Source organism: Meriones unguiculatus, chromosome 15, assembly GCF_030254825.1.
Source record: "Meriones unguiculatus strain TT.TT164.6M chromosome 15, Bangor_MerUng_6.1, whole genome shotgun sequence".
Classification (NCBI taxonomy): Eukaryota; Metazoa; Chordata; class Mammalia; order Rodentia; family Muridae; genus Meriones; species Meriones unguiculatus.
In genome coordinates this window covers 25,973,696-26,045,784 of record NC_083362.1, presented here as the reverse complement: position 1 = coordinate 26,045,784, position 72,089 = coordinate 25,973,696, and the positions used below count along the sequence as shown (strand labels likewise).

At 37.2% G+C, this 72,089-nt stretch overlaps 1 protein-coding gene across 2 annotated transcripts; it reads left to right on the top strand.

Moving 5' to 3' along the window:
- Window positions 1–34,162: 34,162 nt before the first annotated feature.
- On the top strand, window positions 34,163–66,887 carry Fam174a (family with sequence similarity 174 member A). 2 transcript variants are annotated; one of them, XM_021627783.2, is made up of 3 exons: window positions 34,170–34,806; window positions 57,340–57,474; window positions 65,547–66,887. In XM_021627783.2, exons 1-3 carry the CDS (start codon window positions 34,373–34,375, stop codon window positions 65,548–65,550), a joined length of 573 nt encoding a protein of 190 aa, XP_021483458.1. In that variant the 5' UTR covers window positions 34,170–34,372; the 3' UTR covers window positions 65,551–66,887. The 2 variants fall into 2 exon arrangements, with proteins under 2 accessions (XP_021483459.1, XP_021483458.1); XM_021627784.2 differs by lacking the exon at window positions 65,547–66,887 and having other exon boundaries at window positions 34,163–34,806; window positions 57,340–57,478.
- The last annotated feature ends 5,202 nt before the right edge of the window (window positions 66,888–72,089 follow it).

The window sequence follows — 72,089 nt, the reverse complement described above, 5'->3', positions numbered from 1 at the left end:
GAACCTGGGTCCCCGGCTCTGGCTCCGGGCTGGCTCCTGGGGTGCCCGTGGAACCCGCCCGAGTCTTTTCCAGGGGATGTCTGGGTGACCTAAGGCCGGTCCCAATCGTTTCCTGTACCCTGGGGTTATCTCTCGACTGAAAATTCCAGTCTCTGATAGTGTGGTGCCCAAGGTTCAGTCTGGGACCGTGACCAGAGACACTGGCTTGTGGCTCTGGGCTGGGGCTGGGGCTGGTGGCCGGCAGCCAAGCGTCTGGCGGAACCGGGATCTCTTCCGCGGTTTAGCCGGGTGAGTTAAAAGCTGATTGAATCCCCCACCGTGAGGTATCCTCTCACCTGGGAAACACAATGACTGTGTTTTATGGCCGAGAGTTCTGATTGCTGTTCACTGTGCTGATCCTGCTGTGCTGCTGCTCAGAATGAGAGTCCTCCCGGCGCCGCCATCTTGCCCCTCCCCCTATTTTATTTTTTTATAGAATAGTTTTATTTTGTTGTTTTTGCTTTGCTTTTTTTTTTTTTTTTTTTTGCCAATCCCCAAAGTGGCAAGTGGCATGTACACTTTAAAAACAAACAAACAAACAAACGCAAAAAAAAAAAAAGAAAAGAAAAAAAGGCCCTGGATTTTACTTACTGAAAGTAGTTTGTTAAAACACACTTCATCATTACATTGCAATTTCTGAGCTACCAAGTGATTCTATTTTCTCCTGCATATTATTGTACATCAGGAGTAGAATCATACAGCTTCTGCCAAGAGAAAATATTTGTGTTCTTAGTTTCTGTAATGCTTGACATTGTAACAGACCAGTTGACTGATTTACACACTACTGCTTGACTGATTGTCTGATGGACTAGAGATCCAGAAAGGGTCAAAGTCACCATTCTTTGAGGGTTCCTCGGGGAAATTTCTGATGTCAAACATAATTGACAAATCTGATATCTTCAGCAAATGTTTCCAACATACACAGAGACAAATTTCTAAATGTTACATTCTCTTTTAATCTTTATAAATCATGTGACAAATTTTTGTTTTATATACAATATCATTTTAAAACCAGAATTTCTTATTCCTATCTAAGAATTACATTATGTAATAAGCAACTAAGTATGAAAATGGCAGTTATATCATATTTAATACTATCTGACTCATAAAAATAATATAATATTTATGTTTCAATGTTCATACATGATCCAATGCAAAACATTTCAGGCAAAACATCATCTTTCTTTTCTTGAAACACTAACAATTCATTATGATTTGCTCTGCTATTATTGTTGGGGAAATATCTGAAGTATTAATGACAAATTTTGACAAATTAATATAATCTTTTTGAGAATAGAAATACATTTCATTTGCCCTCAACTTCTCTTGGTTTTCCATTTCTTACATCTTTTATTTCAGTAAAATATCACTGAAACAAGTCTATAAATTATTACAAAAGACAAAATTAGTTTTAGAAAAGACAGAAATGATGAAGGATCGTTGTATATAACAAAATGTTCTCCTATATTAATGTTGTTAGTAATATAATCCAAACCTTCTAATATGAGTGTGTAGTATATTACAATTTGATTACATTTTGACTTGTATTTGACGAATTATGTCTGGCAAGTTTCTATTTCAAGTAAAAATAACTTATGTATTCTTTTCTTTCTTAATTTCCCACTAAATTTCCAAATACTTCAGAACATGTGACAGAGTGAGACAATATGAATATACAAAAACACTTAAAAACAATTTACCTATTATTTTTTTATTTACATTGTTTTTTTTTGTTTGTTTGCTTTTTGTTTTATTTTATTTTTTTTTTTAAGCTGTAAGACTTACAATCAGATATACAGCCAATACTGGAGTGTGCAAGATTCTGCTCTATTGTGATATAAGGGGATTCTGGTAGTACCAAAATTATAATTTGATGAAAATACAGTGATTGTGAAAAGCCTCATTGCAGTCAGCTATATATCTGTTTCATTCTCAACTGACTGTTTTATTAGAATTAGCTTTAACCATTCTCCTGTAGAGGAAGAATGGGAATCAGATTGCTACTGTATGCATTGAAGTACTCTTCTAAGCCAGTCAGAAAGTAAATTGGCCTTGAATGTATGTAAAGTGAGGTAGGGCATCTTCACTGCCCTTCCCATCCTCCAATTCTACTTCCTCAGTCTTTTCCCCAGCTTTTAGCCTGCTGTATCCTCTCCTCCTTCTCTACCCCCATTCCTGGGGGTTTACAACCTTCTCAACCTTTTGTCCCAGTCACCAACACCTGAGCTGCTCTTTCCCTATAAACCAACTGACAACAATTGGGAATCAGATAGGTGATCTTCACCTTTCTGGTCTCCAGTTCTAATTTCCCAGACTAATGCCGCACCCAGTAACAAACCCACCTTCAGGACCTTGTCTCCCCTATCTGCCTCTATCCCCTGGGAACTCCACAGCGCCTCATGAGAGACTCTCCCTCCTGCAGACTCTTTCACTCCATATCTTAATTTATTTATAGTTTTCTAGATGCCTGTATTCTGACAAGAGAGAAGGAATGTGGAAGGGGGTGAGTGGAAAGGATCTAGGAGGAGTTTGAGGAGAAGAAAGCATGATCAGAATAGACTAATGAAAAAAATCTATTTTCAATAAAAATAAATACACAAAGCAAATATGTGTAAAGCATAATAGGATAAAACAGATTATCTAAATAACTATGAATGGTAGCAGTTAGGTGATCCAATGAGGAGTTCAGTGGACACGATGCTTGTATAGATGACTTAAAAATGACTTTATTCTGGAGGAGCAAGGATAAAAACAGCCATCTTCAATTTAATAAAGAAGAATAACTTTTAGGATTAGTTGCTACTGACCCGGATTCTAAATGAGGGCTAGATCTACTTCCTGTCCTGATGTTTACCCTTTTCGGAAAATGATTGTGTTCTGGGGTTGCCCAAAGAAAGGGCTTTGCTGTGAGTGCAGATGCAGTCCAACTGCAGATGAAGATTACAGAAGGTTTTTCTTTTGCACATTTGAGAAGTCTTTAATATCTGTCAAGAGTTGAAGAGACCACAGGTTTAAGCTGATAAAACTCTATTACTTAGGAACATCGGGTTAATCATTAACTTTGACAGCATTTAGGTCGACAGCGAAGAAAGCTAGCTTTAGGTTTCAGAAGAACGCGGATACAGGTTTTTAAGTGTCCCCATGTGCTGGACATTTTCTCTGTAATCTACATTCAGCTTTGACTGCTGACTACTGCCTACGTGGCCCTTTGAATTTGAGGCCCAGCTCAAATTCCTTCGATTTCTGTAATTTTGCGAGGTTAAAATCTATGAGAAATTCTTATTCTCAAGGAAAATCCCGACAGGGAAATTGTTAATACAGAGACATCAGCAAATGAATTGAAGGTTTTAGAGCCCAAACATTCTCAAAACTCGAACCATTCTTTCACCTACTTTTGAGTCTGGTCCATGCTGTGATGCTTCCTTCCTCTCTTAGTTTGGACACTGTGCAAACTCTCATTGATTTCCTCTGAAATCAGAATCCATCTCTTGGATTCTTGTGATTCTCATTCTTCACTCCCTCCACACCTTACTTTGAAGTGCCTCTACTCTTGCTTGATGACTCCACGGAGAATTATTCTCGGTCCCTGGTCTCACCCCTTTAACAAACGTGTTGTCAATTTGTTCTCGGTGTACAAACAGTGAGATCTTCAAAGTGTAGTATTTACTGCAGACTCGTACAGATGTCACGGTGGGTATTTTCTTCTGCCTTGTACAGTCATGGCAGAAGCTGAGTCCTTGCACTAAATTACTCTTTATGTAAAATGTAGCTGTGTCTATCGGCTCTCTGCCTGGAGCAAGAAGATCACAATTTCATTTTCTTTCCATAAACTTGCTATGCGACACACTGAGCACTCCATTCTTCTTCTGTAATAAATGGATCTGAATCACAGGACCCCTTGGGGTAGCTTTTCTTCTTTCCTCCAGTGGCATCCATTATTTCCTGAGGTGTTTACTCAGTGTTCATCATACGTTCCCTTTTAGCAGAACTAAGCCTACGCTGGGGTTGAAATGAAATAGTTTGAGAAGACTCTCAAATCCTTAGCAGACAGGCGACCCAAAAAGAAGTAAGTAGCTTTTGATGAAGTTAAAAAGCATACAATATGCTTATTCATTTATGTTTTCTAAATTTGAACTGCTGGAGATGGGCATAATGAGAACAATTAATTCCTATTCCTTAATTTCAGCAAATTATTGCTTAGAAGTAATAAGACGACAATGACAGACTACCCTTCCCTGTTACACACAACCTATCTGTGCAACCTTAAGGGGAATAAATTAGAAACAAACTGTAGCTATTGAGGAAAATAATTTACTTAAATAGTTTTAATTAATGTTTGGTTAATAGTAGATATAATGCCCATGAAAACAGAGAGCCATTGCCGTGCATGAAAGTCAATCATGAGATTTGTATGTTAATTTCAAATAGTTCAGTTCTCTGTGACTCACTCTTAAGAAATGAATTTAGAGAGCAATTTGGTAACAGTTTCCAGGTCCTGGTTCCATCCACTGAAAAAACAATTAATAAAAACAGACTTTTAATTTATATGCACCAGTGAATTCCTTTTGCTTTTAAACTACTTTTAATTAGGTTTCAGTCCATTTTATTGACAAGTACAGACACATGTTGCCCACGAGTGTGGGCAAGGACGGGAGAGACTGTGCCCAATTGCCAAGGTATACCATAGTATTTGACATAGTACATATCTCTGGCTTTTAAATAGCTTCTTTTTTTCTCTTTGGTTTTATTTATTACTTATGATTGTTTGGCAGTTTACAATATGTATGCATATGAATTTTGTTCATTTTCAATCCCAACTCTCTCTCCTGTCTATCCTTTTCCTGCTGAAACCCTTGACTCTCATTTTCGCCCATTCTTCTCCTGTGTTACTCACCTAGTTTAGATTTCTTTCTCAAGAGGGAGGGGAATTTTATTTACTTCAGCAAAAGCAATTTATGAATGGCCACATCACTGAAGAAAACCATTAACTGCAGATAGTCCTCAGGGAGTGCTGGGTCTGCATTGCTACCTTCCCTGATCATAATGAAAAATGAACTCATCTTGTGTGACATTGTGTAAATAATAATCACAGTGACAGTAAGTTTGAGTGCAATGGCTATATTATATTAAGAGGACAGCTCTATGCTTCTTTTCCTGTGACTCTTACATTCTTTTTGTTCCACTACTATGATGTTTGGTTACTCTCCTATTTAAAAGAGAGAACTTAATCACAACTTACGTTTAGCACTTTGGTCAATTATAAGTGTTTGTATTAACCACCTCTTTCTACAGGGACAAAAGCTCCTCTGGTGATGTTAATCTCCGTGGGAGGGGTTGGTTTTCCTATCTCAACTTGCAGCCTAGAATTAGAGCAAAAGTAAAGACATTCTTTCAACCTCAAAATCTAAAAAGCTTCTTAACATGATCCTATTTTCTGAATTTTATACACTTACTTAATAACAGTATTCCTAAATTTGAGAATCATGACTTTTACGATGTGATGGTGATAAGATGAGAGATTTGAATTATATTGGCAATACCCAGTGTACCAAACAACATGGTTTAGAATTCAATTGATGCATGCTATATTTCTAAATGAATGGGATCAATGAGTGATCTCTCCGACTTTGAGTCTGACTTTAAAAGAAAGTTGAAATTCACAATTTATCTTCTGTCAACAAAATAATTTCTATAAATAACATTCTTTATATCATGGGTTACATTTATCATATTATTTTTTACTTGGATATATTTTTTTAATTTTTTATTAATTACACTTTATTCACTTTGTATCCCTCCTGTAACTACTTCCCTCCTCCCTTCCCAATCCCTCCCTAAATCCCCCTTCTCCATGTATGCCCCTCCACAAGTCCACTGATAGGGGAGGTCTTCTTTTCCTTCCTTCTGATAATAGTCTATTAGGTTTCATCAGGAGTGGATGCATTGTCTTCTGCTGTGGCCTGGTAAGGCTGCTTCCCCCTCAGGGGGAGGTGATCAAAGAGCAGGACAATCACTTCATGTCAGAGAGAGTCCCTGTTGCCATTACTATGGAACCCACTTGGGTGCTGAATTGCCATGGGCTACATCTGTGCACGGGTTCTAGGTTATCTCTATGAATGGTCCTTGGTTGGAATATCAGTCTCAGAAAAGACCCCTGTGCCTGTATATTTTGGTTCTGTTGCTCTCCTTGTGGAGCTCCTGTCCTCTCCAGCTCTTATTATCTCCCTCTTTTTTCATAAGAATCCCTGCATGCTGCCCAAAGTTTGGCTATAAGTCTCAGCATTTGCCTTGGTACTCTGCAGGGTAGAGCCATTCAGAGGCCCTCTGTGGCAGGCTCCTGTCTTGTTCCCTGTTTTCTCCCTCCTCCAGTATCCATCCTCCTTGCCTTTCTGAATGAGGATTGAGCATCTTAGCCAGAGTCCTCCTTCTGATTTAGTTTCCTTAGGTTTGCAGATTTTAGTGTCTTTAACCTATATTACATGACTAACATGCACATATGAGTGAGTATATACTCTGTGTGTATTTCTGCTTCTGGGATACCTCAACAGAATGATCTTTTCCATTTTCCACCATTTACCTGAAAATTTCATGATTTCCTTGTTTTTTATTGCTGAGTAATATTCCATTGTGTAGATGTACCACAATTTCTGTATCCATTCCTCAACTGAGGGGCATTTGAGCTGTTTCCAGCTTCTGGATATTACAAATAAAGCTGCTATAAACATGGTTGAGCAAATGTCCTTACTGTGTACTTGAGACTATTTTGGGTATATGCCTAAGAGTGATATAGCTGGATCTTGAGGAAGAGCTATTCCTAATTGTCTGAGAAAGTGCCAGATTGATTTCCAAAGTGGTTGTACAAGTTTACATGACCACCAGCAGTGGAGGAGGGTTCCCCTTTCTCCCCATCCCCTAAAACATGTGTTGTCACTTGAGTGATTCATCTTAGCCATTCTGATGTAAGGTGTAATTTCAGAGTCATTTTGATTTGCATTTCCCTGATGACTAAGGACATTGAACATTTCTTTAAGTGTTTCTCTCCATTCAATATTCTTCTTTTGAGAATTCTCTGTTTAGCACTGTAGCCCACATTTTAATTGGATTACTTGATTTATTGCTTTTCAACTTCTTGAATTCTTTATATACACTGGATATTAGCCCTCTGTCAGATATAGGGTTGGTGAAGATCCTCTCCCAATTTGTAGGCAGTTGTTTTTTGTTTTATTTTGACAACAGTGTCCTTTGCTTTACAGAAGCTTTTCAGATTCATGAGGTCCTATTTATTGATTGTTGCTCTTAGAATCTGTGCTGTTGGTGTTCTGTTCAGGAAGTTGTCTCCTGTGCCAATGAGTTCTAGGGTTTTCCCAACTTTTTCTTCTAACTGATTTATTGTGTCTGGTTTGATGTTGAGGTCTTTGATCCATTTGGACTTTAGTTTTGTGCAGGGCGATAAGGATGGTTCTATTTGCATTTTTTCTAGGTGTAGACATCCAGTTAGACCATTATGGTTTGTTGAAGATGCTATTTTTTTCCATTGTATGGTTTTGCATCAAAGATCAGGTATCCATACGTGTATGGGTTAATTTCAGGGTTTTCTATTTGATTCCATCGATCCACCAGTCAGTCTGTTTCTATGCCAGTACCATGAAATTTTTTAGTATTGTTGCTCTATAATACAGCTTGAGATCAGGGATGGAGATACCTCTAGAAGATTTTTTACTGTACAAGACTGTTTTGGCAATTCTGGGCTTCTTGTTATTCCATATGAAGTTGAGAATTTTTTTTCAAGGTCTGTGAATAATTGTGTTGGTATTTTGATGGGAATTGCATTGAATCTGTAGATTGCTTTTGGTAAGATGGCCACTTTTACTATGTTAATCCTGCCAAGCCATGAACATGGGAGATCTTTCCATCTTCTGATATCTTCTTCTAATTCTTTCTTCAGAGACTTAATTTTTTTTTTTACAAGTCTTTGATTTGCTTGGTTAGGGTCAACCCAAGGTACTTTATGTCCTTTGTGGCTATTATGAAAAGGGTTGTTTCCCTAATTTCTTTCTCGGCCCTTTTGTTTTTTGTATACAGGAGGGCTACTGATTTTTTTGAGTTAATTTTGTATCGAACCATTTTGCTGATGGTGCTTATCAGCTGTCACAGCTCTCTGCTACAATTTTTGGGGTCACTCAGGTATACTATCTTATCATCTGCAAATAGTGATACTTTGACTTCTTTCTCTCTATTTTGTATCCCCTTGATCTACTTTAATTATCTCATTGTTCTACCTAGGACTTCAAGAACTAGGTAGAAAAGGTATGGAGAGAGTGAATGGTCAGCATTGCCTTGTCACTGATTTCAGTGGGATTACTTTAAGTTTCTCTCCGTTCAGTTTGATGTTGGCTATAGGCTTGCTGTATATAGCCTTTACTATGTTTAGATTTGTGCCTTGTATCCCTGATCTCTCCAATACTTTAAACATGAATGGATGTTGGATTTTGTCAAATGCATTTTTCAGCATCTAGGGAGATTATCATGTGTTTTTTTTTTTCTTTCAGTTTGTTAATATGGTGGATCACATTGATGGATTTCCGTATATTGAACCACCCCTGCATACCTGGGATAAAGCCTACTTGGTCGTATTGGATGATATCTTTGATGTGTTCTTGGATTCAGTTTGCAAGTATTTTGTTGAACATTTTTGCATCGATGTTCATAAGGTAGATTGGCCTGAAAATCTCTTCCTTTGTTGGATGTTTGTGAAGTTTAGGTACCGAGGTAACTGTGGCTTCATAAAATGGGTTTGGCAGTGTTCCTTCTGTTTCTATTTTGCGGAATATTTTTAAGAGTATTGATGTTAGCTCTTCTTTGATGGTCTGGTAGAATTCTGCACTGAAACCATCTGGCCCTGGGCTTTTATTGGATGGAAGACTTATAATGACCACTTTTATTTCCTTAGGGGATATAGGAATATTTAATTCATTTATCTGGTCTTGATTTAGCTTGGTAAGTGGAATCAATCAAGAAAATTGTCCATTTCTTTTAGATTTTCAATTTTTGTCCCCATTTTCATTTCTGATTTTGTTGATTTGGATAGTGTTACTTTGCCTTTTAGTTAGTTTGGCTTAGGGTTTGTCTATCTTGTTGATTTTCTCAAAGATCCCGCTCTTGGTTTCATTGATTCTTTGAATTGTTTTATTTTCTTCTAATTGATTGATTTCAGCCCTGAGTTTGATTATTTCCAGCTATCTACTCCTTTTTGGTGTGTCTGCTTCTTCTTTTTCCTAGAGCTTTTAGGTGAGCCATTAGGTTGCTGGCATGAGATGTTTCGAATTTCTTCTTGAAGGCACTTAGTGTTATGAACTTTCCTCTTAGCACTGCTTTCATTGTGTCCCACAAGTTTGGGTATGTAGTGTCTTCATTTCATTGAATTCTAGGAAGACTCTAATTTCTTTCTTTATTTCTTCCCTGACCCAGTTGTCATTGAGTAGCAAGTTGTTCAGTTTCTATATGTGTGTAGGCTTTTTGTTATTTCTGTTGTCATTGAGATTCAGCTTTAGTCCATGGTGGTCAGATAAGATACATGGGATTATTTCAATCTTCTTGTATCTGTTGAGACTTGTTTTGTGATCAACTATATGGTTTATTTTGGAGAAGGTTCCATGAGGTGCTGAGAAGAGTTAAACTCTTTTGTGTTTGGGTGAAAGGTTTTACAGAGGTCTGTTAGGTCCATTTGATTCATGTCCTCTTTTAGAGTCATTGTTTCTTTGATTAATTTCTGGTTTGTTGACCTGTCCTTTCTTGAAAGAGGGGTGTGGAAGTCTCCCACTATTAATGTGTGGGGAATCTATGTGTGGTTTCAATTTTATTAATGTTTCTTTTACAAATGTGGGTGCTCTTGTATTTGGGGCATAGATGTTCAGAATTGTGGTGTCTTCTTGGTGGAGTTTTTTTTTTTTGATGAGTATGAAATGACCTTCCCATCTCTTTTGATTAGTTTTGGTTGAACATCTATTTTATTAGCTATTAGAATAGATACTCCTGCTTGCTTCTTGGGTCCATTTGCTTGGAAAACTGTCTTCCAGCCCTTCCCTCTCAGGTAATGTCTATCTTCGTGACTTAGGTATGTTTCTTGTATGCAAAATATTGTTGAGTCTTGTTTATGTATCCATTCTGTTGGTCTCTGTCTTTTTATTGGATAGTTGAGTCCATTGATATTAGGGGAGATTAATGACCAGTTGCTGTTAGATGCTTTGATTTTGCTGTTGGCTATGGTAGTGTGTACTTGACTACTTTTTGTTTTGCTGTAGTGCGGTTATTTGTTTCCTATGTTTTCCTGAATATAGTTAGTTTTTCTGGATTCTATTTTTCCTTCTAGTATCTTCTGTAATGATAGATTTGTGGGTAGGTATTGTTTAAATTTTTTTTTTCATTGACTAGCTTGTTTTCTCTGTCTATGATGACTGAGAGTTGTGCTGGATGTATTAGCCTGGGGTGACATCTTTGTTCTCTTAGGGTCTGCATGATATCTGTCTAGACCCTTCTTGCTTTCATAGTCTCTGTTGAGAAATCAGGTGTGATTATGATGGTTTTGCTTTTATATGTTACATGGGCTTTTTCCCTTGCAGCTTTTAGTAATTTTTTCTTTGTTCTGTATGCTAACTGTTTTGATTATTTTGTTGGGGGAGGGTTTTCTTTTCTGGTCTAATTTATTAGGTGTTCTGTAGGCCTCTTGTATTCTTATTGGCCTCTCCTTTAAATTGGGGAATTTTTCTTTTATGATTTTGTTGAAGATATTTTCTGGGCCTTAGAGGAGGGAATCTTCTTTTTCCTCTATTCCTATTATTCTTAGGTTTTGTCTTTTCATATTGTCTTGGATTTCTTGGATGGTCTGTGTCAGGAATTTTTTTGATTTAACATTTTCTTTGACGGATACACCAATTTCTTCCATTGTATCTTGTACACCTGAGATTCTTTCTTCCATCTCTTGTAGTCTGTTGGTTATGCCCACTTCTGTAGCTCCTGTTTTCTCCCCTAAATTCTTCTTCTCCATGATTTTTTCCATTTGTGTTTTATTTAATTTTTCTCATTCTATCTTCAGATTTTGAGTTCTTTTGTTGATTTTCTTTACCTATCTGATTGTATTTTCCTGTTTTTCTTCATGGATGGCTGTTATCTGTTTGTCTTTATCTTCCTGTAGTTCTTTATGAATGGCCATAATCTGTTTGTCTTTTACTTCTTCCATTTCTTTATGGATAGCCATAATCTGTTCATCTTCCTCTAATTCTTTACATATTTTATTTGTTTCCTCTATTATCCTCTTCATCAGCATAAATATAAGGTCATCTTCTTGAATATCAATTATGCTGGGGTGACCAGGGTTGCTAGTCCCTGGATGACAGGGTTCTGGAGATGCCATATTGCTCTGTCTTTTGTTGGTTGAGGTTTTACACTGACCTTTACCCATTAAGCTAATTTGTGTTTTGACTGTTAGTTTCTGGTGCTTCCTGGAATCCTGGGGTAGGGTGAATCCCATTGGCAGGAAGATGATTTTTCCTGAAGGAGGCCTCCTCAGCTTTTTAGGTATGGTCTCTAAATGGCCAGTGTTTCTCAGGAATTTCCACTGCTCTCCTCAGGCATAGAGACCTGAATGGTGGCTGTCCTCTTTGTCATTCAGATGGGCTCTCCTCATACTTGGAGAAGTCCTGGAGACAGCTGCCCTGCTGCTGGGGTTCTCATTCTGAATTTAGTTAGCTGCTGCTGTTGTTACAGTTTTCCAGGCACAGCCCTCTTGAAGAACCTGCTGATTCCCTAGATGTGGGGTTTCTCCCAACAGGAAAACTCAGTTTCTGGTGCCCTGGGGCCCACAGTTCTGACTGGGAAGGTGAGTTGAGCACACAGCAAGTCTCATATGCTTAAAGAACAATGTGTCATCTTCTTTAACTTTCATTCAAACGTGTAACAACTAATTTTTTTAGCAGTTTACTTGTGGCAGTTTGCCTTTTTAGCTTTAAAAAAACAACTCCAAGTATTTTTTCATTTTGTTTACTAAAATTTTTCATGTGAATATCATTTCTTGACTATATTCTAACTGATGATCAGACTCAGTAGATTTGACATCCTCATCATTCTACCTCCTATCTCACAAATGCTGGTATTACAGGTATGTTTAGTGACTTATTATATGTATGTATAGAGCTAACCATATACTTTCATTAATGGTTGCTGGGATAATGGATTATCTTACATTGAATTAAAAATAGCACATACATGTGCTTGCCAAGCATTTTCTTGATTATTTTTAGTTTGCATCACTTTACATGAACTCACTGACTTGTGCTAATTTTTGTTCATTTATAAAGTGTACTAAAACCATGGCTTTGTGTCCTGCCACTGAACTGTATCCCCAGACCTAATTAATGGCTTTACTAAACCGTGTTGGAGACTTTGTAACAAGAAAGGCTATTTATTGAAGAACATACAGGTTTTGAGATGAAATCAGTACGTTTAATCTGTTAACACAACAATAAGTACGGGCCATATTCTGGATATCTTACCTATTCAACCATCTTTTCTAATGGCCACATTCTGGATGTCTTGCCTATTCAAACCTGCTTTCCTAGTGCTTCTGTGTTGCCCTTTTTTGGTTGAAGGACAGTAGAGCAAATTAAATTCACCAAGGCTTCTGCTTCTCAGTTACTGAGCAACCAGCAGTTATTGATATTTTTCTTACGGAGCTTAAAATACATTGCAACGGTGCCTTAGCTGATAAGCTATATTTACATTTGAATGTTATCCAGTATATTCATGTTGCCAAAAAAACGAACTCAAAACCCAGGGTATTCAGCTGAGTGCACTGAAAACCACACACCTCATTTATAACATAATACTTTACAGTATAATACACCGTGAATTGGAGTTGTTGGAAGCTATAATAGCAGGTTGAGTTCTCCCTAAAAATATCCCTGAGAGTCAAGATGATGAATGAGAATAATCCATTAAAGGGTTTGTACATAGGCATTACAAAACTCTTGGCACTGTTTGAAGCATTTTATGAACATTTACTCATAATTCCCACACTGAGTACATTCATTATCTTTAATTCATTTACGTAGGCAACTGCCAGAACCAGGATAACTTTAAGAAATGAAAATACTTTGTTATAGGATATAAGCCTATATACAGTCCCAGGATTAGTATCTAAGTAAAACATTCAAAACATTATAAAGTAATTCACCTAAAGTAAGTCACTTAACTTCTAAATGTTGAAACGAACACATTTTCTTTTATATAACTTTGACACAAAGCATTATAGGTACTAAAAAGGTACATTTTTCATATATATATATGTATATGGAATAGAATATTTTCTTCATTTTTTCAAATAGTTTATCATTAGCATCTAAAACACACAACTGAATTTACTAGGTTGATTTTATTTCCTGTAGCATTATACAACTTTCTTATTTCTTCCACACTTTTGATGATATCTTTAGTTGTCTGTGCAAAAGAGCAGATCATCTTCAGCAGAGATGACTGGAACAAAAATATTTCTCTTTTTTCCTCTCTCTTTGTGGTCTTACTAAGTTATCCATGCCATTAATACACAGGATAGAAATGAGTAGACTGGATAATATAGTACTGTCCTAGGTCTTGAGAGGACAAGCATCCAACCTTATAGCCACAAGTACACTTGTATCATTGCAATAAATGGTTTGTATTATACTGAGGTACATTCCTTTAATGACTAATTTGTTTCTAATCACTGACAAAATACCTTATGAACACACTGGGGATGATCAGTTTTTTATTCTTTTAATGTTCATTAATAGTTCATTAATAGTACATTTATTGATCTGTGTATGTTGAATCATCTTAATCAGTGATTAGCTGAAAGTCTTTGACATCTATTTATAATATTTCATAGATGAAAATTATTCATGGTAGCACCTATGTAAATAACATATATTACTTATGTATTTCTATAGGATAATTACTGAAAATCTTAATGAAATACCACTGCAGGTCAAGAATTCAGAAATATCTGACTGAAAATGTTTTTGACTTTTGTTTTCCTGAAGAAGTTACATCAAGGCTAATGCACTTTTGACTCATAATGAAGAAACTTTCTCCACGTTCACTTATGTGGTCACTGGTAAGTATTTCAAATTCTTGACCTTCATAAGATTCGTAGGACTTTGTCTAAATAAAGTAGGCCAACAAGTTTAAACATTGAACTCTTGTGAGCTATTTGTATCCTGGACTCAGAACTGATATGTCTTCTACTATGTTTGAGTGAAACAGAACCCCTACCATGACTTATATTAAAGACTATGGGGCATCAGAGCTCATCATTCTCTAAGATGGTCTAATGTTAATATTGGCATTTGGGTAGAAAAGAAAGAGGAAAAGACACTAATTTATTGTCATTCTCCCAAGTCTCCATCTTTAGAGAAGATGACCTTCTGACGTTTATTGCCTTTCTATGGTATATGTAGTAATAGGTATGTCTCTAATATTTAACATTCATGAGAGCACAAGGTAATAGTACTTTTAGAATCAGGAGTATGCTCTAAATTCCAGGATTACCTTGTTGTTGTTGTTTTTTTTCCATACATTTTCTCCATTTAACACAAAGGTTTTTATAAAATAAATCTATTCTTAATCAGAAGCAAATATTTTTTTTCTTAAGTTTGTAGACCGTTTTTAACTAACTACTTTTTAAGCTGGTAATAGATTTGTCTCTCATACAATACATCCCAAACACTGTTTGTCCTCCCTCCAATCCTCCCAGCTCCCAGCCACTTTCCCTCTCCCCCAGATTCACTCTAACCTATTTCTCTTTAGACTGGATCAGGCCTCTTAAAGAAAATAAGAGAACATGACAAAACAAGATACAATAAAGCAAGGCAAATCCTTCCTGTCAAGGCTGGACAAGATACCATTCTTAATGAAAAAAGGTTCACAGAGGTTAAGTGCTCAGTCTCCATATATGAGGTGTCAGAGCCTCCTGTATTGCCAAAAGTTAAAATTATCTTCCTAGGAAACATGTAATGTTCCAGCTCCTCCTGTTTGCTGTGAGGCAGAATATTCAGTTTGTCTCAAGGCTGATCTCCATTCTAGTACATACAAGCTATTGCTTATGCAATCTGAATTAAAGTAATTCGATTGAATATGTTCTCTGGAATTTGTGTGCTCTGAATTGAAGATCTGATTACTATACAGGAAGAGTTTGCAAAGTGTAGGTCTGGCTCTAAATTTGTATCTTTCCACAGGAACAATAAAATGTGAAGTACGTTTTCCAATGTATTCTCATACAATGAATTTATACATTTTGGAATAGGCTTATAATCATAAGAATTAGTGAAAGTGAGGTATGCTTGTGTGCTTGTCTTAATGAAGCAGGTGTAGTTCAAGCATCAGACATTCTCTTAATTCACGTTAAAAGATAGGTTACTTTTCCCCTTATTGATTTTTCTCTGCTCATTACAGACTACTTTATCTTCCTCTGATTTGTTTCTTTTACTGACTTGGCATTTCCTGTAGGTGGGTCATTTGTTACTAATGGCAATTGCTGGCTATTGACCAAATATGACAGTGATACTGAATTGAAACTTTTATATTGTTATACTTCACTACTGGTAAGTACAATTTTATGTACTCTAAATTAGCTCTAACTATGACATTTAAAAATGCAGCAACAGCAAAGACAAATGCACAATAAAAGTCACAACAATGAAACCACAGGTTCAGTGTCTCCTGACATCACAGTGTAAGATACTTTTGCTTATCTAGAAGTAAATGAGGCAGAGCATTTTGCAGACTTTCCTGTTCTTAATATATTTCTATTTTTCATTGTGAAAGACTCCCATGAGCCTATCTAGACGGGGAGACCCCGCTTCCCATAGGCTCATGGGAGTCTTTCATTTGGAGGTCCCACTGAGATCTGAGACCCCCGCCCAGGGACCACCGACCCAGCATCGGGAGGTAAGACCTGCCGGCTTTTTGTTCTGTGAGTCTTGTGTATCGTTGTGTTAAACGGTCTGTCTTTGTGTGAGTTCGTTTCCAGGGGGTTCGAGTCCCCCTGTGGTCTGGACTTGGCCAGGTCATCTGTATCAGACGGAAACTAGAAGGAGCCGACGGGCTCGTACTTCTTTTCCGTGCCTCCTGGGAGACGTCTCAGGAGTGCCTGGTAGGGGAATCATTTGCTTCCCCATCTGAAAGGTAACCCTTCTTGGGTTCCCTCCTGTTTGGAAACACGAGCCACGAGCCGAGTGGGACTCTTTGGGGCGACGCCCCTGAGAGAAGGCTACATGCTTCATCTGGGAGACGGAGGAACCGGACCTCCGACACGGTCTCCATCTGAATGTTTGTGTTCGCTTTGGCGCCGATCTCATACCGCGCGGTTTGTGTTGTCTTCTGTCTGCCTGATTTTTGTCATAAGTGTAGTGAGTGTTGTTTGTCTGTCTACCTTTTGTTTTCTGTTCTGAAAGGCCTCACGAAATTTGTTTAAAATGTGTGCCTATGCGCCTTATTAGATCCATAAGCGCATATTGTATAGGCTGCCACGTGGTCTAAAGTGTCTCAGTGTCTCGCCGCCATCTTGACTTCACCATGTGATTTTATAATGTAACCGCCATCTTGGTATGGGTAAAAAAAAAAAAAGAAAAACCTTGGTCAAATCTCATTTCCTTCTAGGTTAAAAGGATAGCTTATTTTAAATTGGTATTGGTTTTAAAAATTAAATTGCTTGCACTGGTAAATTCTGGTTTTAAAATCTGGTTTTAATTTTAAAGATTATGGTTATGCCTTGTGACTTCTACAAAAGGGGTACTTTGTTTTAATATTGCAAAAACGGGTTTTAAAAAAATTGTTTAAAGTTTATCAGACATTTGAGTATGACTATGACTGAGAAAATTGCAGTTTTTGAAATGTATCTTATGGAGAGCTGTTTGTTTGATAAGCTGCTTTGTTTATAAAAAAACATGTTTACACCCTCTTCTTTATCTTGAGACAAAGAAAAGGGGAAGTTTCACCAAGTTCCTTAAAGCTTGTTCTAAGTTCCTTAGAGTTTGGTTGTTACCTTTATGTTATCAGATGCAGGAAAGTTATTTTAAAAAAAAAATTTGGCAGTTTCAGAACTCCTCTTTATAGTAATGTAACTTGCTTTTGCTTTGCCTATAAAAAGCAAATCGTATGTAGACTCTGGGCTTCAGGATCATGTCAGAATGGAAAGGATTTTAGTGAGAGTTTTTATGTTGTCTAAAAAGCAAGAAAGAGAGCAAAAAAGTAAGCATGTCTGGTTAAGCCAGAAAAGAAAAGCTAGAAATCTGAATGTATATAGCATGTTGCAGAAGGTTAGTGGATGTGTTATAAAAAGCCAGAGAGTTAATATGATTTAAAGAAAAACTGTATTTTAAAATGTTATACTTCATTTAAAAGGCTGGTGATTCCTCATTACAAAATGTTTTTTATGCTCTTTTAAGAAAAAATTCTAGCTGATAGGTTTGGTATGGCTAAAATAATTACAGTTTAAAATTGTTCTGTTATGCAGTTGGTTCTAAAGCTTGTTCGATTACTGGGAACTTTTGGTTGTGGGGGATTATGGAAGCTCCGAAGTGTTTGCTGTATCATCAGCACCTAATGGCCATGTTTGGTATTGTCAGTCACAGCCTGTGCTAATGCTAGCACATGGCCAGCCGCCATGATGGTTCAGCAATGGAGAACTCGTAAAGCTGTAGTTTGGCTGCCATATTTGTTTAAGACTTCCAGCTGAGTTCAGTTACACGTGGCCAGCCGCCATGATGGTTCAGCAATAGAGAGCGCGTGAAGCTGTAGTTTAGCTGCCATGTTTGTTTAAGGATTCCAGCTCAGTTCGGTTACACGTGGCCAGCCGCCATGCTGGTCCGGAGATATGTTTAGTCATTAGTGCTAAATGCAAAGCTTTTTAATGTTCAATTTTAATGCAAGTGGTAGGAGCAGCAAGATTAGCTAGCCTCTCTATAAACTGTATCCGATTAAAAGGTTTGCTTTGATTTTAGTTCAGAAAGAACAGATTTAGTTATGCTAAATACTGCAGTTGAGCTTTACCTAGTCTCTTATCTATTTGTCTTAAAATATATACTTCTAGGACATGCATCTCGAAAATATGCTAGAATCAGAGATCATAGCATTCTGTTTTATAGGACACAGTTTAGAGCAGATGATAAAAACAGAGTAACTCGGATATGCTGGCCCTCAAGCTTGTCAGAAATCTGAATTAGGCATTTTAACATGTGTAAGCTTATTGTGACAGGAAGTCCCGCAATCCTGGCAGTAGGTCCCCCAAGGTCTCCGAGAAGATTTGGGCACAACAACAGATGAATGCTACTCTGGATTGTGGTATGCTAACCACTGGGCCGTACTGCCTCAACTGGCCCACTGCTAAGGTCCAGCCAAAACTGGACACCTGGAGTCAATGTTTCACATTGCTAAGGGCGAGGTGAGGCCATTCTCTCGTTTCTTTCTCCACAGAAACAGTCTCTCATCTTATGTGCCTGGCAGAACTGCGTCTGTTCAGGATGCTGAAACACAGGAGCCAGGGACACTGCCTAGGTAATGGGCTAACTAGTCATCCCTGTCATTTTGATTGGCACATGGATTGGTATTTATTTAGCTTATAATTTATCCTTCTCAGGTCTCTGAACACCTTGACGGCTATGCTAAGCTTACGGTAGCTTTGCAGCTAGAGAAAAGACAATTAGATCGACTGTTAGCTCATTGATCAGCTCATTAGCTAGAACCACAGAGTACTAGATACCTTAGTTAGAAAAAAAGACAGGTTTGCCTTGCTCACAGGACTCATGTCTTAAGATAAATAAGTGGAGCTTATATAGGGTCTGAGAATATAGGAGTTTAGGTTGTAAAAATCTAGAGTGTTATTATTTAGTTTAAAAAAATGTTTCAGGGTTGATAAATACAAAAGATTGGGGAGTCTAAGTAGTTTTTTTAGGTATATAATTATAAATTATAAAGAGATAAAAATATTTTAAAGCAGATTAAAAATGGGAAATATTTTAAATTTCTCCCCCCTTTGCTACTGTTGTACTTATGTTATAAAATTTTAAAAGTTCAGAGTGTTGACATTGATCAATAGAGTTCTGATAAGTTGATGGAGCAATAACTGCTTATTATTCAGTCACCAGGTTAAGATTTTAATTTCCTTTGTTGGCTTCTGAAGATAGACTAAAGGTGCTTCTCGTTATTTTAAAAACATCTGTTTAATGTGTGTATCTGACCCAAAAGTCATAGCTTTTAGTATGGTATTCTTAATATCTGCCATTTCTGGGGTAGATTTTGACACAGAAATATCCTAAACCTATTCCTTCTAGTTGCTTTGTTAAGGAAAGTCCAAGCATCCAGGGTTTAGCACTAAAAGCCAGTAATGTATTTCTGCCTAACTTTCCAGTGTAAACATAAAAGTAAAAGTGAAAACTAAAAGTATATGCTGAGTGTATAAAAATGGCCAAGCTTCATTCGTGACTAATTACAAACAGCTATGCCCACAGAAGAAAAAAAAATGTTACTGTGGACACACTTAGGTTGTGTATAAAGGTTATAAAACAAACAGCTAACTGATACTCATTCAGTGGGATGCAGTTTTACCTGTTCCTCTCAAAATGTTTGATTTGCTGATATGTTACTTTTCTGAGTATTTAAAATTATGTATATTTCCTTTTGTGTACTAAAATTTCATATGAGTTTCAGGGATGTGACCTCGATCTGGCATAGCTCAAAAGGATCGCAGATGAGATTTTCCCTGATCTTTCCCATTTAATAGAGAAATTTTAACTCCTGTCTCCAGTCTGAATTTGTCCCAGCATATCTTCACCTGTTTAACTCTGTCCGGGATCAGCTGTGGACTACAAGCTGAGATCTGGACTTCCTGGAAACTGACAAGATTGCTCCCTGCCTCTTCGGGTGGATCAACGAACCAGATGCTTGGGACTTCCCCATTGCCCAGCCTTTGACTGGCATTTCAGCCTTCCTAGCCCCTGATGCCTACGGTCCAACGGTCAGCTCGAAGAAGCTCCAGAAGACGGATCTACGCCCAAATCCCCCCTAGCAGGCTGAAATGCTAAGTCAAAAGGGGCTCCCTGGCATTAGCTATTGTCTTGGACATCTGCTTAGCTGAAATGGACACTAATATTGCAGCAACTGGGCTAAAAGCCTAGAGAAATCCTGTAATAGTTCAACTTGGCTTACTACCCCTATATCCACCCTGAAGGAACCCCAGATCCCATTATAAAAAATAAATCTATAAGATACAAGGGGTCATATCTGGAAGACCCAAGATTGGGTCTTCAAATGATCATAGGAAAGGGGGAAATGGAAGACCAAAAGATAAGCAGCGATTGTTAACACTATGTAGAGTAGGCGCGGTATAGCAAGAGCTACCTTGCTGCATTCTTTCCCGCCTTCCTGGTTCCGGGTGGGTACGTGACTCAGCTCACAATCTGCCTTCCCGCCTTCCCTGTTCTGGGTACGTGACTTAACTACGGCTTTGTTCAAACCACCCAATCAGACCCCTGTAATTATGCTTCTCGCTTCTGTAACCGCGCCTCCTGCTCCCGAGCCCTATAAAAACCCGTCACCCCGAGGCGCGCAAGTCCTCCGATAGGCTTGGTCGCCCCGGGTACCCGTGTATCAAAATAAACCTCTTGCGGCTTGCATCCGAAGGCTGGTCTCGCTGTTCCTTGGGAACCGGGGTCTCCCCGTCTAGATAGGCTCATGGGAGTCTTTCAATTGGAATTATTACTCCACTTGGTATGAAATAGAATTAATCATTTATAAACTACTAACTAACAAAAATATTTATTTTGTTTATTGTTTCATTTTGATTTGAGAAAACTTTACTTTTTTGTTTGACACATCCAACTTTCACAATGGCAGTAGTTGCTACTTAGTAATGTTTTCAATCACAGGGAGCAAAGAATAAAAGAACAAACACCAATAGATTCAGTGGAGCATTATATTTGCTATTTTTTAAAATTTGTTTATTTCATAACAAAAAGAAAGACAAACTATAGATTCCCCATATGCCTCTGCCTGCACATTCCTCCCACTAGAGAACCACATTTGTTTTAGTCAATGAATCCATACTGACACACTTGCTATCAAAGTCCTGAAGTTGACATTTAGATTCACTCTTAACATGTTATAGTCTGTGGGTTTGGAAAATACTAATTATTGGTTTCTATCAACATAGTGTAATAGACGATGTTTTCACTGCTCTAAACTTCCTCTACATTGTGCATATATTACCGTTATTCTTTCTTTTTTTTCTATTTTTATTTTTAATCACTTTTTACGTTTTTATTTTTTTATATAATTACATCATTTCCTCTCCCCTTTCCTCATTCACAATCTTCCCATATAATTCTCATTGCTTTCTTTCAAATCCATGGGCTCTTTGTTCATTAATTGTATATAGGTATATACAATTAATATATACATACATATATATATATATATACCTAAGTATATAAGTACTACCTGTTCATTCTCTTAATGTTTCAATGTTACTTGTATTTGTTTTTGAGACTGAACTAATGATGTTTTTTTATGTGTAAATTGAATGGAGTCAACCAAACAAGGTGCATACCCATATTATCTTTTAATTATATCTTTTATTCTTGAGATTTTATATATGTGTTTGTGTGTGTATGCATAGAGATATATGTATTAAACAACATGTTAATGAAAAAAAAGTGGCCTTCCTCATTTCTATCTGCTAGAAACCACTGATATTTTGATTGCCCCTTACTTTTGTCTGTTCAGCAGTGTCAAACAGTGGGAAAAACAAAGTATGCAACATTACAGACTAGTTTTGTGCATTTTGTAAGATTAAGGTAAGTTTCCTTCTTGTTTTCTCATGGCATGATAGTCCATTTCTATTCTTTTCTATTGCAGTGAGATTCATTTATTTTCCATTGGATTCTATTGGAATCTATGTCATTGTGCAGATGTGCCTCTTGCCTAAAAAGCATCTTGATTGCTTCCAAATTTTTCAACTATTAAATAAATCTACCATGAACATCCTTGTGTAAATTGCTACATAAACATATGTTTTCTACATCTCTGAGTAAATACCAAGGAATATACTGATGGATCAAATTATGAGGCTTTGTTTAGTGTTCTAAGAGTACATGAATAAAATCTTCCCAAGTACTTTCATGGTTTTGCAGACATTTGGCATGATCACAAATCTAGATTCTGGTCATTCTAGAGGTCCATAGTTAATGCCTCCTGACTATCCAGTAAGTCTGCTATTCACTCAATTGCATTTCTTCCTCTACCATCTCATTGAAACTTCGAGCAAATGTAATCTGGATTATTAAATTGTCTCTATTTTTCATTTACCATCATTTTCTTGTAATATTTATCATTATTTACATTCTTTTGGTTTTGAATTAACACTTTCATATGTTTATTTGTCCTCAAACAAGTATCTTTATTTTGTTTTCTTTCTACAGTCTCTTGTTATTGCTTCCTTACTTTTCTTCTGTGCCGGAACCAGCCAGCAGAGGCGAACGGTTCTTGAGTCGGGAGTGAGGATTAAAATTAATAAAATAAACACACAGCACCCAAGAAACTTTTTAAAGGTCCAGACTCAACAGCCACAGCAAAAGGCAGGCTGCTACAGTAAGCAGCGGGAGCAGCAAGTCTCAAGTCTCTGTCTCCTCCTCTGACTCCAGCCCTCTGACCTCTTTATTTGTGAGGAGTTTTTTTAGCCAGTAAAACATCTCAGAACAATGGGTTAATTCCCACAAGGAGCCTGAGGAAGAGGTGTGATCCCACCTGCTGTCACAAACAAAAGGAGATGGACTTGCAAGTTCTTCTCTGCCATTAGTAAAGCCCTGCTAAAAGCCATCTCTCCGCTGAGATTTAAATATCAAAGCAGGTCGCTGGAGTCAGGGCTCCCAACAGGTCCCCCTTCTTCATAATTTTTTTTTAAATTGGCCATAACTTAAGAGTTATGGAGCAGAAGATTGTTCCTGTCTTGGATTGTTTCTCTCAAAAGGTATATTTTTTATTTATGTCCCAATTTTTGGGTCAATATTTGTACATGAATTTTCATATACCCCAGAGAAAACTTACCCATCTCTGACTACCAACCTCTGCTAGGGTGGACACTGTGGTATGTGTCTTGTACAGATCAGCTCAGCTTTGACACAACAAAAGGCCTTCAGGCAGATTTTAGTTGTCACTGATAGGAGCAGGTCTCCTATCACAAGCCAAGTCCAAAGTAACACTCCAAAAGTGACTAGCAGGTGACTCCCTGTGTAAATTACCAAGTCTGAGAAACATTTAGAGGAACCATAGTAAAAGGCTGTCGAGCAAACAGAACCATTTGAAAGCTTAACATCTCCAAACAGCAAAACAAAAGAATAGGCAGTTACAGGGCCTCCCAAGAGTTCCGGAAGCAAGTCTGTTTTGCTTTGCTGAAAACCAGAGCCAGATTAAAGTTTCACAGTGAGTTCTCTTTTGATTTTGTTGAGGTTTGTCCTTATTAACAAAACAGTCAAGTCCAGTTTATTAAATAAGAGGTTTCTATGCATGACGTCTTCTCCTAGGAACAGAAGGAAGCAAGAGCGGGGTCAGGAGCTCAGGTCTACTGCTGCTTTAGTTCTCAGTCAGGGCAGTTTCTGCAGCGGGAACATTTTTCTTCTGGGGAACAGCTTCTGCAAACTGCACCAGCCTCTCTGGGATCCATCTGGCTCCTTCTGCGTCCTGTGGAAAAACACAAACATGCCCTCTTCCCCATATTAATACGGGGTTGGGGCCCTGCCATATTCCAGTAATTGGATCTTTTTATTTTACTTGGGCAAAATTATCTTTGGTATTAGGATGCCACAATCGATTAGCCACAGAACGGCTTTGTATATCCACATTCAAAAAAATTTAAAGTAAAAAGAGCATGATTAATATTTGGGGATATGACTCTCCCCTTTTTTATTTTTTGCAATAGGTTATTAAGAGATCCATGGGCTCGTTCCATAATTTTTTGGCTTTGGGGATTACATGGAATGCCCGTTTTATGACTTATATTAATGGAAGGTATACCAATTGCAGCAAAACACTTTAAGCAATGACTTATAACATGTTTGGTAGCTTCTCCTCTTAAGGGAGTTGCCATGATAAATCCTGAAAAAGTGTCAATTGTTACATGAACATATTTTAGTTTCCCAAATTTTGGGACATGAGTTACGTCCATTTGCCACAAATGATTGGGAGTCAAGCCTCTAGGACTGACACCATAATGAGGTACATTAAAATGTTTACGGCAAGAAGAACATGATCTTCCAATTTGTTTAGCGGCCTTTTGGTAATATTAAATTGTTTTTTTAAGCTCTTGCTATTTTGACGATGTAATGCATGAGAATTTTGAGCCAATTTTTGTTGAGTTAATCCAACCAAACATGTGGTTAGATCTGATAAATCATTTCCTAAATTTAAAGGTCCAGGAAGCCCTGAATGAGCTCTGATATGCCCTATATAACAAGGCTGCACATGGCTCCAAATACTTTGTTGAATCTCTCTAAATAGATCTTGTATTTGTTTATTAGCTGTATTTCAGTGGACATGATTCCAGCAGAGCCTGGGTGAAAGGCACTGTAGGACCATATTGGCAGCATGCAGATTTTATAGGAGCATGGACTCTCGCCATATTACCCTCTCCATTAGGTTGCTCCAGAACTGGGAAACCATAAAACTCAGTTAAATCTTCTTCATTTTGCCTCACTTCTTGTAAAGAAGCTTGCAAAGGGGACAGAGTTGTCCGTACAGTGGACAAAGGAAAGGATCCCCTTGTCTTCTGGGCCATTGAAACTGTAGCATTCCCAGCAGGAGGGCCTAGGCCTTCAACCAATGATGGGATTGGAGTGCGAGATTGAGCCTCATTTTCCTTAGTAGTTAATTCTCCATTTTTTTTTGTTTGTTTATTTTCTCTAAGCCATACTCCAGTCTTTTAATTTCTTTTTGCCAAGGCTTATGCTTTTTAACATGTATAGCCTGAATTGAAGGGTATCTCTCAGAATAATATTGATCTGGTTCTTCCTTCACTTTAATTTATTTATCAATCTCTGAACCTCATATAATATTTCAATAAAAAATTAAAACTTTATAATTTCTTGAACAATAATTACCTGTTATTCTACAATGATCAAAACCATTACCTGCTATATGATGTAATACATAAAATGCCAAAATGCCATTTAAGGCAAAAATTACTTGAATTCAAGTCTCTCAGCAAATTATAATACTTCCAGAAGCCAGTGTTATGCCATATAAACATGTTTCATTTAATTACAGCCTATTTAATAACTTTAGCATTTACTAATATTACTGCATGAATGTGATAGACTGAAGTCCATATCCAACACTGTACACAAGTTTTTAGGTATTGTTGTTGAAAAATATCTCCCAATATTTTTCTTATTCCCATATTTTCACTATTATTGTTCACAATGTATCTTCTTACTCAATCATCTTTCAAACATCATTTGCCTCACTTAGAGAACCTTCATCATTTGGGTATAGACTTGTGAGTCACTTTGAGATATTTCTTTATTTCTGTCCTCATTGGCATCTTATTGATACTTATCACTGATATATTTACATTTGAGAAAATGTTAAATCAATTTACATGATTTTCATAATTCACTCATTGTAGCTTGGAGAGTCTAGATGCATCTAAAACATCTCAAACATGAAAACTCATCCACTTCCCATTCACACAAACTTCTACCCAAAATTTACCCTGCCTACAAGATGTGCAAGAGATAAAGTAGATCAATAAAGCAGAGATTGAGGGAAAGCCCAACCAAGGCCTGGCCCAACCAAGGATCCACCCTATCAGAGAGGGACAAGCACTGACACTATGAATGATGCTTTGCTAAACTTGCAGACAGGACCCTGAAAGAGTTGTTCTCTGAGAGGCTCTACCTAGCAGAGCCTCAAAACAGATGCCAAGACTCATAGCCAAACATTGGGTGATACATAGGGCATCTTGTGGAAAACTGGGAGGAAAGAAAAAAGGACATAGAGGTGACCGGAGGAGCTCTATAAGAAGATCAATAGAGCAAATTAACCATGACACAGAGGGGCTTGCTGAGACTGAAGCATCAACCAAGAACCATGAAAGAACTGGACCTAGGGTCCCTACAAAGATGTAGGAGATGAGCAGATTAGACCTCATGTAGGTCCTCTAGTAGGGGAATGGGGACTGACTGACAAGGACTCACTTGCCAGCTTTTGATCACTTTCCCCTGGCGGGACTGCCTTGCCAGGCCACAGTGGAAGAGAACATGCTCAGTTCTGATGCAAATTCTGATGAGCTGGGGTGGATGGGAAAAGGAGCTACCATTTTCTGAGGAGGTGGGACTGGGAGGGACTACAGCAAGGATGTAAAGTGAATTAAAATTTTTAAATTTTTTTTCTTTTATTTTTTAAATATTAGTTACATTTTATTAACTTTGTATCCCAGCTGTATTTGTAGCTGTAGCTGAAGGTGGTGGAATTATTTGGGAAGCATTAGAAAGTATGGCCTTGGAGAAGGTGTGTCACTGAGGATGGGTTTTGGAGTTTCAAAAAGCCAGCCGTTTTTATGAAAATCTTTTTCCGACTCATGCAACCTGATCAAGCCATAAAATGTTACCTGTATGCACATGGTCTCCAGGCTGATAACTTGATGTTGAATAGCCAACAGGGAGACTGCAAAATACAGAAAACAAGAGATTATGTAGTACACAGCCACAACTGATAGTCCTACAGGACAATTTTTATACCTAAGGATCAGAGGTCATTGTTAAAAAGCAAAAATACTGTAAGAACCAGAGGTACAAGAAGTTTCCTGTAGGAGTGTGTCTTCTAGAAATATCAGACAGGCTATACCCATGAAGTCACCTCAACATGGCTGCTTAAAGAACATATGAGATTCTGGCTATTGTGAATAAAGCTGCTACGAACATATGAGCAAATGTCCTTGTTGTATGGTTGAACATATTTTGGATATATGCCTAGCAGTGGCATAGCTGTATCTTGAGGAAGCATTATTCTTAATTTTCTGAGAAAGTGCCAGATTGATTTCCAAAGTGGTTGTATATTCCCACCAGCAATGGAGGGAGGATTCCCCTTTCTCCACAACCTCTCCAGCATGTCTCATCTCTTGAGTTCTTGATAAGGCATTCTGATGGGCAAAAGGTGGAATCTCAAAATTGTTTTGATTTGCACTTCCCTGATGAGTAAGGATCTTGAACATTTCTTTAAGTGTTTCTCTGCCATTTGATACTCTTCTGTTGAGAAATCTCTATTTTGCTCTGTACCCATTTTTAAATTGGTTTTCTTGTTTTGTTGGTATTTAACTTCTTGAGTTCTTTATATATTCTGGATATTAGCCCTCTATCAGATGTAGGATTGGTGAAGATCTTTTCCCAATCTGTAGGCTGTCATTTTGTTTTGTTGACAGTGTCCTTTGCTTGAGAGAAGCTTTTCAGTTTCATGAGGTCTCAGTTATTGATTGTTGATCTTAGGGCCTGTGCTGTTGGTGTTCTGTTCAGGATGTTGTCTCCTGTGTCAATGAGGTCAAGGTTCTTCCCCACTTTTTCTTCTAAGAGGTTTAGTGTGTCTGATTTTAAGTTGAATTCTTTGATCCACTTGGACTTTACTTTTAAACAGGGTGATAAATATGGATCTATTTGCATTTTTTTACATGTAGACATCCAGTTAGACCAACATTGTTTGTTGAAGATGCTATTGTTTTTTTTTTGTTTTGTTTTGTTTTTGTTTTTCATTGTATGCTTTTGGCTTCTTTGTCAAAATCAAGTATCCATAGGAGTGTGGGTTTGTTTCTGGATCTTTGATAATAGCCAGAATCTGGAAATAACTAACATGTTCTTCAACAGTAGAATGGATACAGAAATTGTGGTATATTTAAAAACAAGGAAATCATGAAATTTGCAGGCAAAAGGACAGAACTAGAAAAGATCATCCTGAGGGAGGTAACCCAGAAGCACAAAGACACATATGGTATATACTCACTTATAAGTGGATATTAGAGAAATAATGTAGGATAAACATACTAAAATCTATAGTCCTAAAGAAGCTAAACAACAAGGAAGACCCTAGGGAAGAGGCTTAATCCTCATTCAGAATGGCAAACAGGATAGACATTGTAAGTAGGAGGAGACAGGGAATAGGACAGGAGCCTTCCACAGTGGCCTCTGAAAGACTTTTCCCATGAGGGTATTGAAGCACATGCTGATGTTCATTCTACATTTGCTGAATTTCTAAAATGTAAATCAACATGTTTGAGGCAAATGTATTTTCAGTATTTAAATTTATTTTTTATAATTACATATAAAGGTATGTAATAAAAGTCTATATAATAAAAACATGATCTCAAGTGTCCCCTTGCATGCTTAACATATACTCATCCCAAATTGCTGTGCTTTTTTTCTGTGGTAAGCCAGGAAGTTCAGTTCAAGGTAATATAACTGTGCATGATTATAGGGCCTTCCAGCAGTTCTTGGGAAACTATGGTTCTCCCTTAAACATTTCACTCAATATTAATTCAACAAACTCAAAACAGGAGTATTTCATTTGTGGTTTTTGTATTTAATATTTCACAACCAAGTATTGTACCATTTGACATTTTCTGGTCCCTGCATTAACAGGAGTGATGGTCTTTTCAGTAAGACCTGAGGGCCACTTAGCAGTCAGAGATTATTCTCTATGAGTCATAGAGAATAGGCTATAAAGTAGTGTCTGCTCTCTCCTTATTGGTATAGAATAGGAGGTTCTAATTTGCTGTGTATTACCTAACCCTGACAGTTCCTCTACCAACTTGCTTTAAAATACAGGTTAAAAATTATCTTATTTGAACCATGAGTGTTAGACCACAGTAAACAGTATTTCAGCTCACATCAATCTCAAAACAAAAAAAAATCTCATCTGAGTTCAATGTCCTAAGAGTACAATGTCATTAGTAGTAGGGACCCATCTTCAACCTTCAAGATGCAACCAAGGCTGATAGCTATATTGTGTTGTTTTAGGAGTCACAGGAACTACCCTGACCAACCATTTAAAATTAGGGTTCTCATTCCTGATACTGGGGTTTTTGTTAGTCTGCAGCTCTTGTGGGAAGTATTGCCAGTCCAAGTAGCTATTTATATATATATTTATTTTTTAAATCAGTAGATTTTTAATTTTAAACATTTTGTACCCTTTATCATGTTTTATATAATTTTTTATTTATTACAATTTACTCAGCTTATATCCCAACTGTATCCCCCACCCTTGTCCCCTCCCAATCCCACCATCTTTTTCTCCCTCATCTCCCCCATGCCCCTTCTCCAGTCCACTGATAGGGGAGGACCTCCTCCTCTTCCATCTGGCCCTAGCCTATCAGATCTCATCAGTGCTGTCTTTCATAGTCTTCCTCTGTGGCCTGTAAGTCTGTTCCCACCAAGTGATCTAAAATCTTAATTTTAAATCATTTCCAAGTTATCCATTTTACCTATAACATGTTTACCTTTAACAACAACAATAAAGTATTCTCTAGTGCTTGAAATTCTGTCTAATACCTTGCTGAAATTTGTCTTTTTAAATATTTAATTAATTTTACTTTGTTAGAGATGGTTCTTAGGGCCTTTCACTTGAAAGGCAAGTACCCAAGCTCTGACTTCACACCAATTCTTTTAGAGTATGATCTAGCTGGAATACAGACACCACCTTAGTACACACTCCTAATCCCTAACAGTGTAGGTAAGGTTAGTTTGTAGAAGGAAATAGTTATGTGTAATAGTGATGTCTAATTGAGATGCAGACAAAGTGATGAATCAGAGAAAGATTTTGACAAAATAGAATATGTTCAACCCTCATGAGAACAGAGATAGGAAAGAGAAGGGGATAGAGAGATGAGGTAGTTTTACCAGGATGGTTTACAGAAACAGGTTGTAAAGAGAACAAGATAGACATAGGTGAAGACAAATGAGCCAGAGAATGTGAAGAAACCAGAAAATTAGAACAGATTGCTAGAGTTAGTTTGAGGTCAAGCAGAACAATTCATTGAGAAGCTGAGAGAAGACTTAGAAGCAGTCAGCTTGGAGAGGAATTTGAGCCAGAGCAGCTGAGTTGAACAAGCTAAGAAAAGTTCAGAAAAAAAGTTAGAAAGGCTAAGTGTATTCAGCAGTAAGTCTCAGAGGCCAAAACATCCTCTCTCTAGATTATATTGTATGGAGGCTAAAAGCTTCCAGGACTAGGCCTAGGTTAGCCGATGAGGCAGTAAGCAGCCAAGACAACAATAACTTCAGGTGAATAAAAGATACTTTTACATCCTCTAGTCATGTTGTTTGAATCCAGGCCTGGGACCCCTGGGGATAGGGGTGAGCTGGTGCAAAGTCAATGACACAGATGCCGGGAGTCAGGCAAGTGGCAAAAGCATAATCATTTATTTTGGGAGAGGATACCCTTTTATACCTCTACCCAGCACTTCAGATTCAGGTGGTGAGAAAAGAAAAAGATTCTTAAACTATTATATAATAAAATCACTCCAAAATGATTTTTGTTTTTTTTTTTTAACTTATATATGATCTATGACACTTCTTTTGAAAGTTGTCTCATAAATTTTGAAATAGGGATCTATGTGCCATAGCTTATAAATTCCCTTTATCTAATTCAAATAGTCAGGAGACAGATTTTGAGACACGTTCAGAAAGAAACATTAGTTTGACTCTCAGATTCAGAATGATTTAGATTTTCATATTTCCCAGGTATTGGAAGGAATGTCTACAGTTAGGAATGACTGGGTAGCAGATGGGTTTCCTAAGGTTATGCCTAACTATCTAGGAAAATCACAGTTCATGAAGGATAATAAAGAACAAAATATTAAAATAAGGTTTCAAAAAGCATGAGTTATGATGCTTCCCCCTTCTCCTTCTGTCCTTTTTTCTCTTTCTTTCTTTCTTTCTTTCTTTCTTTCTTTCTTTCTCTCTCTCTCTCTCTCTCTCTCTCTCTCTTTCTTTCTTTCTTTTGCTTAGTTAAATACTGGATTTCTTTGGAGGTCTGTATTGAAAACTAGCTCACTCATTTATGTAATGTTTGGGATAAATTCCTGAGTACAAAGAATGAAAAAGTGACACCCATCCTGCAATTCTACCTTCATCAGATATTATGCTGATATTGATTGGTCCAGGAGGGCAAAGGGATCAGAGACAATGGAAGGGGGTTCTGACAGCCATCTAGTATGACCAGTATGATGGAATAACTTTCTGGGACCAACTTCACAAGGCTGCGAATGCTTTACATTCCAGGAATTTCAGATACTTGTCTGCAGGGTCTTATTAGAAGAAAGGACTTTGAACCTGCATTGTGGTCATGGCCATGCCTTCAGGGGTGCTGCTGGTTGTGCTTAAAGACACTCTCCAGATGAATTCAGGCAGAGAGAAAGAAGAACCCTGCTGAAAAAGGGAGTTCTGTACCAGGTTTGGAAGAGCCATTAGGGCATTGTGGATTGTGACCTCATACATCAGGGTCTTCCAACAGGAAAATCAAAAGAGCCAGTTTATTGTTCATAAACGTTAGCTGGATTGTGACAACTGGATATGTTACACAGGCTTTACTGTTTATGTGCATTTTTTAAACTCTTTTTTATTTGGCAAATTTAGGTGTTTAACTCCCTTCCACCCAACCCTTTAACTCTAGGTAGCAGAGAGAAGGTTGAGGAGAGGGGGCACAGACCCCTTCTTCCAGCTGCTTAGGGTCGAAGTTGGGAGTTATCTCTGTCAACAGTAAAAGCAGCAAACAGTCTCCTCCAAGCCACTGTGTTGATACATTTCCCTCCATCTGTCTCCAAGCTACCACACTATCCCTCTGGTCACTCCCAACTGTGACTCGCCACAGGCTAACAGTGCATGTCACACCTTCTCTCTTGGGCTCTCATGTCTATTTCCTCAGAGCTCTGAATCATTCCCCTCTCCATGAAGCACAAGGCAGGTTGTTACCAGCTGGCAATGACCGCACACTGCATAAACAGTTATCAACTGTGGACAAATGAAAGCCCAACTAAAATCCCAGACTTGGGATTAAAACATATGTACATAGCATAATCGAGTTTTTAAAGAAAGCAAAACTTCCATTACATTTTACCACACTGTAGGCCAACACTGAGATGACTTCCTGACAATTCTGCAAGGCAGAATAACTGCATCAGGTAAGTCATCAAATTCAGGTAAGAGACACACAATATGGTCCCTGATTACTATAGGTTCTATAGATCCTATACTTTCATTTACACATATTTCAGTATTCTCAAATTAGTTATTATACTTCAGTGATTCTATAGATCTTATATTTTCATTTCAGACACATATTTCAGTATTTTTAACTTAGTGATTATACTGCCATTCTCATTGATCTGTGCTTTATGAAGAAAGGCAGGAGGTCTTTTTTTTTTTCACTAGCATACCTATTCAAACCACCACAGTTGCTATGTTTTTTCTTTTGATCCTCTTACAGCTCCTTCAGCTCCAATAGTGAAAAAGAGTAAAAGTGAAAAAGATTAAAAAAAAAAAAAGATGGGAAGTAAAGATAATAGAGAGGAAACCACTATGCCCAACATTTTGACAATAGGGGACAACAAAGAAGACTGAATCCTAGTGGCTCAAAAAGTGAACCCAACAGCCTACTTAAAACATCCAGAAAGGTGTTACAAGGGTGTCTATACTAATCACAGCAGACTGACCTGAAGGCAAACAGCAGTGTATTGGCACAAATTATAGTACAGCAACTCAAGGTAATAAAGGATTGGGCTTGTACCAATCACAGATCTCTTCTCTTGTGGGTTAAGAGGGTGTTATGGTGTTTTTGACCCCTGGGAAAAACCTCAATTCAAGACTCAATTCAAATATAATTAAAAGATTTATTGATTATCTGCTAGCAGGGCAACAGCCTTAAAGCTGAATCTCAGGTATTCTGTGAAGGAGGGGTATGGGGAATGGTTACTTAAAGGCAAAAGCACAAGAAGACCTTCAATATTTATACAAGCAAGCAAATATTCCTCTGTTCTGCCAAGTTTACGTGGTTATGGCAACTCAAAACAATCTTTAGTTATCTGCATAAGCAAGCTGCAGAAGCCAAAAAAAAAAAAAAAAAGCAGTTAGTCATATATCATAACAAGGTGATAGTCATGGCTGCACATTTTTAGGTGGGGGTCACTGAGTCAGGGTTACTGGGAACATCTTATCTTCCAGGGACTGGAGTCAAAGACAAAGGGCTCCAAGATGGATGCTTAGTATGAAATGAAGTTTCGTTAGGCATCACAAGAAAAATGCTCTAGGCTCTAGCTCTTGGTTGAAAATGGTTATAGAACTAAGTAGAATTCATTGGTCGATGCTTTCTTGCTTCGTACTGCTTGCCTCGAACTTGCTTTGTACATGAAGGCTCAGTAGAGCATGTTTTCAGTTGTGATTTTAGCTGTCTTCAGAGTGATCCTGATGGTTTGCCAGTACAAGAACTAACCTGCAGTTCTAGACCCTTAAGCATCTGGCTCTTAACAGATGTTTAGAAAGTCTTGAAGATCTGTTTATTAAGACTGAAAGAAAGCTCCACAAAGAACAGAAATTCTAACAGCATGTACGAGTACTGGTTAGCATTTTAGAATTTTCTAATCATATTTATATTAAACCCCTGTCCCACTGTTCCAGGAAAAGTCAGATGTCTGATTTGTCTCAGTGTTCCTTGATGGAAAACTTAGACAAAGTCAGAATACTTAAAGCTAGAAAAAGCTCTTTTTTTTATTATTATTTTTTATTTTTGTCTGTTTGTTTGGTTTTTTGTTTTTTGAAAAAGCTCTTTTTAAAGTTTGTAATCTTGCTGAGGAAACTGAGACCAAAGTGTTTCCTGATTCGACACACTTTTGAAGTTTGGCCTTACGGAAATTTAATCGAGTTTCCTATCACTCATATTTCCCCCACATGGAAAGAACAGACGCAGACTAGGTTGGACCACCGCGATCCCCAGTGCTGCGCGGCGCCGTAGGTCGGGCCTCTGACGTCACTGAGCGCGGCCCGCCCCTACAGATTAGCAACCGGAGGCGTCCGTAGCAGCAGTGGCTGCGGAGATGTACGAACTTCCGGTTGTCCCAGCCATCCGCTACCACCGGCGGAGCGGCCCGGCGCAGTCTCCTCAGGCTGCTCTGTGCGGGGAGTCGGCCCTTGGCCGGTTCCGGGCGCCCATGGTCGGCGCTGCGGACCGGGAGGCCGGCCCGGCGGCTGCGGCGTGCTGAGAGGGCGGCGTGGGGGCGATGCCGACCCCGCGCGGCTACTCCGGGCCTTGCCGGCTCCGGGCTCTGGCCCTCGTCCTGCTCTTGTTCCCCGTGCTGAGCGGGTCCGGGGCGGTGCCTTCGGCCGCAGCCAGGGCGGCGCCAGGATCCGGGCCTCCCGAGCCCGGGCCGCGCACGCTGGCCCCACTGCCTCCGGGCCCCACGGCTGCCCAGCCGCCAGGCCACGCTCAGGCTGAAGCCGCCGGCCCTCGGGGAACCGAGAGCCGCAATGGCACCGGCCCCGGGGCGGGGTCGGAGGCGGATGGCCTAGGAGGAAAGGCCGAGAAAGGCTCCCTGGGTGGCAGCCTGGCTGTGAGCCCCAATCCTGGCGACAAGCCCATGACCCAGCGGGCCCTGACTGTGTTGGTGGTGGTGAGCGGCGCGGTGCTGGTGTACTTCGTGGTCAGGACCGTCAGGTGAGGCATAGCCTCCATGGGGCTCCCTGCGGCCTAGAGCAGGCTGGCAGGTGACCTGTTCCTTGAAGCAGGGAGGATGTCTGTGACCTGGGCTTGACTCCCTGCCTACTCCCCGTCAGGGACTGGAATGTAAAACCATCTGGTTGGCTGTCATAATGGCCTGTGTTACCCTAGCTGGCGACACAAGCTGTTGCCTTTCGTTTATAAGTCACCAACCCACCTCCAACATATCTCTCTGAGGCCCCCTCTGCCTTAAAGTACCCCGAATTGGAAGTGCTCCCCCATCCCCTAGAATTTTGATTACACTGCTGTGCAATGCTACTGCTCTTCAGTTGGTGTAACTAACTTGTCAGTGTTTTGCCTGTTAGAATGCACAATTTGTGAGTTGGGGTTCCATCAACATGGCAAAAAGTCCTGGTGGATGATTCACTTTTCCAAAACTTAGAAGTTCCTCCTTACCAGTTGTATTTCTTTGATGGTGCCCTTAATCTACCCTAAGTAAGTTATACTCAATTAGAGTTGGGTACCACATCTCTGGAGAGGTGTCAAATAGAGCAAGACCCCACCAGAAGGGACCAGCCAAGAAAACAGCTATGGAAAAGTTAATTGTTTCCATTTGCATAAAATAAGAGCAGATGGTATTTTGTGGTTTATTGTTTTTAAAGTTACTTCACACTTTCCCTATGATTACACACTACCATTATTTAATACATGTTTTTAAATCATGGAAACAAAATTTTGTTTTTAAAAAGTTTTTGTGAATGGAAAACGAACATGACTTGTCCTAAGTGGTTGATTAAAAAAATACAATGTTTATGGCTGTGTAGTCTAAAGAATCATACAGAATTTGTTTTTATGACACATATTAATTAGCTACAGTTTTACGATTTTCCAAATAATACATTATCTTACAAGTGTATAAAATTATATACTGGTAAGATTTGAAGTTCTACACTGAAGCTGATATTAAGAAAATACCTCTTGTCAAGTTTTGGTGTCATATATATATTGAATCAGAAAAAAATTTATTAAATTGCTCCCTTCTTTTCCAAGTTGATATGATTTTGATCCATTAACCACTACAAATAATTGATGCAGAAGCAAATTTGAAAATCTAGTGTTTTTCTGTTTGGTTGGTTTTCCTTTGTTTTCTGTTTTTATTTTGTATATACAGTTTAGGCTAAATGTTAAAAAAAATGGTCATTCTTTTTACTATTTTTAATGAACAGTTAACTTTTTAAAAACATTTTAGATCAAGTATTTATTTATTTTTCATATTCTATTGGTTAGAATCCACATATATAGGCTCCTGAAACCCTTAATAACTTTTAAGATTGTAAAGGAATTCAAATCACTTGAAAAGCCCTCACAAAGGCAATATCATTGGGCTAGAAATGGTTGATTTACAAAGGTTGGAAAATCCACACGCACTTTGTGACTGGGAAATTAGCCGATGTTCAGAAGGTATTAAAAGCTTGTGACCACCAAAGTGAACTTTTTGATGTTAAGAAATCTTAAAAGACAAGTAATTTTTATATACAATTTTTTTTAACACTGTATAATTTCTGTAAGCACCAAATTATCCTTGGTATATAGGTACCATACATAGGTATGATGATAACTTTCTTGATATGCTTCTTGTTTTTGTTTGTTTTTCTTTCTGTCCCACCTTATTTGTAATCTTCTATAGAAATGTTTACTGCCCTTGCTTTTCTACGTTTATTTCTGTATAACTTGGAAGAACTCAGCCTTTTCTGATTCTGTTGGCTGATTCAGTTATCATGTTGTAAATGAGAACAGCCAAATCCAGAACTGTGACTGATAAAAACTGCATACATCAGGCAGTGTCTAACACATTGGTGTAGTCCAAGTTCTAAATTTAGTTGGTTGCCGTACATCTGAAGCTTGATTGATGCTGACTAAATTGAGGAGATCCAGAACTCACTCTTTACTTCCAGATTGTGCTTTTCATCCTCATTATAGTGGTTGCTCATTTTGACTCCCTTTCCAAAATATGTGTGACAGAGAACCAGAGTTGCTTATTTGTGCCAAGGGAGAATACTTCCGAATCATTTCCTTAACTGACGACATGAGGTGAAACTGAGTAATTTAATTATAAAATTTTATGTCAAACACTATGAGATTTGGAAAATGTTTTGTCTCATTCTAACTCAGCATCACATGTGTTTGGATAGACATAACTTATACTGGTACTGTAGAATCATTCCAAGCAATGGCATTCTTTCTGTAAAGGAACTTGAATCTATCACAGGAGTGCTCTCTGGGTAAAGTAGACTTCATAAAATGAATACAGCCTCTCTGTGAAAATGCTTCTTGTCTGTTTTATTTACCATATGCCCATTGTTGAACCTTGTAGCACTGTGCACAGTGTATAGAGAGCACACTGTTGCTTAAAGAATATTAGTTCATTCTTTAAGTTGCTGAGTAGGTAAGTTGTGAGGATTAGAAACTTAAGGGGTAATTGCTATTTGCTGAGAGAAGAAATATGAAGATCTCAATTATACTTAGATTACTTTCTTTACTGTAGGACATTCTTCATATACTAAACTGTGTAAGGCTAGAAAACAATTATAGAGGTTTACTATAATTTTAAGTGTGTATATTGATTATATACAAAGTTTCTATTATAAGTTTATGATTAATTTTTCTTGCCATAAAGACTTTTTTTTAAAAAAAAAAAATGCTATGCCACTTTTAGTCAGTTTGGTGCATCTACTTTTCTTTCTTTAAGAAGTTACTGGACTTCTCCAGTCTCAGAAGTCAATGAATTAGATATAAAGAGCTCTTGCAATGGTAGCAATGAGCACCAAATTTAGCATTGATTGTCTTCATTCAGCCAGTCAATATTTACTCAGCTGCTCTACATTGGGCAATCACATTATCATTCTGAAATAAGTCAACATTACTGCCTCTGTGGCACTTACAGCCTGGATGAGCACAAGAGCATTTATCAAACACTTACATAAAAATTGCAGCAAAGGAGCAGTAAAGTGTGGGCTTCCTACTCATCATGTTCGTCCTTTCTAGTGGTCCTTTTCCACCTTCCCATCTTGGCTTCTTTGGATGACAGGGACCATGTGTACATACAATTACTGTACAGCAAATAAAAAATAGAATTATAACAGTTATGTCGGGTCCTGTTAATATGTAGCATACAGAAACTACATTGCATTAATTACTGTCAATTGTAACTGGAACCTGTAATCTAAAGCATAAAATGAAGCTTTCTTCAAAGACTCTTATTTTGTAACTAAAGTACCACATTTGATATTTTACTCGCCATGTCCATAAGCTCATCTATATGAATAGCTAATTGATGTGTGTTGCACAGAGTGTCACATAATGTGAGCACATTTTCTAGTTTAATTCTTGCAAAAATCTTCAAAGTAGATGATATTCTTCTAAAGTAAGTTGAGGCTGAACGAAGTTGAGTGGGTTGTCTGGAGCACATACATAGGATCTCTAAGTTGTGGTTGGTCTGCCTGAATCCAGTGACTGTGGTCTTTTAACAGAAATTCCTTATCTAAGGTGATGTGTACATTACAGTAGCCAGTTAATTTGTGGAAAAAAAATGATGTGGGTAATGTTTATGTGTAAAATGTGATTTTTAGTGGACATTACTCTACAATTGAAAAATACCTAGTGTTTATTGATATTCATTTCTGTGCTAAGCTGAAAGTAATTTAGTTTGCTATGTCAACTACATCCCATCCTTCAAAGATTTTCTTGATTTGCTAGAGAGCATCAGAATGGCTGTATTTCAAAGCAACTACTACTGCTAGACATTGTCTTGTTTGTCTGCATGTTTTCCTTCCTTTCTTTTTTATTTCTTTTTTATTGTTATATTTATTTATTTATTTATTTATTTATTGAAATAGAGTCTATGTAATCCATCTGGCCCAGTACTTGCTGTGTAGAACAAGATAGCCTTAAACTTGGAGGTAAACCTGTCTCTGTCTCCTAAGTGCTGGAATTAAAACTGTGTGCTTAAGATGTTCCGGAAGGCCATAGGAGAAGAAGAGGGAAGGAGAATAGGATTGGGAGGAGATGAGGGAGGGGGCCACAGCTGGGATACAAAGTGAATAAATTGTAATAAATAATAATTAAAAATTAAAAAATGTTGAGGTATAACAAAAAGATGATAGTAAATAAGTTGGAAACTTGTAATGATAGAACAAAATCAAAATTTTAAGATGTAGTCATCAGTCAGAAAAAATACTGTAAAAAAAATGTCGAGCTCCCTATCTGCTTTCTTAAGAATATGAGTTTCTTAATGAATTTCCCTACCAGTTATAAAGCTACGTCATCGATAGAAATTCAATTTAGACACTAATAAAGATAGAAAGCCTGCATATTTTTAAATATTAATTAGTCACTGCCATCAATTTAGTAACTATTTCTAAGTACCTGTCAATAGTAGGCCTTGTGATAAGAACTAGCAATGCATAAGATGAGAATTTTTTAGATATTTTTTGATAGTGTCATTTGTGCTCTGGTTTGTCATCACTTACTCAAAGAAGAAATACATGTTGAATATATTGTATAAAGAGTTGTGAAACTGCTTTGAAATGCATATAACAAATGTTACTTCTCAAGGAATTGTATTTTTTTGAGAGATGAAACTTTACTAAATGTTTATGCATATTGTGAAGTAATAGTGTTAAATATGCCATATGGCCTATTTTAGATGTCAAGATATGACAGTGGTGGTGGTGTTAGTAGTGAGATAGTGTAGGCTGTCAGTCATCACTATGCAATGAAACTATTGGCGAAGAGTGAGAAAAACCAGAGAGGAGTGGCCATTTTACACTTTAGGAAGGAGCACAGTGCTTCCATCCAGATATTTAGCAAAGTAAGTAGGCCTGAGCAGAGAATGTAAATACTCTGTAGGGACAATAGTAATTATTTCTTTGAGCTTTATAACAAAATACCTTCTGTCACTCTTCTCTCCCTACAAAACATGAAGAAAAAGAAAAAAGAAAGAAAGGAAGAAAGAAAGAAAGAAAGAGAAAGAAAAGAAAGAAAAGCTCAACCATGTTTGTAGCAGCTTTATTTGTAATAGCCAGAAGCTGGAAACAACCCAGATGTCCATCAATGGAGGAATGGATACAGAAATTGTGGTACTTTTACACAATGGAATACTACTCAGCAATTAAAAACAAGGAAATCATGAAATTTGCAGGCAAATGGTAGGATCTAGAAAAAATCATCCTGAGTGAGGTATCCCAAAAGCAGAAAGACACACATGGTATATCCTTCCTCACTTATATAGACCTATAAGATAGCATAAACATACTAAAATATGTACACCTAAAGAAGATAAACAAGAAAGAGTTCGAGGGGTAAGATGATCAATCCTCATCTAGAAAGACAAAGGGGGTGGACATTGAAAATAGGAGAAAACAAGTAACTAGACAGAAGCCTACCACAGAAGGCACCTGAAAGACTCTACCTAGCAGTGTATCAAAGCAGATGCTGAGACCCATAACCAAGCCTTTGGCAGAGTGTAGGGAATCATATGAAAGAAGGAGGAATTAGTATATTCTAGATGGGACAGGGAGTCCCTCAAGGTCCAAATATATCTAAGCACAGGGGTCTTCTATGAGACTGTTTATCCAACCAAGGACCATGCATGGATATAACCTACAACCCCTGCTCAGACATAGCCCATGGTAGCTCATTATCCAAGTGGGTTCCCTAGTAAGAGGGACAGGAATTGTTTTTGACATGAACTCATGAGCTTCCCCTCCCCACTGAGGGAGGAGCAGCCTTGCTAGGCCACAGATAAGGACATTGCAACCATCTTGAAGATACCTGATGAGCTAGAGCCAGACGGAAGAAGAGGAGGACCCCTGCCCCCTCAGTGGACTCAGAAGGGGGCAGGGAGGAGATGAGAGAGGGAGGGGAGGTTTGGAAGGGAAAGAGGAAAGGGCTATGGCTGGGATACAAGTGAATGTATACAATTATTTAAAAATAAAAAAAAATATTAAAAAGAGAGAGAGAGAGAGAAGGAAAAGAAAAGAAAGAGCTGGCTAAGTGAGGGAATTTACTAGAATCTTGAGATACCAAGAAATCAAGGGCAAGAAAACTGAGGAGCATGTAGAGATAAATGCAGACTTATACAAGAAGGATATAAAGCCATCACAGGACAGAGGTCCCTGCATCTGTACTGCAAGCATGCAGCTTTTCAGTGTGTTTTGTTTGCATACTCTTTTGTCTTTCAGCTCAGGAATTAAATGCTGAGGAAAAATAAATATCCTCTCTTTTTACAGTAAAGATAATGTAGCAGGGCAGAAGAAACCTGGAGTCTAGCCTGCTAGTCTATAAGGACGTTCAGATACACATCCCCTAGTATTCTATAGAGGAGGGTGAAGAAGTTTATCATTCTGTAGTAAGGGTTAGTTCTGAACAGTTCTAGTATAGTAATGGCTTATTTTGTGTTAATCTTACTGTGTTGGTTTCTTTTCTGTTTTCCCAGTTAAATTCCATTTTAGTATAGCCTGTTAGGAACTTAGCCTCCTTTCAATTTATTCTCACTTTCACATCTAAGTTAAGTGACACCAGTTCTGCTTAGATTTGCAAATCATGGAAACGAATGGTATCTACCTGCAAGGATTAGATCTATATAAAATGGGTAGCTCAGTTCTGCCAGTAACAACCATTTACTGCATTTTGGGGGTGATATTGGTTATTTTTCTTTTTAAATGTGATCTGCATTCTACCTCACTTCTCTTATAATTTAAAGAATCAATACTTTTGAAATTTTCTTTTTCCTTTTCTTTTTTTAGACTGTTTTTTTCTCATGTAGCTCACTCAGGCTGGCCTCAAAATCTCTATATATATGAGGCTGGTCTTGGCCACATGATCTTCCTTCTTTCATCTCCCAAATACTGGGATTACAGTTGTGTACTATACTGCTAATGTTTTTGAGCATTTCATTTTTGTTTATGATGATGATGATGATGATGATGTGTGGTCTGTGTGTTATCTGTGTGTGTGTGTGTGTGTGTGTGTCTGTGTGTGTGTGTGTGATGGTGTGATGGTGTGATGGCCATGGCCCACAAGAGGAGTTCACAGTGTAAATCTGAGGAGTTGATTCTGTCTTCCTTTAGTGGAATCCGGGGATAGGATTCAGGTTGTCAGGCTTTTACAGGAAACACATTTATTCACTAAGCTGTCTTGCTGTCCCAGAATGTTTGAAATACAGTCTTTTCACTTTGTCTTTCGTAAGTGCTAAAACGTCTACATTTGGTCAATACTTTTATTTTGTATATAGCAGAAAAGTAAAGGTATTATAAATTTTCTAGATGTTAATGCCAGGACTATGCTTCTGGATGTTTTCATATCATTTGGACACACAAGGAAATGGATATCCATATGGTGTTCTTTGATATGATTCACTCTAGACCCTGCTGAGTGACTTCAAGAATCGACAATAGGAAAGGCCTTGTCTTATGCATCAGCTTGTATTTACTGCTGATCATTTGTATATGTGGATGTTATCTGAAAAGTGTTTGAAGGATGGTGATAAATTTGGACTATGTTACAGTATAACTAAGCAAGTTTTATGAGCCACTTTTGAATCTGCAAGTTTGTTCCTGGTAAATTTAAGTGACTGTTAACCCTCTCAAATTCTCTGGCTTCTGGGACTTCAAAGACAACAGGTTATGTTTCTTCTCAAGAAATCAACTATCCAGTAGAGGTTTTTGATGATTGGGGTAATAAGTTGTAGATCAAGCCCAGTGTTGGAGAAAAGGGCTCTGCGATCTTATTCTGGAGACAGAGACCATTTGAAAAGGCATGTATTGTCAACACTAACTGTTGTGTGCACTGAAGTATTTGTGTATAATTAACATGTGCCCACTTCAGCTCTGCCCTCTGACCCGGTTTACTGGGAGGATCTGCAAAGGATCATCACTTGATCTGTACAGAGAAATATTTGGTTACTGTTAATGGTTATAATTGTACAGGCAGGTGTTAGGGATCTTTTGGCCTGCAGGGAGATGATCCTGACAAGGTGAAGTGTTGTAAGCAGTGATTAATATTTACTAATAATTATCTTTTAGTAATACTGCTGTTAGTCCTAAACAGCTGTATACTCAAATTACCACACACAGACTGGTTTTATTTAGTTAACCTAGAACACAACGCTGGGCAATAGTTACTCATCCTAAACCTCCAAACCCTAGTAGTTTCCTAACATTTAGATTTCCCACATTATACTTGCTTTTTGTGAAATCTTAGGTCTAGTTCATGCTCCATCTCCAAGCTCTCCTCCTGCCCTTTCTCCACTCATTTCCTACCCTCTAGCTCCTCCCATCTTTCCTGTCCTTTGGCTCCTCCCAGCTCAACATTGTGTCTAGTTACTTTATTTGAAAATTTACACCAAGTTGAGACAGGATGCTTAGGATAAGTATCACAATGCAATATCCGATTGAAAACGGGGGGGGGGGGTAGAAATCAGCATTTGAATGAACAAGGGTAAAGTGTATACATTAAAAAAAAAAAAAAACATTATACCAACAGTGAAGAATGAAACTCCTCCTGTCAGTACCATCTCTGGAGGCACTGGGTGAAAATTTCCAGAGTCTGATCTTGTGGTTTATTCTTATACATTTAAACACAATAAAGCTTTGGAAAAAGATTTCCATGTGACAGTTAGCACAACAAAGCTTTAGGCATAGCAACATAGAAACTCCTTAGCAAATAGCAAAGCACCTGTGACCTTTACAATAAGAAGGAGTTCCATTGGCTGAGGTCAGGGGCCTAGAGAAGGATTTGTAATAGGCATATGGATAGATTCTATTGATGGGAGATGCAAAGTACATAGAACGTCTTTAATAAGGATGGATGGATTCTGGTCACTGAGAAACAAAATATAGGATTACAGTCTAAACAATGCTCAGGATATTGGGGGATTCCAGTGGAGGCTGGCTCCTAATAGAATGACAAAGAATCACCAGGTTGTTTGACCACTTCACTCTGCATTCCAGGAGACCAGGCATCATTCAGTTCCTTCCACTGAAGAAAATAGGCACATGTGAATAATAATCCTGATTTCTACAGTGATTACTCTAAGCTGTGCTTCCTACAGGCAAGAAGTTTTGGATTACTAACTTGTGTATTCAAGAATAAACTGTCCAATTTTGCTTAAATGCCGGTCCTGGTAACTTAAGTAGAGCAGCAGCATTTGAAGGATTAGGAAAGCAAAGAATCTGAGAAGACAGGAAGGTGTATCTAACCCTGTAATGGTAGGAATAATATGGACATGGCATCCAAGAGCTTTTGCACTAAAATGTCCCATTTGTCTATGGCCATGCCACCCTCCACATGCCTGATCTCACCTGATACATCCCTCTTTCTATGTCTTTTATACTCCTTTTCATAGCCTCACTTTTTTTAATGAGTATTTTTTTAGTTGAAGTTTTCTTAAACAGTTTTGCAAACATGCAACATTCATGCTAACTACTTTTCTTTTTGTTTCTACTACCTATATCCCATTTGTGCATTTCAACCCATAAATAAATCAGTTGATCAACCAATCAACCGATCAATCAGTCACTACCCATTGTTGTTTGACTCTAAAATAATGACCATGGCTAAGCCCATCAGGTGTTAAGGGATGGCAAACTGAAAGTCACATAGGGAGCCCTGGCTAGTAATTAGGTCACAAAACAAAATGAGTAGATGGGAACAAGAGAAAAGAAAAAGATGGGGAGTAGAAAAAAATAGCCTCACTTTTAATTGTACCACTCTGAGATATCTGTAAAGAGGACAGTTTGTAAATTAAATACTTTTGTCTCTTTTCATGTACTTTTTCCTCTTTTTGTTAGCTGTGGACATAACAATTTGTACTTTGGCTTCAGCAGTATCAATCTTTTTTTTTTTTCATTTCTTGTTTTTTTTTTCATTTTTTGTTTATGGAATCTTGCTTTTCCCTGTATTTCCTGGTCTGGTTGGTGATTTTTTTTTTTTTTTTTTTTTTTTTTTTTGCTTATATCCTCTGACACAGGGTTGCATATATGATCTCCAATTCATTATATAACTGAGGCAGGCTGTGAACTATAGCCCAGGCTGATCTCCAATTCATTATGTAACTGAGGCAGGCTGTGAACTATTCCTCCTGACTCTGCTTTTGGAGAGTTGAAATTTCAGGCAGCCATAATGCCCTGGTATATAATGTGGTGAGGGGGCCACCATTGCAAGCCCATGACAAGGTGTAACCACCGGAGAAATTACACTGCCCAACAGATCTGGTATGAAGGAGGTTTACTGGGGTAAGGGAGAGGAATGAGGACCTGGAAAAGATGGGATAGAGGTAGTGATTGAGACATAAAGGCAGAGAGAGAACAGAGAGAGACTATGTGGGGACAGAGAGAAGCTGGAACAGCGAGAGACAGCTGTGCCAGGTGTGTGCTGTCAGAGGCATGAGCAATTGCTAGACCCTGAAGGCTGAATCCCCTATATGATAACATATAGACCACCACACCTGTTTTCTATGTTGGTAAACACTTTTTTGCCTTGGAGAGCAGGTCTTTGATTCCTGAGTTCTCTTTCTATCTACTAGAATGTGAATATCTGCAAAAGGAATGTTCTTACCTCTGTTATATTTCAGTGACATGTGGACCTTTTCCTTAACAGTTTGTTCAGTCTTTGTATCACTGTAGTCTATTATCGGTATCTTTATATAGAAGAATTTCAACTGACACCTTGTGTGTTTGGTTATAGAAACAGGAAAAGGTGAAAAGAGAGAGGCCCAGTTAGAGTTTGATTATGTAGCACATCCAGTTTTGATTTCGTGGTGAAAATTTTAGAGGACTAGCATCGTAGATCACTACTTACTTGCTTTATTACTGTTACAGAAATTGCTTCAGGTTAATTCCTGTTTACAAATTTCTACAGTAATTCTTGGTTATGGTTACTTCTATGGTAAAGAAAGTAAAGATAAAATGTTTATTTATGTGAAAATACAGGTATATAATTATATAGTTCTATATTTACATTCTGAGACCTACTTTGCTTTTTGTATAAGCTCATAGAAGGTACATGTGTGAGTGTGCACATGACCTCATTCTAACTTGGTTGTATTATGAAACAAAGATTATAATTTATGTTGTTTCATATTTAATACACTCGTTGCATGTAGCCCATAAAAGAAAATGAAAAGAACAAATTTATGAATTAAGTCAGGTGCTTTCACTTCCATAGAGTAGGAAAGTGGATTTTTATTCTGTTATGTTTATTTTATATGACATCAAACACTTTTACATAAAATTTTATCAAGCTTACTTTAGTACTTTTATTTTGATTCTATAAATAACTGGTGCATATTATTGAAACAGAGATAGTTCCAACTACACTGAATATATTTTTTAATGTTTCACCAAGGAATCTGCATCTCTGTTAAGACAGCCACTTGAATCATTTATGATATGATTAAATGTAGCTCAGTATAGAGTACTGCCTCACTTTCCCTGCCATTTTGGGATTCCAAACTTTTTTGCTTATTTTATATAATATTCATAATATTCACTAGGAACCAACAAAATATACTTTTATGCTGCCGTATGTATTTGTTATGCCTAATTAAAAAGTATGCATATGAGTAGCTATATGTATATAATTATTAGCATATTTATATGTATGAAAGTAAAGAATAAGGGCTGGAATTTAAAACCTTCTCCATTACATTTTGATTGAACAATAACGTAAACTAGATAGTAAAAGATAAAACTTGCTTTTTATGTTAATGTGTTTGTTTATTGAAATGCATACTATATTTTATATTTAACATCTTAAGTTCATTGGGTCAACACAATTTTAAAATTTTTTGTTTTTATCTTCTTGATAAATATCACTATATACAACAGTGTTTGTATAGCAGTTGATATTTTTATGGCATGTAGCTGTTATGATCTAAGTGATGGATGCTGCAAAGTCACATCATGGGACAAATCTCACGTGGAAGGTTTATTGGGAAAGGGGGTATACAGAAGCTGCCTCTAGGAAATGGTAGAGGGAGAAAGCGGATAGAGGAGGCACTGGCTCTTTATAAGGGGATATAATGCATGTACTAGGGACAGATGCAACTCATGGCAACAGTGGAAATGTGTGCTGGAAATTTGTTGGATCTTGGCAGCTAGTTATGATATATCCTGTTGTCACTGGGTCCCTGGGGCAGGCCAGTGGAGTGCCTGGTGGCTAACAGTAGCTGTCATCACTGTGTGTATCACTAGAATGAGGAAAGACATTTTTTTAGAGAAATAGCTTGTCTAGTTGTTATATTGCTATAAAGCTTTTAAGTTTTGTTTAATTTTATATGAGGTAATATGTATTTTAATTGATAAATTTATTTTAATCATGATGCATCTCCCACTTAATATTTGGCACATAATTATTCTGTCCCCGTGTAGGAAATAGGTTCTTGTTTTAAAAAGATTTTTGAAAGACAATGTTTGCATATTTACTGAATAAATCTACAGTGTAAACTATAGTGAGACTATGCCCAGACTATACATAAGCTGGAATAAATGATAAAATTCCTCAGTCAGTACTGTCAGAAGTTTATACCATTCCAAGGCATGGGATATAATATTAGACAAATGCATTTATCTGGTGCTGAATATTAGGACATCATTCAGCTTGTGATGACATCGGTTGTAGTTAAAGCATTAGCTGAGTGAATCCAGGTTATTAGCATGTTGCCCATTTGATGTATATGACCTGCGAGTATTAAGTTTTTACCAAATGTAAGCTCATATGACATCAAGTTCCTCACTGACTGAAACTCTGGGAAGTCATGTGATTTAGAAAACCCACTGAAAGAATCGCCGAAGAGAAAAAGGCTCTGTTAGAACTGTCAATATCTATAACTGTGCTGGGTCAGGTTTAGCTCACTGTGTGCTCATGTTCACATCACAGGAGAGCATGTGAAGCATTACAGATATTTAAATAGCATCTTAATTACTAATCAGTAAGTAAAAATAGGACGAATAGTGAACTACTTTCCTAAGCTTCTTTCCAAAGTAATGCTTTTAGTTTTTTGTTAAGTGCTTTAATAAGTCTAAATTTAACTTGGTTAATAAGCTAAATCCTATCTGCCAGCAAATTTCTGCAAAGTCCTAGATCAAAGAAATTTTTTAAGTATTATAAAAGAAACAAAATATTAAGACAAATATGTGACAGAAGCCATGGCCCGTAAAACCTAAATGACTGTAAAAACTTGGGATTTTTATTTTATATGATTTGTGTAAATGTGTGAAAATCTCTGTGTATGTTGAATTTATATATGCATTGTAAATTTGTTAGTTTAAGCATGTAATTTCTTACTATAAAATGCTTCTTTATACTTCACACTGCCTTGTTCTTTTTAGCTAAAGCATTTATTTTTACAATGTTTAAATATGGGATGTTAAATACTGCACTGAAACCAGCTTATTAGTTCATCACCTCTAAGTAGATATAAAGATAGATACGTAAGAAATGACTCTTGGAAATTATATTTTTCTCCAGATGTAATAGTATCTAACACATTTTGATAGCCGGTAATAGACATTTTATGTTCAAAAGCTAATATAATGTCTATTGGTTAATATGACTCAAACAGTAATTTTAGCATATACTTGTTTGCATAAATGTATGGGCCCTTTGTCTTTCAGTGTTCTCAGAGTCACTTTTGAAGAGGCTCTTAGTACTCTGCCATTGGTGCTGAAGTTAATGTTCTAAATAATCAGTTAACATTGTTATGTTAAGCTGAGGAAATTATAGTTTGATTAAGGTAAATGTCATTTATGATCATTTGCTGAAATATTTGTTTTCTTCCTAATCTCCAAAAAGTATCTATGCAATACCCCCTGCTTACTGTATATAGTGTTGATGCTATTGCCTTGGAAGTTACTTGGGTAGAGTGTATGGTCATTGTTGTGATCACTGAGTCAGAAACCTACAGCATAGTGATGCCTGGTTTCTGTTCCTGAAAGTTTTGGTTTAATTATGGCACAAGTATAATCATATAAAAATCCTTAGCCTGTAGCCATCATCAACTGAAGAAACATCAAACTAAAAGGAGAGAAACATAAATCAGTCCCACTGAAATCAGGAACAAGGCATGGCTGCCCACTCTCCATATCTGTTAAATGTAGCACTGGAAGTCCTGGCTAGAGCAATAAGACAACTAAAGGAGATCAAGGGAATACACATTGGAAAGGAAGAAGTCAAAGTATCACTATTAGCAGATGATATGATGGTCTACTTGAGTGATCCCAAAAATTCTACCAGGGTATCCTTCGGCTGATAAACGCTTTCAGCAAAGTGACTGGATTCAAAATTTACTTAAAAAAAAAAAATCAGTAGCCCTGCTATATACAAAAGACAAAAAGGTTGAAAGAAATTAGGGAAACAACACCCTTAACAATAGCCACAAATAACATAAAGTACCTTGGTGTGAAAGGCCTCTTTGAAAAAAAAAATTAAGTCTCTGAAGAAAGAAATTGAAAAAGATATCAGAAGATGGAAAGATTTCCCATGCTCATGGATCATTTAGGATTAACATAGTGAAAATGGCCATCCTACCAAAAGAAATCTACAGATTCAATGCAATTGCCATCAAAATAACAACACAATTCTTTACAAAACCTGAAAGAACAATTCTTAATTTCATATGGAAAAAAAAAAAAAAAACAAAATTGCTAAAACAATCCTCTACAATAAAAGATCTTCTGGAGGTATCTCCATCCCTGATCTCAACTTTTACCATAGAGCAACAGTAATAAAAGCTGCATGGTATTGGCATAGAAACAGAATGGTGGACCAATAAAATCAAATAGAAACCCCAAAATAAACCCACATACCTACAAATACTTGATTTTTGACAGATAAACCAAAACAATACAATAAAGATAGCATCTTCAATGAATGGCGCTAGTCTAATTGGATGTCTACATGCAGAAAAATGAAAATAGATCCATATTTATCACCCTGAACAAAACTAAAGTCTAAATGGATAAAAGACCTCAACATAAAACCAGACACACTAAATCTGTTAGAAGAAAAAGTAGAGTCTTGACCTCATTGTCACAGGAGATAACTTTCTGAACAAAACAACAGCACAGGCTCTAAGATCAACAATCAGTAAATGGGATCTCATGAAACTGAAAAGCTTCTGTAAAGCAAAAGACACTGTCGTCAGAATAGAATGATAGCCTACAGAGTGGGAAAGGATCTTCACCAACCCTATATCTGACAGAGGGCTGATATCCCTCCAGAATATATAAAGAACTTAAAAAGTTAAACACCAAAAAACAAAGTAATCCAATTAAAAAATGGGGTACAGAGCTAAACAGAATTCTCTGCAGAGGAATATATAATGGCAGAGAAACACTTAAAGAGATATTCAACATCCTTAGTGATCAGAGAGGTGCAAATCAAAATGATCCTGAGATTTCACCTTACACCCATCAAAATGGCTAAAATCAAAAACTCAAATTTCAACACATGCTAGAGAGGTTGTGGAGAAAGGAGAACCCTCCATTGCTGGTGGGAATGTCAACTTGTACAACCACTTTGGAAATCAGTCTGCTGCTTTCTCAGAAAATTGGGAATAATGCTTCCTCATCTAGCTATACCACTCTTAGGCATATACCCCAAATTTGCATAAGTACACAACAAGGACATTTGCTCAACCATGTTTGTAACAGCTCTGTCCATAATATCCAGAAGTTGGAAACAACCTAGATGTCTCTCAGTGGAGAAATTGATACAGAAATTTTGTTACTTTTACACATTGGAATACTACTCATCAATTAAAAAACAAGGAAATCATGAAATTTGCAGGAAAATGGTGGGAACTAGAAAAGATCTTATTAAAGGAGGTAACCCAGAAGCAGAAAGACACATATGGTATATACTTATAAGTGGATATTAGCCACATAATATAAGGTAAACATACTAAAATCTATACTCCTAAAGAAGCTAAATAACAAGGAAGACCCTAGGGAAGGTGCTTAGTCCTCATTTGGAAGGACAAAAGCGATAGACATTAGAAGCAGGAGTAGACAGGGAGAAGAACAGGAGCCTACCACAGACAACCTCTGGAAGTCTCTACTGATCGAGGTATTGAAGCAGAGGCTGAGATTTACAGCTAAGCTTTGGATAGAGCGCGTGGAATCTTATGAAAGAAGGGGGAAAATTTAAAGAAACCAAAATAAACTATTAATGTAGTTACAGACCTTCAAAGAGATTATCATAAACCCTGGAGTCTCACTATTTAAAAGATTCCAGCCAGCCTTGATGAGCCCTGATAAGCCAGGGTTATGTAGAAGGAGAGTGTGTCCTCCCCTATCAGGGGACTAGGGAAAGAGCATAGGAGAAGAGGGAGGGTGAGTGAGACTGTGAGGAGGGGACTGTAGCGGGGATACAAAGTGAACAAATTGTAATAAATAAATGTATAAATAAAATTAAATTAAGAAAAAAAGGAAAGACCTGGAGGGGAGAGGAGCTCCAAAAGCAGACCAATACAGCCAAAAAAAAAACCAAACCAAACAAACAAAAAACTGAGCCCTGGGGCCATGCAGAAACGGATAACCCCAACCAGGGACAATGCATGGAGAGTACATAAAACCCAGTCTCAGATAGAGGAATAGACTTAGTATCCAAGTGGGGTCCCTCAAAAGGAGAGCAGCAGCTTTCTCTGTCATGAAAGTAGTGTCAGACTCTCTGATCACCCCACCCTCGTGGGGTGCAGCCTTGCCAGGCCACAGAGAAAGACAATACAACCTGTTCTGATGAGACCTGATAGGCTAGGGTCAAATAGAAGGAGAAGAGGACCTCCCCTATCAGTGGACAGGGAGAGGAGCATAGCAGGAGAAGAGGGAGGGAGAGTGGGAATGGAAAGAGACAAGGGAGGGGCCACAGCTGGATACAAATTGAATAAATTGTACTAAATGATAATAAAATTTAAAAAAACCCACAAAATTGGAAAACACTATTTACTATATAAGTGGTTAAATATTATATAGCCACCATGTACTGTATAACCACTTTTACTATATAAACAAAAGACTAATTAGTATATCTATATATAGCTATATATCATACATATGTCTGTATACACACATATGTAGGCATAAGGTTATTTTGTAATTCAGAGGCTGATTTGTGTACCCCCCCCATATCTTCTTGCAATCCCTTTCTGAGAATATCCTGTCCCAATATTGTGTTACTACTATTCCCCAGTTGTCTCTTGATATGCCAATAAAACAGTTTACAGTCACTGAGTTGGGGAGAAAATAGGACTGGACTTGCTGCCAGCCAGAGGATGAAGTTGGGGATTCTTGCAAAGGCCAATTTCTGCAACAAAGATAAACACTACTTCAGAGTAAAGGGCTGAAAAAATGTCTTTCAAGCAAACGGACCCAGAAAACAAGCTGGGGTAGCTATCCTAATATCTAATAAAATAGACTTTCAACCAAAATTAATGAAAAAAGATGAGGGATACTACATTCTCATCAAAGGAAAAATCCACAAGAGGATATCACAATTCTGAACATCTATGCCCCAAATACTAGAGCGACTACATTCATAAATGAAACATTATTAAAACTTAAATCATACATCTATCCCAACACCTTAATAGTGGAAGACTTCAACACCCACTTTCACCAAGGGATAAATCAAAGAAGATTTATTTTTAGACAGAAGTCAAATAGGGAAATAAAGCCACTTACAGAGGTCCTAAATCAAATGGACCTAATAGATGTCTACAGAACTTTCCATCCAAACTTAAAAGAGTATACATTCTTTTCAGCACCACATGGAATCTTCTCCAAAATAGACTATATAGTTGGTCACAAAGCAAGCCTCAACACATATAAGAAGGTCTAAATAATCCCCTGTATTCTATCTGACAAACATAAACTAAAGCTGGACCTCAACAACAATGGAATTAGAAAAGAGCCTACAAGCACATGGAAACTGAACAACTTGCTGCTCAATGACAGCTGGATTAAGGAAGAAATAAAGAAATTAAGACTTCCTAGAATTCAAAGAAAATGAAGGTAAAACATACCCTAATTTATGGGACACAATGAAAGCAGCGCTCAGAGGAAAATTCATAGCACTAAGTGCCTTGAAGAAGAAATTTGTGACATCTCATACAAGCAACTTAATGGCCCAACTGAAAGCCCTAGAAAATAAAGAAGCAAATACACAAGAGGAGTAGGCAGCTGGAAATACTCAAACTCAAGGGAGAAATCAAACAATTAGAAACAAAAGTATTAAAAGAATCAATGAAACTAAAAGATGGTTCTTTGAGAAAAATCAACAAGATAGACAAACCTTTAGCCAAACTAAAAGGCAGAGAGAAACTATCCAAGTCAGCAAAATCAGAAATGAAAAGGGGGACATAACTACAGACCCTGAGGAAATCCAAACAATCATTAGGTCGTACTACGAAAGCCTATATGAAACAAAATGCGAAAATCTAAAAGAAATGGACAATTTTCTTGACAGATTCCATCTACCAAAATTAAGTCAAGATCAGGTAGAAAGAGTGAATAGTCCTGTATCCCCCAAAGAAATAGTATCAGTCATCAACAGTCTCCCTTAAAAAAAAAAAAAAAGCCCTGGGCCAGATAGTTTCAATGCAGAATTCTACCTGACCTTCAAAGAAGTGCTAACTCCAATTCTCTCCAAACTATTCCACAAAATAGAAACAAAAGGAACATTACCAAACTCATTCTATGAAGTGACAGTCACCTTGATACCTAAACCACACAAAGACCCAACCAAAAAGAGAACTTCAGACCTATCTCTCTTATGAACATTGATGCAAAATTGCTCAATGAAATACTTGTAAATTGAATCCAAGAACATATCATTCACCATAACCAAGTAGGATTCATCCCAGGCATACAAGGATGGTTCAACTTATGGGAAATCCATCAGTGTAATCTAGCACATAAACAAACTGAAGGAGAAAAACCACATTATCATCTCCTTAGATGATGAAAAAGCATTTGACAAAGTCCAACACCCATTCATGTTTAAAGTTTTGGAGAGATCATGGATACAAGGCACATATTTAAACATAGTAAAGGCATTATACAGCAAGCATATAGCTAACATCAAACTCAATGGAGAGAAACTGAAATCAATCCCACTGAAATCAGGGACAAGGCAAGGCTGCCCACTCTATATCTCTTCAACATAGTACTTGAAGTCCTAGCTAAGGCAATAAGACAACTAAAGGAGATCAAGTGGATACAGATTGGAAAGGAAGAGGTCAAAGTGTCACTATTCACAGATGATATGATAGTATACATGAGCGACCCCCAAAATTCAACGAGAGAACTCCTTTAGCTGATAAACACCTTCAGCAAAGTGGCAGGATACAAAATCAACAACAACAACAACAACAACAAAAAAAAAACAGAAGCCCTCATGTATACCAAGGATAAAAAGGCTGAGAAAGAAATCAGGGAAACAACACCTTTCACAATAGCCACTATTTAACATAAAGTATCTTGGGGTGACTCTAACCAACCAAGTGAAAGATCTGTTTGAAAAAAAATTTAAGTCTCTGAAGAAAGAAATTGAAGAAGATATCAGAAGATGGAAAGATCTCCTGTGCTCATGGATTAGTAGGATTAACATAGTGAAAATGGCCATCCTGCCAAAAGCAATCTAGAGTCAACACAATTCCAATCAAAGTACCAACTCAATTCTTTACAGACCATGAAAGAAAGATTCTCAGCTTCATATAGAGAAACAAAAAAAAAAAAAAAAAAAAAAAAAAAAACCCAGAATCTCCAAAAGGATCCTGTACAACAACAAATCATCTGGAGGTATTTCCATCCCTGAACTCATGCTGTACTACAGAGCAGTAGTAAAAAAAACTGTGTGGTATTAGCATAGAAACAGAAAGGAGGATCAATGGAACTGAATAGAAGACCCAGAAATTAACCCACACACCTCTGAATACTTGATTTTTGACAAATAAGCCAAAACCATTCAATGGAAAAAAGACAGCATCTTCAACAAATGGTGCTGGTCTAACTGGATGTCTACATGTAGAAAAATGCAAATAGATCCATATTTATCACCCTGCACAAAACTAAAGTCCAAGTGCATCAAAGACTTCAATATAAAACCAGATACTCTAAATCGGTTAGATGAAAAAGTGGAAAAGAGCCTAGAACTTATTGGCACAGGAGACAGCTTCCTGAACAGAACACCAACAGCACAAGCTCTAGGAGCAAAAATCAGTAAATGAGACCTCATGAAACTGAAAATCTTCTGTAAAGCAAAAGACACTGTCATCAGAACAAAACGACAGACTACAGACTGGGAAAGAATCCTCACCAACCCTATATCTTATAGAGGGCTGATATCCAGAATATATAAAGAACTAAAGAAGTTAAAAAGCAATAAATCAAATAATCCAATTAAAAATGGGGTACGGAGCTAAACAGAGAATTCTCTGTAGAGGAATATAGAATGGCAGAAAAACACCTAAAGAGATGCTCAGCATCCTTAGCCATCAGATGCAAATAAAAATGACCCTGAGATTTCACCTTACACCCATCAAAATGGCTAAAATAAAAAACTCAAATGACAACACACTCTGTAGAGGTTGTGGAGAAAGGGGAACCCTCCTCCACTGCTGGTGGGAATGTAACCTGGTACAACCACTTTGGAAATCAATCTGGCGCTTTCTCAGAGAATTAGGAATAGTGCTTTCTCAAGATGCCGCCATACCAGTCCTAGGCATATACCCAAAATTTGCTCAAGTATTCAACGAGGACAATTGCTCAACCATGTTTGTAGCAGCTTTATTTGTAATAGCCAGAACCTAGAAACAACCCAGATGTCCATCATTGGAAGAATGGATACAGAAATTGTGGTATTTTTATACAATGGAATACTACTCTGCAATCAAAAACAAGGAAATCATGAAATTTGCAGATAAATGGTGGGATCTAGAAAAGATCATTCTGAGTGAGGTATCCCAGAAGGAGAAAGACACAGATGTTATATACTTACTTATATAGACCTATAAGACATGATAAACATAATGAAATCTATACACCTAAAGAACATAAAGAAAAAAGACTTGAGGTGAGATGATTAATCCTCACTTAGAAAGACAAATGGGATGTGCATTGGATGTAGGAGAAAACAAGTAACAGGACAGGAGCGTACCACATAGAGCCTCTGAAAAGACTCTACCTAGTAGTCTATCAAAGATGATACTAAGACTCATAACGGAACCTTCGGCAGAGTGCAGGGAATCGTATGAAAGAAGGGGGAGTTAGTATGACGTGGAGAGGATAAGAGCTCCACAAGGACCAAATATATCTGGACACAAGGGTCTTTTATGAGACTGAAACTCCAAGGACCATGTATAGATATAACCTAGAACCTCTGCTCAGATGAAGCCTGTGGTAGCTTAGTAACCAATTTTTTTCCCTAGTAAGGGGAACAAGGACTATTTCTAACAGGAACTCAATGGCAGACTCTTTGACCTCCCCAGTCCCCAAGGAAGGAGCAGTCCTGCTAGGCCACAGAGGAGGACTTGCAGCCAGTCCTGAAGTTACCTGATAAAACAGGGTCAGATGAAAGGGGAGGAGGTCCTCCCCAATCAGTGGACTTGGAAAGGGGCAAGGAGGAGATGAGGGAGAAGGGGTAGGGTTGGGAGGGAATAAGGGAGCGGGATACAGCTGGGATACAGAGTTAATAAAATGTAAAATAAAAATAAAAATTTAAAAAAAAGGCCACTTTCCAGGAGGGTTCATAAGAGAGAGCTCAGAAATAAAAGCTACAAAGTACAAATACAAATATCACTGGGATGTATCCTGAGAGGAGACAAGCATAGTCTAGATGGTTAAGCATATTATGAATACTGCTCAGTTCTTGTGCTGCAAAGCTTATTATTAAAGAAAAAAAAATACTCAGGTGGTACTGATGTTTGTAGTCGAGGTGCTCAGCCATGTTTCGTGGTAACAACAATGCTTAGTTGTGTTTATCAATAAGAAGGCCTCAAGGACATGAGCTAGGGCTGGAGAGATGGCTCAGCGATTAAGAGAATTGCTGCTTTTCCACAGGAGCTTGAATTCAGTTTCCATCATCCATCTGGGGCATTTCAAAACCAACTGTAGCTACATCTGCAAGGGCTATGTCACCTTCTTTCTTCTGGCTTATGTGGGTATCCACGCATATTTAATTCAGTCATTCACATAAATAAAAATAACCTCTCTCAACTTTAGTTCACAAAGTTTCAAGAGCCTATGCTGGGCAGGAGAAATTTTTATCTCTTACAAATATATAGCAATGGATTTGTTTAATGAATTACTAGTAATCCTTTGTGCTAAACTGATTGTTTTAATATGCCTGAATTTTAATCAGTTTTATACTGAGGGTATACTTGGTAGAAAACATGGACTAATTTTTTCAGCTTACATGAAGTAGAGATTAGGCTGCATTAAAATAATTATATTAATTTGTTCTATTTAATAGGATGAGAAGAAGAAACCGCAAAACTAGGAGATACGGAGTTTTGGATACTAACATAGAAAACATGGAATTGACACCTTTAGAACAAGATGATGAGGATGATGACAACACATTGTTTGATGCCAATCATCCTAGAAGGTAAGTTGGTACAGTAGTTTAATGCAGTGTGTCAGGGTGCAAATCTTTGTCCAGACAATTGATGTATATTGTCATTCTGCTGTCTTTATTCTATCAGATTTTTATTGAGTTCTGTTTAATAAAGTTCTTTGCCTGTGCAAGCCATGGACCTCATTTACATAGCTTTGTTGAAATGGATACAAATAAAAGCTTGAAATGAGCTTTCTTTTTGCAGAGTTCTTTGCAGTGTTTTGGGTTTGAAATGTTTCTTTCTTGAAGTATGAATTACCTTATCATTTGTTTGGTTGTGTTTGGTTTTGATAATTATTTAGTAAACTTACTTTTAGTTTCACATTCTGAAATTATTTTGTAGTTTGTTTTATTTGATTTGCAAATAGTTCTCCCTGATAGAATTATAAGGCCGGAGGTTTGTTGTCTCATGATGTACTGTGATATTTATATACAGATGTGGTCTCAAAACATATCAAAATCTTTCCTAAGGAGAATGGATAAACAAAATTATGAGGGTATATGATTAATATTAGTGCAAATGGAATGAGAAGACACAACAAGGGTTATAGCATGTAGCAAAGATATGCTACGATAACAAGGCTTTTCTTCTGACAGAGATTAGAGTCTAGAATCATAAATCAAAGGACACAGAAGTCTTTCTTTTGCTTGATTAAATTTATCCTTTGACAGTTTCATACAGTACATTCTGCTTCAGTAACTTCACCCCCTACCTTGTCTGTCTCTCCTGGAGTTACACCACCCTCCTTTCTGCAAGTTCCTTTCCCACATTCATGCCTTTTTGGTTTGGTTCAGGTACACTGAGCTTAACCTGAACTTTGCATGAACACGAGAATGCAAACTGCAGTATGGTGGTCTCACTCTTACTACCGCCAGCAACAGAGTGAACAGCACCTCACACGCCTTCCCATTGCCATACTTCCCCACCATGATGGCCTTCGACTGTAAGCCAAGGGAAATTCTTACCTCCTGTATAGGTAACAAATACAGGAGTTCATCAAAGCCAAGTTTGCAACAGGCAGAAATAACTAACTAAAGTTTAATTGTTGTGAAGGTGAAGCTTCAGAAATAAAAGGAAAAGTTCATGAGACTATTATGTATAATTATATGCCATCAAGTTTAACCGAGAAAAAGAAATGGATATATTTCTAGACACCTACCTGGTGTACTTTTTGCGAAGGAAGACCACCTCTCCTACTCCCAGCTTTCCTCATTTACCTGTAGTTTTTGTGTAGGGTTGAGGCCTCATAGTCTTTTCTTTATCCAGTTTGCCATGTTCACTGGTACCATCCTTATTCAGCTCACAGTTGGGCAGTCATGTTAGTGAGACTTTATGGTGTAGCTTCTGATACCAGTAGGAAAGAAATCCTCACAGCAAACACCTGACCTTCTGACTGTAGAAGTTATTATGGGCCATCAAGTATGAAGCCAGTTTTATTGTGAAGAATTAGGGATGATTATGCAGTATCCCAGTGATCAGAGCAAACTGAATGCAATCATTTTGTTATAGAATCAGTGTTTGATATCTGCTAAATACCCAGGTACTGTAGCAACGTCTGGCTGTATAGGATGAACAGAGATAGACAAATTACCCAGTTTAGTAGTCTGTTAGATAAACCTTGGGCTAACAAGTTCAGAACAAAAGAAACTAAAATAGTAAACTTGGGATTTCACATTTTTATTAATTAAGTTACCAAAATTAATGGTAATGTACTTTTGGAGGCCGAGCATATGTTCAATCTTAAAATGGGAAACAAAGATGGATAGTTAGAGACACAAAGTAGTAAAATTCAGTTCAATTGTTTCTGTGTTCTTCCTTTATTATCTGCATTTGTGTGCGTGTGTGTGTGTGTTGATGTAGATTAAATCCAGAGTCTAGGATATTTATGCTATAGAAGCACCTCTGAGCTGCATCCTCAGCTCTGCATTTGTGTTTTTATGCATTTGTATTTCTTTGTTGGTTGGCAGAATTTATGACTGGGAACATCTAGGGAGTGGAGTATTTTTCTTTGAGAAGACTAATAACGTCAAGCTTGTAGTAGACACACACATACATAAATACATACATACATGCACGCAAATGTAGGTTTATTTGTTTGGTATATAATACATATTGGAAAAATGCTAGCACTGTACAAAATTCCGTTTGTTAATAAAAGTCCTGTATTAAATGGTATTTGACATAATAATAAAGAACCTACAAGCAGTGTTTACTCTTCTTTATTACTTTATCTTTTGTTGGATGTCTGCCCATTTTAGTCTTTCTTCTTCTATTTCTTATTGTTCCATTTGTGTTTGATCCATTCTTTAGACCAAGCTGCCTAGTAGCTCTATTCATCTCTTTAAAGATATGGATTAATGAAGTAGAAGATCTGAGAAATGTAGCATTCTCCTTCCTGTTCCAGTTATTAAAAATAACTGCATTCAGTGATGAAGACTGCTAGGAATGTGCAGCAGTAATGGAGCAGGCCTCAGAGCAGAGGCTGGTGAATGACAGCTGTGCTCTGTGCTGCACGGATTATATTCATCACATACTGTGCCACGAAAAGGAAATTAAATCAGCCATCAAAGAAGTGACATAAAGCTGTTGAAGTTTGGAATTTGTTACGTTGTAGAGAGGATGAGTCCTTTATAACTGGCTTATTTCTGATCTTTGTTTTGTTTTTTCCTTAGAACTATTGAAAATTTGAAAGATGCTATCTTTTTTCCATTGTATGGTTTTGGCATCTTTGTCAAAGATCAGGTGTCTATAAGTGTGTGGGTTTATTTCTGTGTCTTCTGTTCGGCTCCATTGATCCACCTGTCTGTTTCTATGCCAGTACCATGCAGTTTTTATTACTGTTGCTCTATAGTACAGTTTAAGATCGGGGAAGGAGATACCTCCAGAAGATCTTTTATTGTACAGGATTGTTTTAGCAATTCTGGGTTTCTTGTTATTCCAGATGAAGTTGAGAATTTTTCTTTCCAGGTCTGTAAAGAATTGTGTTGGTAATTTGATGGGAATTGCATTGAATCTGTAGATTGCTTTTAGTAAGATGGCCATTTTTACTATGTTAGTCCTGTCAAGCCATGAGCATGGGAGATCTTTACATCTTCTAATTCTTTCTTCAGAGACTTGAAATTTTTTTCATACAAGTCTTTGACTTAGTTGGTTAGGGTTACACCAAGGTACTTTATATCATTTGTGGCTATTGTGAAGGGGTTTGAAAGAAGTACTATAAAATGATACCCAACAATAGCTCAATAGTAGCATGTTTACTAAGTGTGTGGGAGTGGATGGGGAAGTCAGAGCATGGTCCCCATTATTAATATCTGTGGACTAACCCCAACCTCAAAATTCCTTACTGAGCTTTCTTAGTAACATAAATTATTCAGAATGACATCATAATCAAAGTAAGTCTACCAAGCATGATTTAAGTTAGGTACTTTCAGGAAGCACTTTCTTTAAATAACTCATTTACCTCATTCTGAATTTCATGGAATGTTCTAAGTACATAGATAAGAAAGACTATGAGTACAGCCTGAAATTAAGTCACATCATTACTACAATAACTTTGCAAGCAGCCTGTGGCTTTATTTTTAATCCCTTTGCTTCTTTTATAATTTTTTCATTCATATTTCATTCTTGTGTTTGCTTTTTTAATGTAATGCTTTTATTCTTTTTAATGTTTTATTTTGTTTTTTAGGTTATAATATAATTATACCATTTCTCTTTTCTCTGTACTACCACTAAATCTTTTCATATACCACACCTTGCTCTCTTTCAAATTCATGGCTTTTTGCTATTAATTGTTATTACATTCATATATGTATATATGAATACACACACTCATAAAAACATGTATACACCCTGCTCAGTCTATATAATATTACTTCTATATGTGTTTTCAGGGCTGACCACTTGGTGTTGAATAACCAGTTGATGTGCTCTTCCCTTTGGAAGACTATTTCTTTGACTCTTAGCATTCCACGGTTGCTTGTATTTTTTTTTTTTTGAATGGTTGAGGCCTTGTAGTCTTTTCCTTCCTAGTTTGGCATGCCTGTTCATGTTGTCTTGTTCAGCTCATCTTAAGTAGTTATGTTGCTGGGAATTTATAGATGCAGCTTTTGACATTTCTAGTTGACACAGTCTGACAGCAGATATCCTAATCCTCTGACTCTCATAACCCTTCCACCACTTCAGCAGAAATTGAGAGTTATACAATGTGTGTGTGTGTGTGTGTAGTTAGTGCTATGTGGCTAGCTGGTCTTGAAATTGTAGTGGTCTTTCTGAGCCTCCCAATGCTGAGATTGTAGGTGTGAATAACCATGTCTCACGTCTATTACTATATTGCATAAAAATTTACAACAAAGCTGCATTCTATTAGCACAAATGATATTCAGCATTTAATGGATAGATTTCTCAGTAATTGATACATGTTTCCCTAGAAGGAAATAATTGGTCTTGGCTTGGGAATAGTGAGGTACTATAACTGTAACAGTAATTACTGAGTGATTAAACCGGCACTACACTAGGTTCTTTACTAGGAGTGTTATCAGTGCTCTCTTCTAAAGTAGTTCTTATGACTCTAGTTTGAAAGATGAAATTTGGGGCTGAGAGAATACAGATATCCCTAGACTTTTCATCCTATTACAGTCTCATTCTATTTGTTTAGTATTTATTTGATTTATATATAAATATAAATATAAATATAAATATAAACATTCCCATTCTGTCTCTTCTATCATCTAAGTGTCTCCATTCCTATTAGTTTTTCAAAAGTGAGGACTGGGAATCCTGTGGATTTCTTTCTTGCTTGCTGCATAAGAACCTGAGCATACTGAATTAGCAGTTGTAATTTATTTTTTGTAATATCTTTATTGTACTCTGCTAATACTTATAAAATGCATGTTTATTGCCTAGATTATTAAAAAAAGAATAAATGGAATGAGAGAGAGAGAGAGAGAGAAAGAAAGAAAGAAAGAAAGAAAGAAAGAAAGAAAGAAAGAAAGAAAGAGAGAAAGAGAAGAGGAAAAGGAAGGAAAGAAAGAGAGAGAGAAGCACCAGGAAGTTTCATTTCGAGAGAGGAAGAAGAATTTTCTTCCTTAACAGTTTTATACAGTTGGTGTTTGGTACTATGTGGAGTTTTTTCTTTTTTTTGTACAGAGAAACTAAGGAGAGCAGAGAGCATATTACCACTAAAAAAAAAAAAAAAAAAGAAAGAAAAACAAAAAACAAAACAAACAAACAAACAAACAAAAAAAACCACCACTAGCCAGACATGGTGGCATGCTTGTAATCCCAGCACTTGGGGAGGCAGAGGCTGGGAATCTCTGTGAGTTCAAGGCCAGCCTGGTCTTCAGAGTGAATTCCAGGACAGTTAAGGCTACACAGAAAAACAAAGTTAAGACAAAATGCCAATAACCCATTTTACTGTTAGAAGCTTAAAACAGTTTTAGAGCAGCACAAAAATCAAATAGAAATAATATATTAGCAGTGTTAAATTTAACTTCTATCAAAAATAAAATAATTATTGTAATGATATATACTAAAATACAACTTTAAATTAAAGAAACAGCTTTCAAAAGCTAATACTAATGTCATTTCAATGCTAGGCCAGCAATTTGTGTCAAGTATGTCATTTTAGAGCTGTAAATTTACTTCCTCATTACTTTCATGTTGCTACATTTAATTTAATATTGTAGGTGTTCATGATTGTTTGTATGTAAAGATACCTAATCATAAAATACTTTCTAGTTGTTTATACTTTCTAGCTGTCCAAATCAGAAAACAGATTTCATTTAAGTAACATGCAATAATTAGCTAGACTTTACAGTGCTGGTGGTGTAGCTGTGTGACTAAACAGTGCTGTGACATGCACCATGCTGTAGAATGTGGTGGGCTGACATTACTTGAGTGTCGGTTCCTAGAGAACAGAACTACTTAATCAGGTCTCTTGTTACTGAATTCCTCTTCCTGAACAAGTCACTGCCACATTATGACTGCATTACTAAACACTTGGCCCTGTTTGAGACTTTGTAGTCTGTGCTTGTTCACATCCTACCATTAAAAATCAACAATAATCTTCCCTTGCAGATTATAGTTTGATTCACTTAAAAAATGTTTAAGAACTTCCAGCAACCAGTTAACCAAATGGTAGTTTACAATTTCATTTCAGGTCAAGATTGCCTGTCTTGCACGTGACTTCTAATCTATATGGGTACTTTTTTTTTACAAGTACAGCTGTCCTACAAAATAGAGACTTAAGATTTTTCTTTTAATTGATTTATTAATTTATCACTATCATTCCAGCTTCCCAACATTAAACAATATTGTTGACTCTGAAAATAAAACAAGGAGATCAAGAATTCACAGGCATCTTTAGCTATATGAGACTATAATTAAAAAAAATATGGCAACTTCTAGGAAGAACTTAGAACAAATAAAGTACTTAATCTAAGGCTCTGTTGCTTTATGCTGATCACCAAAATATCTAAACAGCTGCCAGTTTAACTGCTGACAATATAATGATACTTCATGCAAGTATTTTCCTTACCATCTCCAAGTACTTTTATATGTTTCATCTCTTGAATAATTTGGCAGCTTTTGATTGTGGTTGTACTTGTTGGTATGTGATAGATTTTATCATCACAAATTCTTGAACTTCTTTATCTAGGATATTATCCTATCTCACACGAGGTGTTCCCATTCATAGGACAAGTCATGCTGGCAGTCCTGTCTTCAGTGGCTACAGTCTGTCCTAGTTGCTTTCTATCCCTGATGAAAAGAACCTTTTAATAGACACAGCTCTCAGCACTTGGCCCTCCCAAACTGTACTGTCCCCTCTAGACTCCCGTCTACCCTCTAGACTCCCGTCTACCCGTACACCTTTTAAAACGTCTGTATTATTTCTCCAGGAAGAGGAACTTGGGTCTTTTTTTTTTTTTCTCATGTAATACTAATGCTGTCTTAGTTTTTCTGAAGTTAAGGATAGCAGATGAGAAGGGCATATTGATGAAGTGATGTCTGAGTTGCAGTTATTTTTAAATGTGCATAAGACAGCCAGATAAGATCCTGTGGGAGATGAGGAAATTATGTGTCAAGGGGAGTTGAAAGCTCCAGCCAAAGTATGGTGTTATGTAAGTGTGCACTTACTTTCACACTTTGAATATAGAGTATGGAAAACAATCTATCGTAGCTGGAGTCATATTAAGAAGGTTGTGTAAAAGCAGACACTAATCTCCAAAGACTGATTTTGTCATTCAACAGTGCTCCCAGACCATCCCAGGCTTTTGAATAAATGAGTGCTGCTGTTGCACTTACGTTCTAGATGACTTCTGTGACTTGAAAATGACTCACTACTTAAGAAAGCAGTGAGGTGTTATTTTGAGATATTTTATATGGACCACTGAGGAATGAATAAGAATGAAGATTGATATTGCTATAATTATTTAAGAAAAAACTGAACACATATCTAAATTTTTGTGTTTTTTAAAGAACTTGTCCTTGGTTTGTTTATTCACTTGTCTGACAGGGTCTGACTATGCAGCCCAGACTCACCATGAATTTTAAGGCAGTCTTCCACACCCAGAACAACTTTGTCTTTTATATTGCTTGTTATTTTCTCTCTCTCTTTTTTGTTTATTGTACTACAAATGTATAAAATATCATTTTTTTATTGGATATGATTTCAGACCTATGGCCTTGGATCTTTATTTCAAAAGCCAAGAAACAGAGTTAAAGAACTGTATTTATAAAAACTGTAAAGAAAGAAAAAAAAAAGAAAACTATCGCTTTTGAAGTCCGTTGAAATCATTTGTTAATGTTCTGTGAGGACAACATTACTGTGAACATAAACACAAATTTTTATTACTCAGTGTTGTATATAAATTTAAATTGTTATGGTTACAGTTCAAAGATAATATCTAAAACAGTAATTTGGACCAGGTAGCTCATCCACAATAGCATACAATAAAGATGGTTTTAGTTTTATGCTAGAACCTCAAAACTTCTGAGTATTTCAATGTATTGTAGACTTTATATACAAGTGTTATTTATTTATATTTCTTTATTCATTTTACAGATGAGTATGTGCCTTTCATGAGAAGACTTCATATTTCTACTGAAGAACAGCGTTTCTATGTCTAAGGAATAAGAAGCCACTCTATCAACGGGAGGGGAATTTAAGTTGCACACATTATGACAACCGTTAATTTGTTGATGCGCAATAAATAATTGTATCATTTTGTTATATCTTTGTATATTGGAACTGCTCTATTTATTATTGGGCTCCACGATGTTAGGGGCAAACTATGCTGTACTGGATTTTCTGTTTGAAAATTATTTTAAATGTTGTTTTCAGAATAGCTCTGTCCCTTCCTTTTAACCATAATATTGTAAGTTGGTTTTCTTTAAGTACTAATCAGTTCTTGTTACTGATTTTTTTTTTCAGTGTCATAATTTAAAGAACTATAAGCTGCAGCTATCTGGTATGAAAAAATAATTAAAACTTTACTAAAACATTTCCCATTTTTGTGGGGAAAAGCCAAATTTATTATGTTATTTTTGAATTTTTAAATAGTAATAATTATCTGTGCTCTTGTATGCAAAAGAATAAATATTATTTAAAATTATTTAGTGGTACAGGAAGATTGTGTTTACAAAATAAACACTGCATAATTATCTATTAACAAACGTGTGTTTTTATATTATCTTTTCATACTGAGTCCAAAATGTATTTTTCTGTAGTATAGTGTCTGATACCTGTATTTCCAGCACTAAGGTAGGAGATTTCTAGGCATTTGAGGCCAAGTATAACTGGAAGAGAGAAGGTTGAATATCATCTTAGAGAGTAGATATTTTGGAATTTCAAATGACATTTGTAGTGTAATGTGAGAGAGTTATTAATACAAATTATATGGGTATAACTCTTAAGTCATCAGATACCAAGAGATTGAAATTTTTCACTGTCGACTTTGAAATCAGGAATTTATATAGAGACTAGCTTTATTATCTCACAAGACATCCAATCCCATTCAGATTAGATTTTACATATTTTAAAATTTAGAAGAAGACTTAAACACAAAGCATGGGCATAACATCAGTGAGGTCATTCAAATGTGTGCTAGAATGACATAGTCCATGGTCATTGTGGCTTACAATAAGGATTTTTTATTTAATGTATCAACTATACTTTATGGTCTCTAGTTGTTCTGTGTGTGACATTTTCTCTGTAGCAAAAGTGATCAAGAAATCTACCTCGATTGCTAAATGTGGCTATTTTATAGGGTAGCACTTATGCTGATGAAATAATTTCAGTTCTGCCCTTCTTGTATTGACTAAAGCTAACCTTAAGGCTACTCAACAAGACCACAATAGACACTTGTCTATCAAAGAGAAAAAAATAAAAAATAAATAAATAAAATTGGTTGTGTGTTTAAATATAACCCAGGCCTATAATATTCAAATAAAACTCAAAACTTTCCATGCTAAAAAATATCCTTGTCACCAAATTCTCTTATTGCACTGAAAAGTCTTTGCTGGTAGTCCACCGGGAATATGAGGTATGATCAGACTGTGGCTCTGGTTGTGGTCTTCTGGAGTTTCACCTTGACTGAGACTCCAAAGCAGCTAACTCACATGTTCACATGTCTGGGAGTTGATTTGACAGTTGGTGGAATGTTTTACATGAGTTTGGCAACTAGATTCTGAGATAGTCCTAAGGTAAATGTGAAAAATAGCAATTTCTCAGGATTGTGTTTCAGGTGTGTATAAATATGGACTCTTGCATATTGTATTCATTAAGCCTGTCACTAAGATTTAGAGTCACACAGACAGAATCCAGTGGTGGCCATTTTGGAAACTACCAATATAAGCTGTCTGACTACCAGGATTCCTATCGTCCATATCTGCAAAACACACCAGTCTTTCTCCTATGTTCCTCAAATTATATCCCATGTAGGCCTTGGATCGAACCCTAGGATTTATACATTTAAACTTAGAAGATGAGGAGCTTGGAGTAGTTACAGGAACTTAGATGTAATTCCTCAAACATGGTTTCCCTTTTACAAAAGAAAAGTGAATAAAAGAAGCAAATGATCTGTTCAACAGGTAGTAGTGCAAGGAAGATACACAGGTTGAAGTTCATTAAAAATTCAGATTTATGAAAGGACAATTTGACTGGAGTTACAGTGCAATTGTAGAATTAAATGTTATGTAAAAATACTAAGTTGATTTTGGTTTAATACAATGTTGAATTGTTAAATGTATTATTATTATTATTATTATTATTATTATTTACAATTTATTCACTTTGTATCCCAGTCTTATCCCCCTCCCTCATCTCCTCCCTGTCCCATCTTCCTTCCCTCCCCCTCCCCTATCCCTCTTCCCTGGTTCACTGGTAGGGGAAGTCCTGTCTCCTCCAGGTCCTTTTATAATCCCCTTCTTCCATAAGACTCCTTCCACTCTGCCCAAAGTTTGGCTGAGAGTCTCTGCATCTGTTTCAATCCCCTGCTAGTTGGAGTCTTTTAGAGGACATCTGTGGTAGGCTCCAGTCCTGTTTCCTCTCTTCTGCCACTTCTAGTGTCTATCCTGTCTTCCCTTGTTAATGAGAATTAAGCATTTTCCCTAGGATCCTCCCTGTCATTTACAACCTTTAGGTCTGTAGATTTTAGTTGTATATCCTATTTAATATGGCTAATACCAGGTTATAAATGAGCATATACCATGCATGTCTCTCTGCTTTTGGGATACCTTACTCAGAATGATCTTTTCTAGTTCTATCCATTTGCCTGCAAATTTCATGATTTCCATGTTTTTAATTGCTGAGTAGTATTCTATTGTGTAAATGTACCACAATTTCTGTACCCATTCCTCCACTGAGGGAAATCTAGGTTGTTTTTCAGTTTCTGGCTATTACGAATAAAGCTGCAGTGTCTTAAATTGTCTCACATCTCAGATACTCAGTACTTTTTTATGAAAACATTTGATCTTTGTTCTGGCAATTAGTTCTTCCTGTTACATTCTTTCCTCAATATGTCACTTCTTTGTGTTCTAGTTGGGCTGTAAGGGACTGAATGTGTATGGTCTGTCCTCTAGCTGCTGACACTAGGCTGTGAGACCTTCCTTTCAGTAAGGTCATATGGGTTCTGTTTGGTTTTTAATAACTGCCCGAGTCGGCTTCATGTGATAGAAATTTGAGCCTCCTCAGTCATTCTCATGGGGGTTTATGCCTTGTTGGACAGTGTTATCTCCAGGCTTTCTATTTTCTTCAGAGCTATTCTCTGGGGTCTTGGAGTCTTGATGCTGTCAATGCCATTTGTCTGAAGTGTGCAGAAATTGATATTCATAGGAAATTGCTTTATTTGTGTGTTTGTTTATTTGTTTGTCCATGCCCTGGAAGTATCATTAAAAGTTTTTCTAACTGCACTATTGACCATAACCCTGCCTTAAGGTAGTAATGTTGTACACTACTGAAAACAACCTATTTTGTTTTGAGAGAAGTTCTGCTTATTTTGAGAGAAGTTCTGCTGCTGGGAAAGACTGGATAAAGCCTCCAGGGTTTTGGTGGTGGTGGTGGTGGTTTTTGTTTGTTTGTTTGTTTGTTTTGTTTTTTGTCTTCTAGTCTTTGTCCTCTTAACTCTCCTAAAAAATACTGAATATTATTCTGTCTTTATATTGTGCTATGAATCCAATAGAAAATTCTTGGCACTTTCATCCTTTTCAGTGCTATATTAATTGTTAGAACCATTTTCTATTTTTTACTTATATTTACAAAATATTATTATTATTATTATTATTTACAATTTATTCACTTTGTATCATGGTTGTAGCCCCCTATCTAATCTCCTTGTCTCACCTTCCCTCCCTCTTTCTTCCCTATCTCTCTTCCCTAGTCTATTCATAGTGGAATTCCCCTCCCCTGCAGTCTGACTGTAGCCTAACAGGTCCCATCAGGACCTCCTTGATCCTCTTCCTCCGTGGCATGGCCAGATTGCCCCACCAAGATGTGGTCAAAGAGCAGGCAACTGAGTTAATGTCAGAGACTGTCTCTTCTCCCCTTATTAGGGAACCCACATGGAAACTGAGTTGCCCATATGCTACATCTGTGCAGGGGGTCTAGGTCCTCTCTATGCATGGTCCTTGGTTTATACATCCATCAGTCTCTGCAGTCCCCCTTAGGCCCAGCTTTTTTGGCTTTGTTGGTCTCCTTGTGGAGCTCCTGTCTCCTCCATGTCCTTCTATATCCTTCTTCTATAAGAATTACTGAGCTCTGTCCAAATTTGCCTGTGACCTAGAGATCATATGGAATGAGTTAACTCAGAAGTAGAAAGACACGCCTGGTATATACTCACTTATATTAGTGGATATTAGCCATATAATATAGGATAAACATACTAAAATCTATAGTCCTAAACAAAAAACAAAATCTATATTCCTCCAAAAAACAAGGAGGACCCTAGGGCAGAGGCTTTATTCGCAGTCATAAGGCAAACAGTTTAGACACAAGAAGCAGTAGAACAAAGCAAACAAGACGTGAATCTACCATAGGTGGCCTCTGAAAGACACCACATAACGGGATAGAAGCAGTTGGAGAAACTTATTTTCCATTTTCTTTTTATTTTGTTTTACATTTCTGTTTGTTTTTGAAATAGGGTCTCACAAAGGTCCAGGCTAGCCTGGAACTTACTATAAAGCCCAATATAGTTTCAAACTAATGGTAGTCTTTCTGCCTCAATCTCCAGGTACTAGCTTAAACCATCACCATTGGCTGTTTTCCACAGTATTGGAATATGCTACCAATATGTGATTTTAATTTTTTCAACTGAAAAGTTTTATATGGTGTCTTAGTTCTCAGATATGATTTCTACTGTATAGGAGTATTTAAATTAGCCATTTCCTATATTCAACAAGAGAGTAATTAAATCTCAATTTTTGATACAGGGAAGGATATGCACATGAAGAAAAATAATTTTATTGTGTCCATCTTTTGGAATTGTATTCAGAATCAGAAAAGTCAGATTGTGCAGAAATTCGTAGCTCTCTTGTAATTTCTCAGTGGTCAGAAATATTTAGACAAGGACCCACTCACACTGGGGGAATACAGATCTCTGAGTTCAATTTCAATTAAAAGAAAAAAAAAGAGAAAAAAGGCAGTCCTTTGATATGGAGAGAAATGGTCATTTGACTAGAATCCCAACTAAGTTTTTTTGGTGTAGCCCATTCTTTGGTTGTTTCTTCACACCTTGAATTAAAAGCAGTATTCTGGAATTAATTCAATTTTAGTAAAGGCATCCCAAGTTCTCCCCTCATGCTGCTGTCCTGTCCAATTTAGATAGAGTTCAAGTTGTATACTTGGCAGTGTGTCATCTTACCAAAAGGGGTACCTTGCCCCGGTTTCCTGGACTTACTACCCAAAAGACAGATCGGATGACCCAAGACAAGAGCAACTGGGAAAATAAATAGAATGGTCATTTTGAACACTTCAAGAAAAGTATATTATGAAAATTCAGAGCAGTATTGATGGCTATGAGGTTTTGTATTCTGCTAATAAGGACTAATAAGGATACATTCCAGCTAATAAAGGAAGGACTCTCTTTAGCCAGTGCAAGAGTGAGTTCTTGGTCAGCCAGCCTTTTCTCTCTCTCAGCTTTGATATCCCTTGCTTTATCTTTTGAGAAGGGTACAGGTCTAATGCCTCAGACTGTGGTATATTTTTCAGAATTGCTGTGGTTGTAATGGGGACCCATGGAGCCTATTCGGTAGGTTTTCTGTGAAACACTGAAGAGAGCTTTGCAGTCCAGAATGAATATCTTCACGCTAAGTGCTGTTTTCACTGATTGACGTTTACACTGACCACTTTCCTTCTGTCAGCTTACTGGCCATTGGCTTAGTATTTTAGAAGACAACACTGGAGGAAGCCAAACCCTTATGTTTTTCTTCCTTCTACTATCTGGATTTTCCAGGCCTCTTTCCACTTCATCTCTTCCGAAGGTTGTGGTTTGCGACCCTCACAATTGTTTCTACTTAGAGTATCAGCAGCTTATTTGCTGTTGTTTATCTTTTAATATTCTATAGGTCTGAATTACAGGAATATCTGGAAGTACAGATGTCTAGCTATGGGCAGAAAGTGTTTCTCTTACTAAAGTGTCTCTTCTCCCTACCTGTGCCTGAAGCCCCTTCTCACTTCTGGAATTTCCTAACAGTGTCAAGCTGCTCCAACCAACTTTTTGTCAGTTCTTGTTCTAATAGTGCATACACTCAGCATGCAGTTTGATTTATGTAGCACAGCAGGTGAAAATTTAATCCTGTTTTCCATTGTACATTGAAAGAAATTAGCTTTCTGCTCTCTAGTATTTACAAGTCCATTTCATCTCCACATTCTCCAATAAGACAGATCTACAATTTGTTATCCATTATTTCTAACATCTTCTTATGACAATTACTAAATCAATCAAGGAGATTAGGTCCAATAACAATACACTTCAGCTAACTTAAATTGAAAACAATTTATAAAATCTCCAGAATTACCAAAAAGAGAAAAAAAATATATTCAAATGGAAATCCTGCTTCCAAGCTTGTCTCTTTACTCTTATGACAGTAGAAACACAAAGGCAAAAACTGC

Bases quoted from the DNA above. Each gene is read 5' to 3' on its own strand.
- Fam174a (XM_021627783.2), top strand. From the start codon at position 34,373: ATGCCGACCCCGCGCGGCTACTCCGGGCCTTGCCGGCTCCGGGCTCTG. The intron at 34,807-57,339 runs GTGAGGCATAGC...TCTATTTAATAG, and splicing joins TTCGTGGTCAGGACCGTCAG to GATGAGAAGAAGAAACCGCA.